Below are 59,553 nucleotides of genomic sequence, written 5' to 3' on the forward strand. Positions count from 1 at the left end.
CTCTCCTGCCTGTCTCGCCTACCACTTGTCTACTTGTGTGTCCGTCCTTCCTGCCTGCAGCGCATGTCTGTCTGACCATATGTCCATTGACTTGTCCATCTATGACTCTCTTAAGTCATCACAAGTGGCCTTGTGTCCCCCAGAGGGAACTGGCCTGTCCCAGGTCTCTGCACAGCATTCTGTCCTCACAATGATGTGCTTTGTTTTCCTGGCTTTCCCTGCAACATGGCTTCTGCTTTCCACCCCCACAGCAAGCTCCCCAAGGGCAGGGATGGTGTCTGATCTATGATTCATCCTCACATCTGATTTGCTCCAGGACATCCCCGGTTGCAGCATGGGATTGAGACACGGAGTCTATTGAGGTTTGCTGACTGAATAAATGGATGCCTCCAGACTGCATGGGCTGAGTCGAAAGGAAACAGGATTTTTCTTGCTCACTCAGAAGAGCAGAAAGCTGGGCCCCAGCTGCCGGGCAGAGACAACAAGTGCTGTCTGTCACCCTAAAAGGGAAGAGAGGTTTCAGCATGGTGCTCCCATGGCAGAGGACACAAGATTTGTGGTCGTACTGGGGAAAAGGTCAGAGCTGGGTCCCCATCTGTGCAGTCAGTCTGGGGTCTCAACAGGGGATGGAACACAGGGTAGGGAAGGCTTCATCTTGCCCCCCTTCTTGGGGACATACTCAGGGCCAGAGTGTGCTCTCCCAGGGAAGATACCCCAGGTCTCACCTCTGGCTGGGGCTGGGGGCTCTGAGTTGTCGCCTTCCTCCCAGCTCCTTCCCCTAAAGCCAACCTTTTGCTTCCCTGCCTGGCAACAGCACATGCTGGAGGCCCCCAGCCTGCTCTGTGCCCTGCCCTTGAGAGGCAGAGGGGAGGGGTCCCAGGTCTGTGTCAGTCATGTGAACAACGCAGAGTAACCTCCCGGAAACATTCATAAGTTTAATCCACGCCAGTAATAAAATCGCATTACATTTCTCATAAAATAAATGTTCCCATTTATATACAGAAGACAGACTGTACAGGCCCGGCCTGGCCCCAGGAGGGGTCACACACAGACGGGCGGTGGTGGAGGAGGAAGGGCCGTTCCTCCCATCGAGGACGGAGAAGTTCTAATGTGGCAGGAGAGCGAGCGGCTGGCCAGCCTGCACTGGTAGAGTGGCTGGCTGGCCGGCCAGGCGGGTGGGCAGGCAGGCAGATGGACAGACGGGCCTGGAGGCCAGGCGCCGGGCGTTACTGAACTTGGGATTCAAAGGTGCCATTGAGCTGCCCCTCCTCATAGTCCATCTGACACAAGATCATGTTGTTCTTCAGGAAGAATTTGTCTCCCACACAAAATCTAGAAAATCCAAGCGAGAGAGAGAAGCCATGGGAAGGTCCCAGTGGGTAAGGGGGGTGCTGCAGACAGAAGCTGGCCTGGCCTAGGAGGTGAGCTATGTGGGAGGTGGTGGGGGGAGTTTGTTCCTTGAACCTTCCAGAGGGAACTGCCAAAAGTCCCCACAGCACACCTGGGCAATTCCTCCAGGCCAGTCCCAACCTTAGCCAGGCCCTGTAGCCTGAGGTGGCAGGACAGACAGACAGTTGGGCCACAGGCTTCCACAGTCAGGTCTCCTGTGGAGGTGAGTGTAGGGTTGGGGGGTGGGTGGAGAGGTGCAGGAACAGCCTACCCCAGTCCCAGAGAGGGAGAAAGGGAAAGGACAAACAGAAAAAGACCAAGGGGGGAGAGAGATGGAGAAAGGCAGAGATGGGGCCAGGTGCGGTGGCTCACGCCTGTAATCCCAACACTTTGGGAGGCTGAGGTGGCTGGATCACGAGGTCAGGAGTTCAAGACCAGCCTGGCCAAGGTGGTGAAACCCCATCTCTACTAAAAATACAAAAAAATTTAGCTGGTCATGGTGGTGGGCATCTGTAATCCCATCTACTCGGGAGGCTGAGGCAGAGAATTGCTTGAACCTGGGAGGCGGAACTTGCAGTGAGCCGAGATCACGCCACTGCACTCCAACCTGGGCGACAGAGTAAGACTCTGTCTCAAAAAAAAAAAAAAAAAAAAAAAAAAAAAGGCAGAGATGGGTAAGGAAGGAGGGATAAAATGGTTGTTTTTTCCATCCCTCTATCCCTCTCCCCAATTTAAGAGGATGGCTCAGTACAGGGCATTCTTCCTCTAAACAAAATCGGTAAGTTACCTAGAGCATCCTTCTAGGAGGTGACCCTGTTCCACTATCTCCTCTCCTACCCAAGGAAGCCCCTTCGTTGGTCTCCTAGTCCTCCCCAAGTAATGGAAGATTCCGGTCCTTTCCCTAAAGATGTCCCCAGGGTGGGTGAAGCCTTTAGTGAGACCCCAAGATCGCTGGCCTAGTTCTAGCAGAGCCCAGTCCAACCACCAGGTGGCGCTGTAAGTTCACTGAGCCCTGCTAGCAGCAGGTCTGGCCAGAGTCCCCAGCCAGACCAGGGTTCCCTGTAGGTCCCTCTGAACCTCACTTCAGGGAGCACTTGTATGCGTTCCTACCTGACCTGGGGGCTCCTGAGAAGAGCGCCTGCCTTCTGGTGCTAGGCCCCAAGCCAGGGCTAAAGGGCTCTGGCTCCTTAGGTCCCCAGGGACTCCCACAGGGCTAGGGCACAGAGTTGGGGCCAAGAGATCAGAAAACAGGCTGGGCTGGAACCAGAATCACAAGGGTTGGGTGAGGAGAGAGTGGCCACTCCCTGAGGGGACTTCGCCCTCCAGATTTGGGAACCCCTTCTCACTGGAACGTACATGTACACACATACACATACTACACACTGGGTACGGGGGTGGGAGGATACGTTATCCCATGCACATGCACATTTCAAACACGTATACAGGCTGGGCGCAGTGGCTCACACCTGTAATCCCAGCAATCTGGGAGGCTGAGGTGGGCAGATAACCTGAGATCAGGAGTTCAAGACCAGCCTAGCCAACATGGTGAAACCCCGTCTCTGCTAAAAATACAAAAATAAAAATAAAAATAAAAATTAGCCGGGCGTGGTGGCACACGCCTGTAGTCCCAGCTACTTGGGAGGTTGAGGCAAGAGAATCACTTGAACCCGGGAGGCAGAGGTTGCCGTGAGCCAAGATTGTGAGATCACACCACTGCACCCCAGCCTGGGCAACAGAGTGAGACTGTATCTCGAAAAATAAAACATGTATACGCACATGCATACTCACCTCATCATGCATGCACATTGCACATACACATACACCCCCAGACATTTAAAAACGCATGTACAAATGCGTATTAATTGCATCATGCACATGTGCCCACTTGTACATTTACAAATACACATGCATGCACATGCACACTCAACTATGCATACACAGTAAACTCATGCACGCCTTCATTATATTCACACAGAAATGTGCCACACAGATGTGCACACCCAATATTAAAGTGCACACGTTTGGCTACCGAGCTTACACACACATAAAACACATAAAGCACATGCACGCTCATAACCTGCATGCACCGCCACATACACACACGCAACCCGCATTTGCTTGCACGCCTCCACCGTGCTCCTGGCCCATCCCAGCAGGCCTCAGGCTGGTGTCTGGGGAGTGTGTTGGGTCGGCCAGTCCAGCACTGACCTCTGGTTGCAGAGCTGGCAGGCGAAGCAGTCGAGGTGATACACGTTGTCCCGGGCCCGCATCACCATCTCAAAGGCTGGGATCAGCTTGCTGCAAGCAGCACAGTTCCCTGTGGTGCCAAAAAGCCTGCCGAGGGAAGGGCGCAGAGGACTCAGCAGCATTCTGGGGGGCTGGGTGGGCAGGGGGAAGGGAGTTGCCTCCATCCAGGGTCCTTCCCATCCTCCAACTTGTGGGCTTAGCAGGTGGGCTCAGGCAATAGGATAAGAGCACTGAGGGCAGCATCTAGATTCCGCCCAGAGATCAGGCTGCCAAGAAATCGGCACATCCCTTCCAGGGAGGGTGTGTAGGGGTTCAGGAGTTGGCTGTCACTGCCCATCCCCAGGCCCCCTCCCAGGCTCCCACAAGCCCTGGAGCCACCAAGGGAATCCTAGGCTGGGCCCTGCGCAAGGGGCTCCAGACCCACACAAGCCCGAATTTCAGGGGCAGACTGAATCTTGGGTTGTGTGCCCTCAGGCAAGTCAGTGAGTCTCTCTGAGCTTCATTTACCTCATCTGTAAAACAAAGCCTGAAACACACCCTTCACGGGGTAGTTGTGAAACCTGTTGCAAATTCTCAGTCACAACTCACTAAGCAACCACCTAGGTAGTGTTCACTATGTGTCAGCCACTAATCTAAGAGCTTTACAAAGATTAACGCTTAATCCTCACAACAAACCTAGGAGGTGGTACTATTATTATTCCCCATTTTAAAGATTTAAAAAATGAGTCACAGAGAAACAACTTGGACAGTCACAGGGCCTTGGTCCAGAAGGCGTGCTCTAAATCACTGCGTGACGTGCTTTTCCCACATTTAACATTACAGTGTTTATTATTTGATTTTTTTAAAATAGAGATGGGGTCTCACTATATTGGCCAGGCTGCTCTCGAACTCCTGGCCTCAAGCGATCCTCCTGCCTTGGCCTCCCAAAGTGCTGGGACTACAGGCTTGAGCCACTGTGCCTTGCCAAAATTAGTGTTTTATTAAATCTTTTTTCCATGACAAACTCACTGTGTCACTTGCCTAAGTCTCTTTTTTTCTTTCTCTGAACCTCAGTTTATCCTTCTGCAAAACAGGGATGGATGATCCTATTCAAAGATGCTGTAAAACAGAACTGATGCCCAAAGGAAGCGCCAAGGACATCTGGCACAAATGCCTCTTTGAGGCAGGCACCCCTCCTCTTAGCTGCTGGCTGTAAAGCTCTAGGGACAGGGAGTTTACTCCCTCCCCATGCAGGCCAGCCCTTGGCTGGATGTCCCAGTGGTCTGAGCCATCCTGGTTCCTCCTTGCTTCTTTCCTGCACACAGACGGAGCAAGCCCCAAGTGAGGCAAGGAGGCTGAGAAGATGGTGGGGGGCCCCTCTAATCCCCGATTTGTCCAGCTCAAGCTCAGGCGCCTGCAGATGAGCTTGGCTCCATTATTCATCAGCTTGAGCTGCCTGGTGGCTCAGATTAAGGCAGACAAAGGCTGGGCCACAGAATCTGCCTGCCAAGAGGGGCTTTTCTTGCCATCAGCCCCGGCATAGTTGCTGCAGAGGGCGTAGGCTCTGGACAGCCATTCTCCAGGCCTGAGCAGCCCAAGGAAGCCACGGTCCCATCCCAGCCCACTGGTCTAGCTGGTCCTACAGTCGTTCCTTGCCTCTGCCAGAGCAAAAAAAAAAAAAAAAAACCTTCCATCCCTAGTAGCTGGCAGGGCCCTGTATGATTGTGGGTGCTTTTTCCTGATAAGCCCATCCTGCACTGTGGGCCTCTCTCTCCAAGTCCTGTGGACCCATCAGATGGTCTGATACGTCATCCTAACCTGGTAGGGTCAGCCCCCAGGTGATGCCCTAAACCTCCAGACAGGGAGGCCCCTTCTAGGTCCTCAAGGGGTGAATCCCCAGGAACATTCTTTTCTTTCGTGAGACAGGGACTTGCTCTGTCACCCAAGCTGGAGTGCAGTGGCACAATCACAGCTCACTGCAACCTCAAACTCCTGGGCTCAAACAATCCTTCCACTTCAGCCTCCTGAGTAGCTGGGACTACAGGCGTGCAGCCACTACACCTGGCTAATTTTTTTTTTTTTTTTTTTTTTGTAGAAACAGGGTTTCACCATGTTGCCTAGGGTTGGTCTCGAACTCCTGAGCTGGAGCGATCTGCCTGCCTCGGCCTCCCAAAGTGCTGGAGTTACAGGCATGAGCCACCGCGCCTAGCCTGAACATTCTTCCTTAACCCCTGCTCCTGGTCTCAGCCTCTCCCCTCCAGCCCTGGCAAGGAGCACTAAGTCACAGATTCTGTTTTACTCCATCACTTTTAAATGCAGGTGTTAAAAGGTGCAGGAAGGTCAGTCAAAGGATCTTTGGGGAAGTGGGGGAGCTTCCACTGATAACCTACCCCTTGCAACATGCCCAGACCTGGGCAGAGGGAGCCGCATGAAGCCCTTGCCCCGACCTGTTAATTAATGCGATGAGCCCTCCTTCCCCACAAGCCCGGCAACCATCCAGCAGCCTGCGACAGAGCCAAATGCAGGTGCTGGTTCTCAGCCAAGGCCCTGCTTTGTGGCCTCCTTCCAGCCTTGCTGATGTCATAAATGGCCTCAGGGAGGGTTAATTGGGGGAGATGGCCCCAGGGAATAGGATCCAAGTTGTAGGCAGGGTGAGTTAGAGCTCAGAGGAATGCAAGGCAGGGAAGCATCATTCTTTCACCCTTCACGGGGAAGTAAACTGAGGCTGGGAGAAGATTGGGAGCCAAAGGCTCACAGCTAGTTCCAACCCAGGTCTTGAAGCTCCAGCATCAGTGGCCCTGCTCCTAGGATATGGCTGCCTGCCAGTTTCCCTGGGCAAATGGACGCCTGCTCCCAAGGACCATCTAGAAAGGAAAGTTGGGCACTGGGAGATGGAAAGAGACTGCATTAGGGAGGAGGGTCCTGGGGAAGTCAAAGCTTCCAGACCTGTTCTCAAAGCCCCTCTGAGGTATCCCCTCCCCGATTCCAGATCAGGTGGTTCAGAAGCACCTGGCCAAGGCAGGGGGGCGGAGCCAGCCTGGGGCCCTCGGAAAGCTTAACTTAGGGGCCCCAGGTTACAAATGCCTGCCCTGGACCTGTGCTGGGCACCGAGTCCAAGGGCGTAACGACCTGGGCCTTCCCTCAGGTGACTTCTCAGGTATCCGGGGCAAGCAGGGCAGGGGCAGGAGAGTCAAGAGTGAGAGGACACACAGGGTACTGGGTCTAGGGCCAGGGGCGCAGTCACGCTGGGGCTGAGGATGGGGAGCTTTCTGAGCAGGACAAGGGCTTGGGAGGCCAGAGGTCGGCAGCCCACCTCAGGTAGTCACGTCGGCACAGGATGAGGTTGGCCTTGGTGTAGAGGGTGGAGCCCACCTCGCCCAGGCGGCAGTCACAGCAGGCACACTTGAGGCAGTCTTCGTGCCAGTACTTGTCCAATGCCTTCAGCAGATAGCGGTCCTTGATCTTGCGGTTACAGCCCGCACAGCCCTTCTGCTTCCCTTTGGGCTGGACGGAGAGCATCGGCACGCCTGCAGATGGACAGACAGACAGGAACGCAGGATGGGCCCCGTAGCTCTGGGCCTCAGGGAATATCCCCCAAGAATGGGGAGCTCACTGCTTGTCTCTGCTGCCCCCTCTAGGTTTGGGGCTCCCAGGAGCCCTCGCTTTCTCCCCAGTAACCTCCTCCCCTGGCTCTGGGTCCTGCCCTTTGGGCTACATGGCACAGCCTGTTTCCCTGGCCCTGTGAAGTTCCCTCCAGAGGCTGCTCTGCTCCAAGGCACACATAGACCCCAGGCCGGGCCTCCCTGAGCTGTTCCTCCCCACCCTGGCCTCTATCCCCTGTGCGGTCTCATCCGGAGTAAGCCTGAAGCTCGCCTTGCGAAGCCACCATCGCACTGGCTCTTTCAGCAATAAGCCTAAGAAATGTAGTCTCCTCAGGCCCATGAGGTCCTCTTGAACCCCCAGATCTTTTTGCCAACTCGTCTTTCTCCAGCTGAAATGGTACAGCCTCTTGGTCTATCCATGTAGAGCTGTGATGGCATCAAGAAGGAAGTGAGACGCCCCTGGGACACTCCCAGGAGGGAGCAGAGGCTCTGGGGCTCCTGGCAGGTAAGAGGAGGCAGCTGGCAGGGCCTGGCTGGGGCTCCCCTTGGGAATGCTTCAGGCGGTGTCACACCTCACCCGCCCTGGCCTGGGGGAGGGCAGGCTCTGAGCCTCTGGATCCTTCCTCATTCTACCAGGATTAGGATCTCTCAGCCATCAGCCCCTCCTAGGGCCCATACCGGCTTCCCAACATACACACAGGCACCAAGTACAAAGCGCCCAACGTGATGTTCACCACAGGGCAGAGCCTCCCGTCGCGGCAAGCGAGCATGTGCACTCACGCACACCCCTCACACACAGGCAAGATGTGCAGGTGTAGGCATGAAGTGACAGAGGCACGGGTTCCTAGTCCCTTCTCCTGGGACCACAGGGACAGTTGAGGAGGAGATGGGGACAGATGTCATCCAGTAGCCTGAACATCCATGTGGACCTGTGAGGCTGGGAGGGAAGTGCAGAGGACCTCAGAAGCCCTGCTCTGTGACTTTACGGGGCGGAAGCCTGTGGGAGTTGCCTGAGAACCCTTGTGAAGACAGGGAGGGTGTGCATGCTCCGTTCCTGACCAAGGTGCAGCTGGATAGGGGCCCATCCCTCCCCACCTCCCCGGCTTTCCAACACTCCCCTGGAGTCTGTCCTTCTGGCCCGTCCTCTCCAAAGGACCCCTGCTCTCTCCAGGGCTCTGGCCTTCCTCCCATCCCCTGGTGTCCCTCCCATTCCCAGCCTTCCTCACTGCCCCCAGCCCAGAGTCTGAACAGTTGGGCTGCTTCCCTTCCTTTTACTTCCCTCCTCCTTGGGTGTTAGGGAAGAACCAGCCACAAGAGGCCTTGGTTTCAGAATCCACAGATGTAAGGTCAGAAGAGCCCTCAGAGTTCTTCCAGTTAAATGCTCTCATTCTACAGATGGGGAAACTGAGGCTTAGACGGTTACAGGGGCTTGAGTCAGCCACCATCAAGCTGGCCCCAGGGCTCCTTCCCCTCTCCTGTGCTCGCTCTCAGCCCACCTGGCTCCTCAGACTTCTCCTGGACAGGTGAGTCTGGGGAGCAGGCACCCACCCACAGGCTACAGTGTGCAGGGCCAGTGGGCTCCCTCCTCCTCCTCCGTCCAGTCCCTGCAGGGCCTGTCTGTTAGCTGGGGAGTTTGCTGCCTAATTTCCTTAATGCAGCTCTAAAGGTTAATTGGTCTGAGAGAGGGATGGGGCACAGGATGACTCTGTCCTCGGGCCTGCCTGTGTCTCTTCTAGCAGGGCCCAGCCTGGCACAGAGCTCTGAAAGAGCTCAAGGAGGGCAGCTGGGGAGCAGATACCCCTGAGTACTGAAGGGGTCTGTGAGGCTCCTTCCAAGTCCTGGCCTACAGGGAGGTGTGGGGAAATGGGAGAGGAGTTAAAATAGCTGGATGGGGGAAATGAGGGGCCTCCCAGGGTAGGACCTGGACCAGGGTAGGGCTCCAAGGGCAGGACCTTGTCCCTAGGCCCTGTGCAGGGAGCATGCAGCCAGCAGACCTACGCATTCAAAAACCAACTGGGAAAATCTTGGGCCAGGCCCCCACTACAGCCCCTGCAAGGTTCACATTCCTCTTGCTCAGCCAGGCTTGCAGCAGGCCTGGCTCTCTTCCCAGTGGTCCTGAGCCCCTCCCAGGGCTCTATATTTGGGTTATTACCAGAACATGGGTGAATGGCTGGAACCTCCGTATTCAGGAGAAACCCTAGCCCACTAAATTACAGCCCAAAATGAAGGGAGACAGTGAGAGACCCCAGCACTGGAAGCAGCTGTCCCACTCTCTCTTCCATCTAACCTGGCTCTTGGACAGGCTGGTCTTCCAAGCTCAGACCCCAGCATGTTTGTCCTGGCTCCTGCAGGGTTGTGAACTCCAGCACTAGTCAACAATCTCTTCACTGGAGGGATCTGGCACCTAGAGGACCCTGTGGAAGCCATGAGGGGTGAAGCTGCCAGCTGCCGCAGGCCCCCCTCCGCACTGCCCGTGCCCAGGCTGACCTCTGCACAGGCAGGTTACCTTAAGACCTGGACACCCCTCTTCTGGGGTGCTGAACTGATTCCTGGCTCTGGAGAACTCTTATAGAAGCCACACAGCTTCTGCCGAAGTGTCCCATGTCCACCAAGACATGGAACACCAGGGTCAGCCTGGCTGAGAAGGCCCCATAGCGTCTAGAGACCCTTGGGTCTAGAGACCTCCCGTGAGAAAGGCTGGCATCCTGGGGGAAGCCTGAGCCGGGGCAGCCCCATGGGATGGGTCTGCAGTCCTGTGGCTATGGGGTCCAGAGCATATCCCCCTGGTCTCTCTGGGCCTAACTTCCTTCATCTGCCCATAAGAAAAATGGAAGCAATCCCTTGCTTCTCACAGGAGAGTGGAAGAGCTCTGGGGGTCAAACAAAACAGTGGAGACAGCCTTCCTTCCTCATAGGGCATCCATGCTGTGTCTGCTCTCACCGGGCTGGTCCAGGAGACTTGAAAACACTCCTGGACAGGTGGAGGGGCTTTCAGGAGGGGCTCTGCAGTCTCCTGCTCCCCAGATGGAGGGAGAAGCTCCCCACAGGGTCCAGGCCCTCCCTCCTGCTCTGCCTCCCCCGTTCCCACCTAGCCCCCCACCCAACTGCCAGCCTGCCCCCTGCAGACACCTCTTCCCTCCCTCCTTCCCCAGCCTGGCTCTGGGACCTGAGCCTCGGGCCATGCACTTTCCATTAAGGAGATAGCATCCCTTTGCTGAAGTCCATTTGGGATCCATTTTAGTGTTATCTAAAAATCAAATCTACATGGTAATCCTTTTAATGTACTCCTGACTTTAGAAAAAAAATGGCTTTGCGCTCCTTCAGGAAAGGTTTTAAAGCATTACCCAGTAATTACAACTCACCCATGAAAACACTGATATTTTACAACAGATGATGTTTGCACCGACACGCACGCCTGGGCACACACTCAGATGCATGCGCAGGGCCCAGCAGAATAAACCAGTCCACTCAACCCAGGGTCACCCCTAAGTCTCAGGATGTGGGGGGAACAACATTGGAGGGGAAACAGGCTGAACTCCAACCCCTACCTCTAGGAGGGGGTGGAGGCAGGGCTGCTGGTGGAAGGAGGCAGCCAGGCTCGGAGAGAAGCCTCCCAGTCTGACTCATCTGGCTGCCAGACACTCACCCTCCGCTCTTTAATCTGGGGGAAAGCCAGACAGTCCAGGTGACGGGGAGGCACTGCCAGAGGTCATCCCGCCCCTCCCACTCTCTCCTTCCAGCCCGGAGGAGAAATGCCCTCATCTTCACATGGACCCCAGAGCAGTCCACTAGGCCAGACCCAAGTCCCCAGCAACTCCTGTCCCAGCCCAGCTGCCCCTCAGCTCCAGCACGTGGCCTTTCCCAAATTGCCAAGCCCACAGGCTCCAGTACTACCGGTGCCTCTGGTTTGGAAGGCAGCCTGGGGGACGTTTACCCCAGTGAGCTCCTCCAAGGCCAGTCTTCCAGCCCAGAACGTCTACCTCACCCAGCTCCAGGTCACTCCAGGCTCTTCCCTGTGGCTCCCCTGCTGGGAGCCACTGTGGCCACCTCCTGGCAACTCCACTGGGCATCTGCAGCCCTCCCACACACCAGTGTGTCCTGCTTGGCACTGCTGGCTCTGCTCCCTGCAGGATCCTGGAACACAGCTCCTCTCCCTCCCGCAAATGGATCTTGTTTGCTTGTGTCCCAGGGCCTTCACTCTGCTACTACTCCAGGAAGAAACACCTTTGTCCTGCCCATCCCCACTCTCCCAAAAAGGTCAGAGTCAAGAGTGGGACTGAGGCTAAGAGTTCAGACCTTGAGATCAGGGAGCCTAGTTTCAAGTCTGGGAACTGCTCCAAGGAGCTGGGGGGGCCTGGATTAAATCCCCCCACCTTTCTGACTGGCATGTGTGTACTGGGGGCCACAATGGTCTCTTTCCGCTCAGAATGTGGTGAGGATAGAATGAGGTTATGCACATGAGGCCATAGCACAGAGTCTGGTGCCCAGGGCACAGTGAACAGGAACTGATAGTATTAACAGTCACCCCAGGATACCATCCCTGCTCGGACACTTGCTTTCTTTTTAACTTTTTGTCTCTTGACATAATTTCAAACTTTCAGAACACTTGCAAGAATAGTAGAAAAAATTCCTGCAAGCCTTCACCCAGATTCCCTACATATAACATTTTACCGCATTTGATTTATCCTCCATCTTTCTACCTACTTCTACCTACTCACCTATAATTTTTTCCCTAAATCATTTGAGAGTTGGTTTCAAACAGGAAGCCTCTATACCCCCTAATACTTTTGGTTTGCAAACACTTTGCTGAAAACAAGGACATTCTCTTACATAACCACAGTACAATAATCGAAATCAGAAAATTATCATTGACATAATATTATTATCAAATCTATAGACCTCATTCAGATTTTACCAATTTCTTCAAAAATATCTTTTATGGGAAAATCCTGGGCCCTGCATCGCATTCAGTTGTCAAGTTTAGTCTACTTACATCTGGAAGAATTCCTAAACCTTTCTTTTGTGTTTCAAGACAATGGCATTTTGAAGAGTACAGGCCAGTCATGTTATGGAATATCTCTCAGTGTGGGTTTGTCTGACACGTTTGACTGTGTGACCTTAATTAACGTTTTCTCAGTTTTCTTTTTTTTGTAATGGGTATGAAAAGAGTACTCATTTCAGAGTCACCATGAGAAAGAACGGAGTAATTTCTGTGATGTGCTAAGGACTAAGGCCACAATAAAACGTTAACTCTGATTAGTGTCACTCTCCTCAACATGAGACAGAATAGGGAGAGACACTTATTCTGAGGAGCAATGAACTGATTTGATTGTTCTACTGTGGTTAAAGTCACCCTGGCACTGGCCATAGTCCAGCTCCACCCAAAGGCCAGTCTAGTGGTCAGTACAAGTATGTGTAGAAGGAAGCCACCCTATCTGTCCAACAGGCTGTTCCAGTGACCAGCCACGTGGGAAGCAGTTGCTGTGGCAACTCAGAGGGTGACAGCTCCAGGACCCTCTGGCTGCTCTGGAAAGAGCCCTGGAGGCAGGTGTAGCCTTGGTTTTTTTTTTTTTAAAGACAGGGTCTTCCTCTGTCTCCCATGCTGGAGTGCAGTGATGTGGTCACAGCTCACTGCAGCCTCAGCCTCCCGGCTTAAGCGTCCTCCTACCTCAGCCTCCTGCATTGGTGGGACCACAGGCACATACCACCAAGCCAGGCTAATTTTTGGGGGGAGGAATTTTTTTTTTTTTTTTTTTTTTTTTTTTTTAGAGACAAGGTCTCAACTATGTTGCCCAGGCTGGTCTCGAACTCCTGGGCTCAAGCAATCCTCCTACCTCAACTTCCCAAAGTGCTGGGGTTACAGGCATGAATCACCATGCATGGCCTTTGGTTATTTCTCATTATCTCTCAACATGCCTCAATACCGATTCCAAACCAGCACCCAGGCATTCTCTGGCCTGGGCTGGGGAGACTGAGCTGCAGGCCCTGCCCAGAGCCCACACAGCACAACACAACTGCTACAGCAGCTTTGGGGCTTCCCTTTCTCACCGTAAGTGCCCAAGCCCTCCTCTGGGGCCAGCAGGGAGCCTGCACTGGGCAACCTGCAGGGAGATGACAGTGACTGAGCACATCCCAGTGCTCTGTACCCACAACCGCTTATGAGGTAGGTACCATTATGATCCCCATTTCACAATGGGAAAACTGGGGCACAAGAAAGCTTGCTAACTGGTCACAGTTAGTAGGAGAAAGAGCTGGCATGTGAACCCTGGCAGTCTATCTCTAGGGCCAAAGTACTTGACTCATGTGCTGTGCTGCAGGGCTGCATGCTGAGTGGGGCTGAGACCCAAGCAGGAGACTTCACAGAGCTTAGAAGACACATGGAGAGCATGCAGATGCTCACCACACAGCTGCAGGACACATGCACAGCAGCACACAAATACTTCCCCATGTCCACATGATCACACACGTACACTGGGTCCATGTGAGGAGGGACTGTGTCTGTTTTATTCTCCCCAGAACAGTTTTATTTCAGTACCGAGCACAGTGCTGGCATACAGTGGGTACTCAGTAAGTTGCATGAAAATACGTACCCATGCATCTAAGCACACACACGCATGTGTGTGTATGAGCATGCGTTTGGGTACGCTTATGTAAATATACACTTATGCACAGATGCACACATATGCACAAGCAGCCGCATGCACGTTTAGTCTCTTAAAAGACTACAGTGTCAAAAAGTGGATCAGAGCTTAGAATCAAGCTCTGATTTCAGCAAAACCCACAAGTAAGAGGCCTGAAGATGGAAGGAACTGGAAGAGCATGAACCCTCTAGTGCTACCCTCATGGACCCATGTGCAACGTCGGACATTACCCAGAAGTTGAGTCCCACAATCCTCATGCCTACTTCAGCTGCTGGAGGTGGGGAGACTCACTCTCTGGGTCCCGGGGGTCTGGGTCCCTGTCACATTGTAAGGTGCTTTGCCCACCTGGGCCCACACCCAGGCCTGGGAACTGCAGAGTAGGATCCCAAACCAAGCCTACCAGCAGCCCCTCCTAGGCATCAATCCTCTTTAATCAGGAAATTTGAAAGTGTAATCTAATTCTGCAGAATCTCTTTAAATCTCGTTTTCTCAGAAGTAACTTCATTTCACACGGACACATCCAGCCTTGTGAGAAGGCCTCCATTTCACACCAGTTTTATCTCCACAATTTCTCGTCTCACTGCACTCCTATTCCAGGGCCTTGCCATGCAGCAGGCAAGGCCTGAACTAATAGCATTTCCTACTCATTTGGAATCAAAAGCCAACGAGAACAACTGTTGAAACGCGTGGCTACAGCCACCCAGAGCATGCTCATTACCGCCCCTCTGCACACCCACTTGCAGGCAGCATGTTCACTGTGAGGATGAGGGAGCGAGGCAGGGGCTCCTGTGGCCTCCAGCTCCCCACGAGGGCAGGGAGAGGAAGGCTGAGAGGCTGGGCTCAGCCCATGGGGTTGGCAGTCAGCTCAGTGGAGGGACCGGCAGCTTTGACTCTGGTGCTGCTCACCCCTCAAGGGAGCTTGTGAGAAGAGGCGGGGTAGTGTAGGCCCTGAGACTGTGGGCCCTGCAGACACACAGCCTAGGCTTGAATTCTGGCTTTGGCTCTTCCCAGCTCTGCCTCAATTTACTCACCTGCTAAATGAGGACAGCCTACTTTAAAGGATTGAGGATTAAATTGGATAATGAACATGAAGTACTTATAACAATGTTTCACATAGTAGCATAAAGCAATTAGCTGAGAAAATTTAGGTGTATCTTATGACCCAACAATTATATTCCCAGGTATATGCCCAACAGAAATGAAAGCTTGTGTCCATCAAAACAGATGCATAAGAAAGTTCATAGACATTTTCTTCTTAATAGCCCCACACTGAAAACAACACAAATGTCCAACAGTAAAACAAAATAAATTATGGTATATTCATACAATGGAATATTATGTAGCAATTAAAAAGAATGAATTACTAATACATACTACCTGGATGAATCACACAATATAATATTGAATGAAAGAAGTTAGACACAAAAAGGTACATACTGTATAATTCCATTTATGTGTAGTTCCCAAATAGGCAAAACTGATCTGATGTCAGAATAATGGTTATTTGGAGGCTGGGCACGGTGGCTCACACCTGTAATCCCAGCACTTTGGGAGGCCAAGGTAGGTGGATCATAAGGTCAAGAGATCGAGTCCATCCTGGCTAACACGGTGAAACCCCGTCTCTACTAAAAATACAAAAAATTAGCCGGGCATGGTGGCTGGCGCCTGTAGTCCCCGCTAACTCGGGAGGCTAAGGCAGGAGAATGGCGTGAACCTGGGAGGCGGAGCTTGCAGTGAGCCGAGATCGCACCACTGCACTCCAACCTGGGCGACAGAGCGAGACTCCACCTCAAAAAAAAAAAAAAAAAAAAAGAATAATGGTTACTTGGGGTGAGGTGGGGGACATATTATCAACTGAGAGGAGGATGAGGAGCCCAACATACTGAAAATGTCCTATGTCTTGATCTGAGTGTTCATATGGGTGCATAAATGTATAAAAATTCACTGAGCTGAACATTTGAGCCTTGCACATTTAATTGCATATATGTGATACCCAATTTAAAAAAGGAGCTGAGATGGAGACGCCCTCATCAGAGCTCTGTATGCCTTTCATAAACCCTACCATTGACTCAGCAGTCACTGTGCCAGGTGCTGGGCTAACCATCTTACAGTGTTAGCTCAATGAATCTTCATATTAACTCTGATGCACTAAATGATTACCCCCATTTCACAGATGAGAAGACAGTGGCCTGGGAAGTTTCAGGTCATGCAAGGTCATGCAGTTAGAAGGCTGCAGGGCAGAGATCGGAATCCTGGCCTGTCAGACTCCAGAGTTCAAGTTCCCATCCAGCACATGCCCAGGGCCTCCCTGCACAGCCTGGATTCTCCGGTGCAGCCTGGATGCCAAATGGTGCTGGGGTGGGGGCTGGAGCCATGCTTAGATCAGGGCCTGGGCTAAAACCAAGAGGAATGACTGTCCATGCAGGGCACTGTCTCTGGGTGGACCACAGGACTTTCCCACTCATCTGTTGGTCCTTCAAATGCTATGACTGCTGTGGGATCTTGAAAGGGCTTCTGGGCAGAGCCAGCAAGGGGACATGGACCAGAAACTAAGTAAAAAGAGGGCACAGGGCTGGGAAGGGAGCAGAGGGCCATGTAGAAGCAGAGCCAAGATGTCTGCATTGCAGCTTTGAGGACAAAGAAGCCTTGAGATGGCTCATGTCCTCAGGAGGAGGCTGGGCTGGGGACTCCAGACCCAGGGCTATAATGATGGCAGGAGCCTCAACCAACAGCCAGGGTCGTGTGTGAACAAGGGGATGGGTAGGGTGGGGAGCAGAGAGGTCCTGGAGACAGGCCCAGCTCAGGGTGAGACATTTGGAGCAGAAGAGGTCCTGGAGAGAGGCCTGGTTCAGGGTGAAGTCCAGCAATGTTTGCCTGCTCTAAGTGCCAAGCTTCTCCTGCACGCTAGAGCCCACCAGAGGAGGGAAGGCCTAAGGGAAGCACTGTCCAGTCTCACCCCCAGCACCTGCAGCCACCGTAGTCATGTTCAACCAGATGACAGTAAACCATGTTACCCCTTACTGAGTGCCTGCTCTGTACCAGGAATATATGCCTGTCATGACCCTGAGTGCAGAGAACTCATCAACTTGCCCAAGGGTAAAGCCACCAGTGGCCAAAGCAAGGCTGCAGATCCAGGCTGCTGGCCAGGAGGCATCCACACCCTGCCTGCCGTGTCCCAGGGCCAGAGGCAGCATCACATCATCTTTTCCCCAAGCAATGGGGAAAGTGAACTTTCACTTGGACCCAGTCTGGACCCTACCAAAAGAAGACGGCTCTGAAACACTCCTTGCAGGAATACAAAAGACCCCTTGTCAGGGAAAGGTTGGGCTGCTGATCCCAGAGCTCCCCAGAGGGGCCATTTCCTGTGCAGGAGTACAAAGTGGGAAGCTTCATATGCTACATTTTTGCAGTGCATTTTGGTGAAGAATAACCTATCTTTAGGAATACTGCATCTAAAACCTGAACTCACCATGATATAAAGGGACTGAGGAGTTTCCACACATCCCCCACAGATCTTCCTTGTTGAGGGAAGCTGAGTCTGGTTTGGGGCAACAGCAACAGCCTAAGGGGACTGTCTTAGTCTGTTCAGGCCGCCATAACAGAGTGCCACAGACTGGGTGGCATATAAACAATTGAAATTTATTTCTCACAGTTCCGGAGGCTGGGAAGTCCGAGAGCAAGGCACCAACAGATTCTGTGTCTGGTGAGAGTTGCTTCTTGGATCATTAGATGGCCATCTTCTTGCTGCATCCTCACATGGAAGAAGGGGCAAGGGAGTTCTCTGTGGTCCCTTTTAAGAAGGCACCAATCCCATTCATGAAGGTTCTGCCCTCGTGATATAATCACCCCCAAAGGCCCCATCTCCTAACACTATCACATTGGGTGTTGGGATTTCAATATAAGCATTTTAGGGAGACACAAATACTCAGATCATAGAGAGCTTGCAGGAAGGCCCGGATGTGATTCTGGAGCATAGTGATTCTGGAGCAGGTGTAGATGCAGTCTGCTCTCACAGCCTCACATGATTTTCTGTGGTTCTTTAGTGGGGGGAATTTAGAAACATCAGAAGCTGCATGTGCTCACTGGAGTTTGTCACTTGGAATGAGGCTTAAGTTAATTGCATAGTTATCTGTAATGTGTTCTCCTTCTCCGGGATGGGTATTGGCATTTTCTTTCCATTCTTTGGTTGTCTCTAGAAAGTCTCAGACATAGCTCAAAAACAACAGGTCCAAAGCAGGATTCCTGATTTCTTCCCCAAACCTGCCCCCTGTACCCTCACCCCAGACTTCCTCCCTCCCACACCATCATCCACCCAGCACTCCAGCCAGAAACTAAGTGTCGCCCTCAGACTTCCATCCTCCTCACCCCTTTCCCTGCCAACTCTTGATCCTCATCCCACCTGCATCTTCCATTTCCACAGCCATCACCGTCTCTCGACACACTATCAGCACAGCATGATGTCTGGTACCCACAGCCCATTCTTCACACAGCAGCTGGAGAGATCTTTCAGATAAACCAGGGCAGGTCACTGCTCAACTTGAAACTCTTCCATAACATCCAATGGCCTGAGAATAACATCCAGACTCTTCATCCAGCCTGTAACATCTTCATGTGGTCTGGTGTCTGCCTTCCCCTCCCACACTGTGCTCCAGCCATACTCCAAACTCCTTCCTGCCTCAGGGCCTTTGCACATGCTATTACCTTCCCAGAACACCCTTCCCTGCCTCTGCTTCTGCATATACTTGGCTCCTTCTCATCTTCAAGCTTCAGCTTAAATGTCATCTCCTCAGAGAAGCCTTTCTTGACCTCCTTATTTCCTTATTTAAATGAGCTCCCCACACTTCAGTAATTTCCTTTGTAATTTGTAAATTGTTCCAAAAAAAAAACAACAAAAAAAAGTCTGATTGATTGGGTACTCTCATAAGAACAAAAGCCCAATGAAGGCTGTTCTTGGGGCCCTACATGTCTTGTCCACTATTGTGTTCCCAGTGTTGAGCCCCACAGCAGTCGTTGTTTAGCCATCAGCTCAATTCATACATGAAGAGACGGAATGGAATCTATCCAGATATTACTGGCAAGAATCTGCTGGCCAGAGTGGGCCAATTCAGATAGGCAGGGCCCCTAGAGTTGGAGCCTTAATCAGGCTTGTTGCTGCCCCTGTGCCACACCCCCTAGGTACCTATAGCTATGTGGCCCTAACAAACAAAGCAGATTCAACCACAGCAGCTCCTGGGTCATGGCTGCCACAATCCAGGCTTTTGAGAAGCCATCCCAGGGCTCCAGCTGAGGAACGACAGCTCTCATGCAAATATAAACCCTTTATCCTTCAGATAAAAGAGCAGCAAAAACGCATCCTCCAGCCCCTGCCTCCACTGCGTGCCTCCCTTTACACATAAATACCCATCTCAGCCCTCAGGGAGTAGCGGGTATCTCTGTAATTCCAGCAGCTCTGGCTGTCACCTCTGGCACAGACCTAGTCTCCCCAACTCCCTACCTGAGGGTCTTTTTGGCTTACAAAAATGACTACTCTTCCCTGTCAGCATAGTCTGAGTCTCTGGGGGCCAGTGGGAGGAAGCGGCCCCTGGAGTTTGCTACAGAAAAGCCCCAGGTCCAAGCCTTTCTCAGTCTGTAGCCTCCACCAACCTCCATCCCATCCTGGGCTGCTGGATCCAGCCCCTAGATTCCTTAACAGGATGCCGCTTGAAGCCGCACAGCTGTGGGGACCGGTACAGAGCATCTGGAAGCTGTATTCCCCTGACAGCAACTCAGCTGCTCCCTGGGCACCCGCAAAGCCCACGGCACCCATCTAATGAAACAGGGCTCCCAAGAGGCCTGCAATCTCCACAGAGGAGGAGGACATGGACTCTCAGACGAGTCTCAATTTCACAGCATCAGGGACATGAGCACCAGCGCGCTGAACCAGAAAACGAGAGTCTGGCAGGAGCTGCAGACACACCATGAGCACCAGGGGATGGGAGATTAGGGCCCTTCAAAATCAATTTTGAATTCAAACTTTTAAATGTGTTCTCCAGGCGCGAAGAGGGGACCCTAGGCAGCTGCCGGGTCCTGCTTCCTTCCTGAAGCCGCCAGAGCCCATCTGCTAGCCACGGGGCTGGGTGAGGGGAGGAAGGGCTGGGGGTTAGGAGGGAGAATCCAGGCCCCACCCCCGGGAGCGGCAGGGATGGAAACCCCTTTGGCTGGGGCTGAGAAAACACTGCCTCCGGGATGCCTGAGGCATTGCCCCGGGGCTTCCTATTGAGGCCCTGGGGGTTGCTTCAGCCCTTCTTTGCAGACCTGGATAAGAGAGAGACGCTGAAAGCAAGGTCCATGTGAGCCAGATTTCCCTTCAGCCCCCGCATGGCTGAGGAGGTTCAGGGAGCATCGGTAGATGAAGCTGTTTAGAATACAAGCTTTGGAATCAGATAGTTTGGGATCTGTATCCTAAACCAGCCATGGGCTCCCAGGCAGAAGATCCTTATTCAGAAATGAATGTCTCTTCTGGAAACCTGGTGGGAGAAAGCCTGCTGTGAGCGTCTTGCAGTGCAGCCGTTGTGAAGTGAGAGTGGTCTGAAGCCCCCAAGTGCAAAGGGAAAGTGTCATCCTGCATGAGAGTCAGCAGGGTGGGCCGGCTGCTGGGCCAGCTGGTGTGGCCGCAGGCTGCATTATCCAGAGCACAGAGTCTGCAGCCAGGGAGCTGACAGCCATGCTGTCTGTCATCTGTCAGATCATGTCTGGAGTACAAGTACCATCTGGGCCCTGCACCCAGGTGAGGTGGACAAGGAGGCACAGGGCAATGGGCCTCATCAAGCCAGAACAGACTGCTCTAGCCAAACCCCGGAGAGGGCCCCAGGCCCGCAGTAGGAAGGCCTTTGGAGGCATGAGCCCACAGAGGATGTTCCTGGCAGCTTCGGCTGCAGCCCGCCACTCCTGCCTGGGTCCCTGTTGAGCCCCATTTGTGCCTCTCAGCCTATCATCAGCTCATAGTGAGTGTGTTCCCCATCTCTGGGTGGGGAAGCTGGCCTATGACAAGATTCTTTGAGATCACTGACTCCCTCAGCCCCAGCCCCGGAGTATTCCAAACCCCTGGCTAGCTCCCAACTTTAAGCCATACTCCTGACACATAAACATGAATGAGTGTGAACCACCCTGTGGGTAAGAGACAACAGAATGCAGCCACTGAGGCCTCGGGCCTGCAGGGGCTTCACAGGGAGCCCTTTCTGGAATAAAGAGCACCGGGAAAGGAGGCTGGGGTCACCAGATCACATATAGGAGAGGAGGCAGGGACTCCCCAGCTCCTCCCAGCCCCCAGCTTGGGAATGGGCTGCTGGCTTTACAAGGAAATTACAACGTGGGCCTGGGTAATGCTCCTCTTAGTTACAGCATAAACTGCGGCAATAAAGCGTACCTGGGGAATGTTTAGAGAAAGCACTAATGATTTCTTCCCTAGTGGTTAATAAATTCACTTCCAGATCAATTTGTTCACGATAGAGCCCTGTGAGCAGAACCCGCATGGCGGGCACAGCTGAGTGTGTCTTTTTCAGTATAAATGATTTATTACGATGATTAGCGGCACATAAACAATTTAAAATACAACGCTAATTAGTTTGGGGAAGAAAGGAGGGGAAAAGCCACCCTGCCTCTTTCCCCATTATGTTCTACTTCCCTAAGTGTGTACTTTTTAATTAAATCCAAATGTCACAATAAATTTAAAGTGTTTTATTACCACTCGGGCTAACTGAGGCAGTCATGTGAGCCCCCCTCTCAGGCATCTGCAGGCTGGCCTGGGGGTAAGGGCTGGGGGCACCAGCAGAGCCTGTCCACAAACTCCCAACATGGGAGATCTCTCGAGAACCCTGGAAACCCCTCGTGGTTTTCAGCAGCACCAGGTCAGAAAACACTGAGCCTTCCCAGGGGACTCTCCACCTTCTGCTCACCTTCCTGGCCAGCCCAAGTAGTGAGGTCTCCTCCTTAAAGCTTGCTCTGACCAGCCCAGAAGCCAGCCACTTCTCCCCGACGGTCCCGCAGTACCCTGCATCCTCCTCACCCTTCCTCGTGTGCCCTATAACCTTCTACTAACTACCTTCTGGGTGCCTGGCATCATGCCTGGCACTTCATTACAGCATCTTCCCAAATCCTTGTTGTGGTGCTATAAGTTGTAATTATTGCTTCCATTCTGTGGATAGGGAAACTGAGGCTCAGAGAGGTGGAACAACTTATCTAAAGTCACACAGCTAAAAATGGACTTTTGTAGCATCCTTTTCCCTCCTACAGCATGCTCCACGTCAGAGCCTACAACTGGCCATGTCTGGGCCCTGCCTTGCTTAGAGACACATCTGAGGCAAGGGTTCAGGCCAGGGACTTGGACTCTGGTGAGTTCAAGTTCAGGCTTTGCCATCCACCCACATTGTGAACTCAGTCAAGTCATTTAGCTTCTCTGAGCTTCAGCTTCCTCATCAGCAAAACTAGAGCAATAACATTCAACTTGCAGGTCTGAAGAATGAAAGTACCTAAAGCAAGCAGAAGTCCTTTGCTATCCTTGATATGCTATGCAAGTAGTAATTATTTACAGAAGCCCTTGAGGTGAACAGCGATCAGTACTAACCCCGCTTCATAGATCAGAAAACTGAAGCCAGCAGGCAAAAGATTTATCCAAAGTGCCAATGAACCCCAGGATCTCATTGGGGAAGTACCAGGCTAAGGGCAGCCTCCCTTCCAGAAGTTCAGACAATCAAGGATGGCTTCTCTCCTAAACACTCATGAACTATTCATTTGAATTTAAAAACAAATATCCCCAAACACAGAGTTTTCATATGACCCAGTGTGTTAGTCTGTTCTTGTGTTGCTATAAAGACATAGCTGAGGCTGGGTAATTTGTAAAGAAAAAAGGTTTAATTGGCTCACAGTTCTGTAGGTTGTACAAGCATTCCAGCATCTGCTCCTGGTGAGGCCTCAGAAAGCTTCCAATCATGACAGAAGAGGAAGGGGAAAAAGCAAGTCACGTGGCGAGACTGGGAGCAAGGGAGACGGGGGAGGTACCACACTCTTTTAAACAACAAGATTTTGAGTGAACTGAGCAAGAACTCACTCATCACCAAGCGGATAGTGCTGAGCCATTCATGAGGGAGCCATCCCCGTGATCCAATCACCTCCCACCAGTCCCCACCTGCAACACTGGGAATCTCATTTCGACATGAGATTTGGAGGGGACAGACATCGAAACGATATCACCCAGCAACTCCCCTCCTAAGTATATCCCCAAGAAAAATGAAAATATAGATCTTAACAAAAACTTGTACATGAACGTTCCTAGCAGCATTACTCACAACAGCCAAAAAACAGAAACAACCCAAATGTCCATCAATTGACAAATGAATAAATAAAACATGGTATATACATACAATGGAATATGATTTGGCCACAGAAAGAAATGAAGTACTGACATAGGCTACATCATGAAGGAACCTTGCAAACATTATGCCAAGAAAGAAGGCAGATACAATAACCAATATTGCATGATTCCATTTATATGAAATGTCCAGAATAGGCAGCAAGTAGTTTAGTGGTTGCCAGGGAGGGAGGAATGGGGAGTGACTGCTAATGGGCTGAAGATTCTTTTTGAGGTGATAAAAATGTTTTTGAATTAGATAATGGTGATGATTGCACAACTCTGTGAATATACCAAAAACCACTAAAGTATATATCTTAAAAAGGTTAATTTTGTGGTACGCAAATGATAAATCAATAAAGCTATAAAACAAAACAAACAAAAACAAAATAAATATTCCTTTGAGAACAGGAGAAACCAGTTCATAAAATATTCAGTCCTGGGGTCAGCATAGGAGGGCAATAACCTGTGGCAGCTAGAAGCTGCCAGGTGGGGGGACCTGGGAGGCCCCATGGCCAGCCTCACAGGGGGCAGGTCCTGGTCACCCCATCCCCCTGCTGAGATGAAAGGGATGAAAGGGCTCCAGAGCACCCCCTTACCTCCTTCCCCAGACCCCCACATCCAGAAATCTGACTCCATCCACATTTCCAGCCCTGCTCCCCAGGACACTCAAACCTTACTGGATCCATCACTCCCCTTGGCCCATCTGCTTCCACAACTGCATTATCGTTTTGTCTTCCCAGGTCTCTCTTTGTTGAAATTTCTGCATCCTTCAAGGACTATGCCCTACCTGCAAACTGAGCACGCCCATGGCAGAGGGGTCCCTCTTTCAGGACCTTGAGCTTGTCCTACCTTGGACACCACGAGTACGTAACAGTATGTGCATAATGGTACATGCATAATGAATAGCATCATAGTGAGGACTCCCCCACGCAGGGTTGGGTAAGGGATGCTGCCCTCTCCCAGGGCCTGTGAGCCCCACCTGGCACGGGGATGTGCCAGCTTAGATCCAGGCCATGAGGCTAGGAAGGAAAGCAACGAGGCTGCCTTTGGAAGGGGAGAGCACCATGCCCAGACTAGGGACAGCACCCTTGGTAGCTAATCTGAGAGGATGACCCAAAAAGATGAAGCATCCCGGCCAGCAGGGGGAGCTGGGGCCGCACTGGGGCAGGGGCATTTGCGGGAATGAGCGGGGATAGACTGAGAGAAGTCACAGCGGCTCAGGCCTCATCTCTGCAGAGGCGACCAGCCTCCAATCCTCCCACAGTGGAGAGAGCCCTATGGAGGGGACAGGACAGCTCTAGTCACTTGAAAGGACTATCCAGGCCTTGAAGCAAGTGGACACATGTCATTTTCTAGTCATTAGGTCAGTTCCCTGAGTCTACATGGATCCAACGTGAAACACTGTCTTGGGAAGCTGCCCCTTAGGGAAACTACCCTTGAACTTCTCTAAATTTCTCTCCCAAAGTTTTATGAGGCCCAGGGCTGAGAAGACCTCTCAAGGTAAGGGGTGGCAGGAGTGCATGTTGCAAGTACCCTTCCCTTTATGCAGCCACTGTGTTCTCACCAACACTTCCTCGGGTGAGCACAGTGCTGCCTGGCTGGCAAAACACATGAAAACATTTTCTCTCATTTGAGTTCTGTGCAGGGGACAGGGAGGATGTTCTGGATCTTAACTTCTGTGACCAGAGCTCAGAAAAGTTAAGTGGTTTGCCCAATAACACACAGCAGTGGGTGGTAGAGCAAGACTTGCCGGAGATTGCACAGTCAGAGGACTACAGAGTAGGACTGAAATCCACAGTCCATGCTTGTTACCTCCCAAGTCAAAAGACAGCTACCCCTGCAGCAAGTGGTCAGGCCTCATGCCGCTGCTGTCAACTTCAAAGAATTCTAAAGATTTCACATCTGCATGTGTCTGAGCTGGTGCTCCTGGGGGTTCTCTCTCCTTGGGAGAGTGAGTCCAAAGCCTTTACCATGGAAGGGAGGGCAGGATTCCTGGTAGTATGGACCACAGAGAGAAGAGTGTGTGCCCTTGAGACAGCATGGAGTGGGCTGGTGGGTCTCCAGGCCCTGGGGCAGCCAGGCAGGAGTGGTGCCCATGCACCACATAGACACCTGAGTCTACAGACAGACCACTATACAGACCTCTCCCCTGAGGGACAGCTCATTGCAGAAGCAAGACCTTAGGCATAGTTCCCAGACCACACGGAGGTGCTCTGCGGCCTCAGACAAGTTCTGCTCTTCTCTGGACTGATCTTAGTTGAATATAATTGGGGGTGGACTGGAGTAGAAACAGGTAAGGGTAGGGAGACCATGAGTCACGCCTCTTTCCCAGAATCAGCAGCTTTCATGAAAGCCAGTCGGGAGAAAGAACATTGGCCCAGAGTGGGAGGGCCAAGAAACACTTCACAGACAGATCATGGGAGGCCAGAGGAGTCAGGGACTGATCCATGGGTGGCTGGGTAGGTCTGGACTTGCTGCCTCCCAGTCCTGGTGTCCTCCTACCTGCCTCAGGCCCATGGTCTTTGGCTCCCTCCCTCAGAGCCTAGAAAGCCAGGATCGGGGTCCAGTCATGACAGCAGCAGAGGGGGAAGTGAAGGTTCAGGGAAGCCTTCAGGCCAAAGCTGGGCTGGGCAAGCAAGGGCCTCAGGGGACAAAGCTGGGCAAGGACAGGCTTGCAGCCAGGGGCTCTGATCTACCTTCCCTGGAGCTCAACTCCAGCTCTGGTCACAAGTTCAAGCCCTGCTATGGGGAGCTGAGCAGCTCCAGCCAGGATCTTGACCACCAGGAGACCTCAGATGAGCTTCCATTCCCAAGGCCACAGCTTCAGCACAGTTTCTCTCCTAGACCTCAACTGCCTCCTCTAACCAACCCAGACCCCCACCTGCCTCATGCTGCACAGACCCAGACTGCAAGCTCCGGAGGAAACCGAAGCGAGGCAGACAGGAGTGTGGGGCTGTCTGAAGCTGGAGGGATGAGGAGAGGTCCGTCTGTAAAGCTGAAAAAGAACCCCTCCCTCCCCATCATGTGCTGCTTTCTCTGCCTCTAGTTTTACCCCCTCCCATTTGCTCTCCACAGAGTAATCCAAATGGTCTTACTGAAATGTAAATTTGAGCATGAGTCTTGCTTCTACCTAAAGCCATTCAAAGGTGTCCTGTTGTACACATGGACATAAAGATGGGAACAACAGACACTGATGGGTGACAGGATCTGGCATACCCTGAACCTTAGCATCATGCAATATTCCCATGTAACATGTAACAAACCTGCACATGTGCCCCAAGGATGTAGAGAAACTGGAACTCCTGCCCACAGCCTGCAAGGCTCTGCACAATGTAGCGCTGCCAACCCTGACCACCCCGCAGCCTCACTGATGATGCCCCAAGCTCCAGTCACAGTGGCCTCTACAGTCTTGAACTTGGGGTTCCTTGTCCTCTCTCTGAGACAAAAGAATCCTTATGATTCTCTCTGATCCTCTCTGGACCTCCTTCACCTGTAAACTCATTCATTCATTATCCGCTCAACAAATATTTACTAAGCATCTACTAGTAGGGGCTAGCCCTTAACATCTACATTTTGATAAAAATTATACCAACATTGAGGATTTTTCATCAAGAAAGTAACTCTTAATGAGCTTCATTAAGTCAATTTAATTCCTTGATCACTTTTCTATTCATTCATGTTAAACCATTTCTTCACCTTTCCCCATTTTTTCTTTTATTTTGTGGAGATTATTTTCATCGGGATCAATTATTTTTAAATTGTTAAAGGTGACTATTGGCTTATGATCAGCTTTTGGCTTACAATAGATCTCACAAATTAGAGTTTTTGCCACTGTTGGGATTTCTTTTCTGGCAATTATTTCTACCAGAAAATGTTTCCTAAGCCAACTTCTGCAGATCTAAATTTTGTCAGGAAGATTTGATTCTTCTGTCAATTTTTAGTCAATAACATACTTTACCAGGTGCAGTCTTAGTTGTTGCCAGTTTTACTTTGTGTTAACTATTTCAACCAATTTTAATTTTTTCCTGGATCTTTTTTTTGAGAATAATATCTCAGTAATACTAATGAGATCTTATGCTCATGTAGAAGGCATATTTTAGCAGTGATCTGATAAGCACTCTGAGGATCAAAGAATAGCATGAAAACATCCTCAGGGCACAAAGGCAGGTCGAAGCATTGAACTCTGCATTTGGGTGGAGTATCAGCTTGGAACCAGGTGCCTGAGGGAGCCCTGCCCACTGCCCACTGCTCCCCGGAGCCCTGGCCCCTGCCAAGAAGATGCCTCACAGATGGGAAACAGCTTCTGGCTCAGGGGAGAGCAGCTGCCTGGAAGAGACAGCCTCTGACTGACAGGCAAAGAGCTGGGGTGCAGCCCGAGGCCCCATGCCAGTCAGATGCAGCCTCTGCTGGGCACAGATATTTCTACTCAGAAAGAATCTCAGAGACACTCAGCTGAGAAAGGAAGCAGACGCTTCTCGGTGCCTTAGTTTCCCCAGCCATAAAAGGATGTAATTGACTAGGGTACTCTCAGCCCAAGGCTATGACTTCCACTCACTGGCCTCCAGGCTTTGAACCTGCTCCAGGGGTCCCCTCTGCCTCCTAATTGAGACTCTACCTGGAAACAGCAGGGGACAGGGCCTTCCACCTGGATTCGAGTGTGACAAGAGCAAGTGTGGAGGGCTAAGGGCTACAGATGCTCTCACCTGGGAAACTGTGTGTCCCAACCCTAGGACACCAATGAAAGAGAAAGAGACCTCACTGGGAGTTCCTTTCTGCTGGCCTGGCCCTGCCACACCCATTCCCCAACAGTCATGTCTCCATATACAGCACCACAAGGTATGAAGCCGGCAGCCACCTTGAGAATGCAAATGGGAAAACCAAGACCTAGAAAGGGGAAGGGACCAGCCCAAGGACACACTGTGAGGTGGTGGCAGAGCTGGGATGTGGATGCAGCAGTTCTGGCTCCCAGCCCCGTGCTCACCAGCCTGCTTACGGGAGTGCTCCAGCCCCCAGGAGAGCCTCTTCCAGCCTGCTCCCACGTGAGGAACTGCCCACACTACCTCTGCTCAGGCTGCCTCAAAAACACTGCCTCCACCGCCCCTGTAACAGCCAGGAAAGAAGTGGGGCCCTCAATCCAACAGCAGAGGGGCGGCTGGCTCAGGAAGGAACCACCCTCACCTCCTCTGCGGGTATCATCCCTGCAGACTGAAAAGGGAGACCCTGGGGTGATAGACCCCACTGGGGCGGCTTTGTAGGGCCCTCCCAGCCTTGGAAAACTGACCATCTGTGAGAACAAAATCCAGCAGCCCCCAGCCCTGGTCCAGGGGTGTGTGTGTGTGTGTGTGTGTGTGTGTGTGAGTGAATGTGTCTGCCTGTGCGGGTGGGTGTGCGTGTGGTGTGTGTGGGGGTAGGGTGTGGTGTGTGTGGTGTATGTGGTGGGTTGTGGGGTGGGTGTGGTGTGGTGTGGGGGGATATAGGGATGTGGTGTGTGTGTGGTGTGTGGGGGCGGTGTAGGGGTGTGGAGTGTGTGTGGTGTATGTGGTGGGGTTGTAGGGGTGGGTGTGCGTGTGGTGTGTGTGGGGGGATATAGGGATGTGGTGTGTGTGTGGTGTGTGGGGGTGGTGTAGGGGTGTGGAGTGTGTGTGAGTGTGAGAGTGCATGTGTCTGCCTGTGTGGGTGGGTGTGTGTGTGTGTGAATGTATGTGAGTGTATGTGTATAGGTGTGTGGTGTGTATGGGGGTGTGTGGTGGGTGTGTAGTGTGTGTGCATGTGGGAGTGCGTGTTTGTATGTGGGGGTGTGCGTGTGTGTGTGTGTGTGAGAGCATGTATGTGTGTCCGCACATATTCAGCACCATCACTCCCGCAGCTAGAGCCAGGGAGGGCCTGTGAGTGTCTTTACCTCCACCTCCCCAGGCTCATGGCAGGCGGGGCCTGGTTCTCGCCTGAACTCTTCCACATGCCAACTTGCTGGGATATTCCAGCCAAGTGTCTTTTCCTCTCTGGACACAACCTAGTCCTCTGCAGAATGGGGCTAGTATTTGTCCTCTTAGCCTCCCAAGGGTGTTGTGAAGTTGAAATGAAAGACTCCAAGACATCTGTGCCCTTCCCTGGCATGAGGTGACCCAGGAGGCCTCCTGGGAATGGAGCTGGTGAGGCAATCTCTCTGGAGGCAGCTGCTATTCCAGAGGTTGGCTTCTCATGGCAGGCCACCTTCTAAGATGGTCCCCAGTGATCCTGCCTCCTGACACTCACACCCTTGTGTCATCTGCCCCACTTCCTTGAGTGTGGGCTGGACCTAGTGGCTTACTCCCAAGGAAGGAAACACAGCAAAGGTGATGGAATGTCACATCTGTGATTGATAGACAGACTTCCTTCTTGTGAGCAGACACTGTCTTTCAATGGCTTTCAGGAAGCAGGCAGCCACGTTGGAGAGGCCCATACGGCACGGCCACCACAGCCAGCAAGGCATGAAGGCCCTCAGTCCAGCAGCCCGTGAGGAACTGCATTCTGCCAGCCACCAAATGACTGAGCTTGAAACAACCCCACATGAATCTTGAGATGAACCCACAGCCCCAGGTGACACCTTGATCACAGTCTGAGAGAAACCCCAGAGAAGAGAACCCAGTAAAGATTCCTGGCCCACAGCAATAAGAGAATAAGTGGGTATTGTTTCTAGCTGCTAATTTTGGAATGTGTGTTGGAATGTGTTATGCAGCTGTAGATAATTAATACACTGCCACACTAGCATATATACTCCATAGAGAAGGGCCCTCTCCTCAGGCCACTGAGAGGGGGCCCTGCAGACAGCTCTCTGCCCAACAACCCGTGTTGTTGTGAACTTCCTCCTAGAGCACAGGACTTGATGTGGAGTGTTTCGAGGAAAGGAGCCCAGAGGACAGAGCCCTGTCTCCAGCTGCCCTACCCAGGGCCCTTGGCCTCAGCTGGGCAGACGAGGAAAGTGGGAGAAGCTGCCTCACGTCCTCAAGGAGCCACAGCCGTGGATCCTTTCCAAAGAGCAATCCTCCCAGGGCTGGGAACTCCAGGCCTGTCTGGAGCAGGGCAAGCTTTCCAAAGCACATCCGCTTCCCCTGTCTCCCCTGCTCTCACCAGTACCCCAGGGAGGACAGGGAAATGGCACCAGTCATCTACAAGACTGTCAGAAGCTTTGCCTGTTCAAGTCTCGACAGACCTAAAAGGTAACCGTGATCATACCCATTTTACTACTTGGAATTATCATTAGAATTTACTCATCAGAATGACTTAGCAGCAGAGGCAGGATTTGAACCCGTGTGACTCAAAGCCTATGCTAATTCTACTTGTTTTACAAATAGGAAAACTGAGAATCAGAGAGTTTGAACATTCTGATGGCACCCACAGGTAGCCCCGGTCCTTCCTGGATACTGTCGTCAGGATTAGGGTTTTTAAAGATCGAGGGGAGAGGACACGCGGGATGGAGCAGGACTGTAGGAGCCTAGGCCAGCGCTGCTCCCGCTTGTCTGGCAAGAGTGGGTCTCCCTCCTGCTCTCTATCAAGTCATCGTGCCAACCAGCAAAGGTGAATTATTAAAACCCCTTTCTGGGATACCCCACGAATTTTTCCCCACCGAGACTAAGAGAAGAGGGGCAGCCACTCCCGCCACACAATATTAAAATGTCAGGAGTTTAAGGCCTGCGTTGGTTGAGTCATAAGTTATCAGCACCCAGTGAGGGCCGACAGAATGCCTCCCTTAAATTATTAAGCAGAAAGCGTCAGACTGTAATATTTTGCTAAACCAAAGTACAGACACAGACAAAGATGTCATTTCAATATTTGAAACCAGCAAGTTTAATTTAAAATAAGAGCAAACCAATAAGCTCAGAACATAGCGGCGTATGAGAGGAAAATTATACTGTGAGAGGAAAAAAAGTGGAAGGACTTAAGAAATTTATAAAAGTAATCTCCAAGTGGAAATTAGAAATCAAGGCCTAGAAACAGAATAACACAAAAGAAATATTACTGTCCACTTTCTAAATCAATATAACACTGCTCCACGCCGGAATTACCATGGTAACTCAAGTAAAAAGAATCAAGCAATTCTTATTATTTCAAAATAAAATCACAGCCTGAAGCCTGGGTTTTATTACAACCACTGATAGATCGCTGGCTTGTATTTATCTGAAATATTGCTCTTCAATCAGCTGGTTTATGAATGTACACAGGCCTCTCACCAGCCCACTTACCACCCCATTTTGAGGCTAGGGGCCAACCAATGAATTGATTCTCACCTGGCTGCATCTGCATATATGCTCAGGTCTAAGTCAGCTCTGGGAACACAGAGCATCACATCCTTTCAAGCTGTCTAGTGGCTTTGCAGGACAGAGAAGAAAACCTGAAAGAGGCAGTGGGGACTGACCTCATTATGGTCCCTCCCCGGCCAGGCTGGCCCTGGGAGGAATGGAGCTGGGATCCCATGGCAGCCCCGCTCAAACTGCCCACAGCAACCTTCCTCCCACCTCAAGTCATTTTCTCACAGGTTCCTCACCCTTCCTTGAACTCTGAGTGTCTTTCTCTCCATCCCCATGTCTGACAGCTGGAAAAGGGAGCAGACAGAGCACAGAGAGTGAGCGCACTGACTGCAGTCAGCCTGCTTGGGTTCACAGCCCAGCTCTGGCACTCTTGAGCTGTAGGAACTGGAACCAATTAATCTCTTTGTACAATAATTTTCTCATCTGTAAAATGAGGGTAATAGTAGCTTCTTCCTAAGGTTCTTATGGGTATTAAATGAGATTATACATGGAAGATGCTTGGTGGACTGATTACAAAAATGGCCCCAATTCTCTACCCTTCCCCATAACCACACCATTTGTTATATGACTTTTCACCTCCTACCTTCAAGAGCAGAATCTGTTTCTCCACCCTTTGAACTTGGGCTGGCCTTGTGATTTATTTTGGCCAGTAGAATGCAGCAGAAGAGACAACATCCCAGGGCCAAACCTTGGCCTCAAGAAGTCTTGTGTAGGCCAGGTGCGGTAGTGCACAGTGGCACATGCTTGTAATCCCAGCACTTTGGGAGGCTGAGGCAGGTGGATCGCTTGATCCCAGGAGTTCAAGACCAGTCTGGGCAACATAGTGAAATCTCGTCTCTACAAAAAATACGAAAATTAGCTAGGCATGGTGATATGGACCTACAGTCTCACCTTGGGAGACTGAAGAGGGAGGATCACTTGAGCCCAAGAGGTCAAGGCTGCAGGAAGCTGTGATTGTGCCACTGCACTCCAGCCTGGGCAACAGAGTGAGACTGTCTCAAAAAAGAGAAGCCTTTCGTACTTCCACACCTTCCGGACCAGTCTCTGCCATAAGAACAAGTCGGACAAGCCTTCTGGCTAATGAGGGCCATGTAGTCTTGTCACGCCCAGCATCCAACTGATAGCCATCCTCCATCCTCCAGGTGTGAGTGAGCCCAGCTGAGACCAGAAAAACTGCTCAGCCAAGCCCTGCTTAAATCACTGACCCACAGATTTTTGAGTTAAATAAATGCTTATTGTGTTAAGGCTCTACATTTTAGGGTAACTGATTACGCAGCAATAACTAATTGATACATATAGATAGCACAATGCCGCACTTTTAAGTAAGGGTTCAGTATAATGATAGCTGTTGTGTTTTATGACTCCTAAAGACTGAGAGGCCAAAGCCAAAAGATGATACTGTAACTGTACAGAGAGCAATGTCAATTCATACAAGCATGAACCTTTCTGGTTTATCAAGTGTGTGCTTGTACATAAAGTGCCAGTTAGGTGTTTCACCCTTTGTAAGGATGAGAAAACTGAGGCCCAGTGCATTGCCTGAAGTCACACAGCAGTCAGCTGGGACAAAACCCAGGTTTTCTGAATCATGCTAGCGGACTACACCTGAAGACAGGAGGCCACTCAAGAAAGCCCAGTTGACCTCCAGGGGAAGGGACAGGGAGGAGGAGCTAGTGACCTGAGCCCATGGGCCTTCACACTGGGTAGCTGCCCCTGCAACCTGGACCAACCTGCTCACTCCTCTCACACCACCTGCTTTTAATTTGCCCCCAGTTGTATCAGCTACTGTGAACTCCTGCCTTAGACAGAACACAAAACGAACACACTCCTACCAGTAGTGAACAAGCTTGTTGCTAGGTTTGGTGGATGTGTCTCTGAGCATGGCCTGGAATGGTCTGGGAGAAGCCTCAGCCAACTAAAGGAGAAAGGGCATGCCAGGCAAGGAGGACATAGGAGCAAGGGAATAGAGGCAAATGCTGAATCTTCATGGAACCCCAAAACAGAGTAGACATACTAAAACTGCATAGTTTAGTGTGATGGTCAAAGCAGCAGTAGGCCTCAGGCAGGATGCCAGGGTAGCAGAGGTTGGGTCAGACTGGTTGTAATGAGCACCAGAAGAAAGGTAGTAGGTGAGATGAGAATGGTGGTAGCAGAGGAGAAAAGGGTGGGTCCAGAGTCCCAGATGAATGCAATCCAGTGGTGTGCTGATGCATGCTTAACGACCAAGTCTTTGGGAAAATGCCCAGATTTGTAGTGTTTGCCAATGTCCGTGGTACAAATACTCCCACTGTGGCTGATTTCTAGCTACCAATGCAGTGTCTCTGAACTCAGAGTTGGGAACAGATGCACAGAATCTCTTGCAAGCCAGGACAAGTTGACTCCACTGCTGTAGTCCAATCCCAAATATGGGCCTGCTGGGAAAACTCACTCTAGCAGCACCACAAAGAGCTAAGCCTGGGAATGGGAGGACATCTTGCATGTTTCAATGTCCTCCAACTGCAGGCAGGACAGGCAAGCAAGATGGGATACATGCCATAGGAACCTCTGGGGCTTCTCCACTTCCAAAGGCCCAGGACAGGTGAGTGTCCCTCAGCACCTTTCACCTTACATCTGAGGGTAGAACTACATCTTCTGGGCTGTCAGTAGGCTGGCAAGGGGCATAACTGGGACACCCAAGCATGTGGTCCGTGGTCCCAGTCCAGCTGATGTTTGCTGTAATCAGAGTTTTCTACCACCCAGCCTCATCACGCCTCGGGGCTAGGGCAGAAGGCACGGCAAAAAGATGCTGATGCTCTAGGCTCCAATTCCCCATGGAACCCTAGGCAGCCATTTTGCCCTGTTTGAACCTCAGCCTTCCCCCTATAAATGGAGGAACTTGCAAAGAGTGGTCTTAGAGACCTCTTCCCAAGGTGCCACCTGCCTTGGTGATCTGGATGTGGGCGAGTAGTGAGGTCAGCCTGCCTCCCAGGCAGCAATGATTAAGGGCCATGATAAATAAACTGGCAGAGTGAGGGTGCAGGCCCAGTGCTTACCAGTGAACAAAGCAGTGGACTGGACACAGAGTTATTTCAGATCATACTGTAACTGAGCATGGAGCAATGTTGCCCCACACAGCCATGAAGCTTTCTGGCTTATCAAATGTGTACATGGACAGTATCTCAATCCTGAGTACAATCCTGCCAATTAGGTATGGCTGTTCTCACTGTAGAGATAAGAAGGTAGAGAGGCAAAGGTTTGGAAGCAAAGCAACCTCTACACTGGGTGGGCATGGAACACAAAATCACAGTGGACACATTGGACCTGCATAGCTTAGTGCAATGATAGAGGTGGCAGCAAGTCAAACAGTACCTGGCACACTGGGACACCCATGTCCTTTCCTCTACCTTCTGCCCTAACATCTTCCAATCTTCTCAATGTCCCTCATCAGGGCTTTCTGGGAGGCCCTCTGGACCCTGGAGATGGATCCAACAACAGCCTTGGCCTCCCTGCTATATGGGGACACAGCTCTGGAGGGAGCTCCTAACTCCCTGGGCCTGCATCTGCTCTAGACCTCTACATGGCTCAAGGCACTCGCCCCCAGCCTTCCCTAGCTGCACCATCACAGCTCTGTCTTCTGCTCAGACAGCCCAGCCCGTCTAGCCATGGCCACTTCCCAACTCTGGCAGCTTCGCCCTGGGCCATGGCCGAACCTCGTGTTTCCTTTGCCCATGACCACAGGGAGTCGACTGCCGGTGCTCACTGGCAATCATCCATCTGTTCCAAGGGTGAGAGACCAAAATAGACCTCTTCTTGGTCCTGCCCATAAATCGGGCCTGCTGTGAAGTTCCTTAAATGGAAGCTCATGGGGCAGCTGCCTGGTTTGACTCTGAGACACAGGATGACACAGGGTGGGGGTAAGGAATCAATTCTCAGGAGGGGATGAGAGGCAGGTCCCAGCTCTAGGAAAACATATATTTTCATGTGCTAAAGGCATCTTTGAGGGGCATATTCAGAAACAGACAGCAAGAGAAAAAGACAGTTCCCACAGCCACAGAGGCCAAGTGAGTGGTCATGCCAGCACTGAGCCCCGGCATCCAAAGGGTGAAGCTTTTAGGCGAGCAGCGGCCAGTGATCTCAGCTTCCCCCAGTCCTAATGCTCCTGAAAGGCTCTCTCCTGCTCCCTGTAATTGGGCATCAGTAGTTAATGCAGTATTGACTGCATTACACGCTCCCGTGCCTCCCCTCGCTAATGCCAATTGCATCACCTTGTACAGTCACCGGCTTGCTTAGCCAATAGCCGTTAAAAGCAATCCAAATCATGAATCATATGGGAAACTTTTAGCAAGACACCGCCATCCAAGGAGACAATTTACAGTTGAGTTAATCTGGGTACATTAGTGAGACATGGATTCTGGACGACAGACCAATTTATGTTGTTTCCCTGTCCCCTCTTAGTGCTTCTCTGTGTGTGCAAATGAATGGAAGAGCAGGGAAGAGACAGAAGCACCTGCTTCTTCACCCAAGGCTCGTGTGTGTGTGTGTGTATGTGTGTGTGTGTGTGTGTGTGTGTGTGAAGGGGTTACCCATCTTTACAGACACTCTGCCTGGCTCGTGTGTGTGTGTGTGTGTGTGTGTGTGAAGGGGCTACCCATCTTTACAGACACTCTGCCTGGCTAAGTTTGGGCAGGAGGGGGAAGCGGCTGTATGTGCAGCTCAGGATGTGATGCCTCATTCCCAGCAGAAAGGAGGGCTGCCGCCGGGGCTGGTTATGGTAGATGCAGATGGTAACCCTCCTGCTCCCCTGCTTCTAGGCACTGGGCAAGTGCACAATTTGGTCCCCACCCTGCCAGACTCACAAGGCCTTTACCAGGCCTCAGCAGGCAGCAGTGTCCACTTGGCTCCGCCTTCCTACTGATGGGCTGGGGTCTCTGGCATGGAACAGCATCAGGGCCTGCCTCCTTCTCCAGGGTTGGGACGGTCGTGAGCACACTCTGCCAGGAGAGGCCCCTGGGACTCTCTGTGGTCTAGAACATAAGGGTCTATCCTAGGAAATCCTACTGGTGGCCCAGCAAGGGCTGGTTCGTACCCAAGCATAGCCATGTGCCGGCTCTGGTGGATTAACTGAGTCAGCTGTGGAGTTTGTGCTCCTAGCAGTTATTAACAATTGAAGACTCCACTGTCTGGTCCTCCTCAGTCCAGCTTCACTCTCTTGGGCATTTTTACTTATTAAAAATGCTCTAGGAATCATGTCTGGTGTTTAGTTCCACAACCCGCCTGCTGCTTCCTGTGGTCATCCCCGCCTTCCTGCTGGGCCTTTGCAAAGGCCGTTTATACCCAGCCCTGCCCTTCTCCTGTGTGCACCTGAGAGCATCCCAGCATCCTCTCCTGCCCAGTCCCCCACAGACCAAAGCTCTCACTGTTCTTGGGCCCTCTCAGACTCTCTGCTGTCTGCTCCTACTCAAAGTTCTCTTCTCGAACAGCCCAGGGGCTCATTTGACTTGGGTAGCGTTCAGAGCTGTAGCTCTCTTTGCTCCCCTGGGACTTTAACCCTCCCAAAAAGCCACTGCCTGGTGCCAGCCCAAGCCGCAGGTGCCAGGGGAAGAAGGGCTGTTTCTCCGGGAAAGTTGGAGCTCAGCTCCCTTTCGCTGACAGGCAGAACCAGCAGCATTTAGAAAGCCCGGACCCTGAGTTCCAGTAAAGTGGAGATGGTTAGGCCAAGAGCAAGCATCCAAATGAAAGCAATTAATCTTAAAACCCGAAGTTTAACCATTTGCAAAACAGATCTTTCCGTGTCTGTGGTGACCCTTCACTGCTCAACCTAATGGATTACTTTATTAATAATGCACTGTGCTTAAAAGCAAAAAAAATTTTTTTTCTGACGATTCAATACTTCAGAAAGTCTCTTAAACCCGTTGCTACGGCAAAACGATTGATATTTTATTATCTTTCAGAAGTGCAACATGAAAGCCCTGCAGCCCAGCCGAGCAGGAGCTTTGGTCCTCGGCAGCTGGCAGACCCGACTTCAACCAGAGGAGCCCCAGCCTCTCCTGACAAGATGCCGTCAGGTGGAGAAAAGGCATTGGGGGTGGTTAATAGCATCCCTGAGTCCCTGCTGCAGCCAGACAAAAGGTGCTGTATGCAGGGAACACACCCTTTGGGGGACCTGGGGGGTGGGGGAATGCTACCACCCAGTTCAGATAGCCACCTGCTGAGAGGGCAGAGGTGTTCAGGAAGAAGTTAGGTGGTTGGTTTGGAGGAGCAGATGAGTGGATCCAGAACCTTTCTCCCTCCCCCAGTTGAAGGTGCCATCTTCAAGGTTTCCTGGAACTAGGGGAGGCCAGACTCCTCTTATTGGGGAGTGGAGTGCAGATGCATGAGCAGAAAGGTTGCTTTTGAAAGACAGCTATAGGCTGGGTAGGACAAGAATAGGTGGCTGCTTAGGACCCCAGTGGCTGTGCTTGTGCTGTAATGGACCCCAGAGCCCAGCAGCTCCATGGTAGTGGGCAACATATTGTTTAGACTGGACAGGCTGGGGATGGAGGGGCATCTGGAGCTCTCTTCCACAGATCTAGCAGAAACCAGAAGAAACATCTGCCCGGGGTGCTTGAGGTACACTGCAATTTGGAGGCAGGGAGCTGGCTAAAATGACCTCCAGAAATCCATTCCCACTCAAGGCTCATCTGAAACCCTTTGTATTATCTCAGAGCCAGAGGCATCATGAGGTGCCTGGGCAGAGCAAGATCCTGGGTGCAGGTAGGGGGTGTCATCTTGTTGGCATGAGACCAATCTCCCTGGCCTGAGGCCTCCCATGTACAGGGCCCGAGTCTTCTGGATTCCTGGCTTGGGCCTGGGGAGCCAAGTATGCCAAATAACCTCTGCTAAAGATGAACCTTGCATGCTCCCCATAGTGACAGTATCTCCAGGTACCAAGGAAATACCTTCTCCCCTGCTTCTCCAACCCCTTCATTTTTACCAAGAGGGAAGGTGAACACGGGGAGTTCGTGATGACAGGCACTAAATCAAGGTCTCCTCCCTCCCTGTCTGGCCTGACCCCAGACCCCTTCTTCTCCTTTTCATTCTATATGAAGTTCTCCAATGGCCTACGTGGGGCTCCAGGGGAGGGGTCCGTGAATAGAGAAGACATACTGAAGATGATGTCCCACCCCAGCTAGCCCAGAAGCACTGAGATTCCCCCCATCCTCTCTCCTCCTACACGCATACTGAGAGCGACAGGGCCTCCTAGATGCCACCCCCAGGCCAGATACTTCAAATTCCCCCTCCCTGCTGGATGTCTCAGAAGGCAGTAGCAGCCTGGGGGCATCGGCACCTGGCAGCAGCAATGCGAACATCCTGTGTGACCCTGAGCAAGTCACTTACCTTTGCATTTTCACCAACTGGCCACATCAATAACAACGCTGCCCCAGGGGCAGAGGGCTCGGGCCCAGCAGAGACTCCTGAGTGGAAGGGCAGAGGATGGCCACTACAATCACTTTAAGAGGATTCCCGCTGACTCAAAGCAAACCTACCCTTTCAGTACCTCACCAATGGCAGAACGGCCGGTGGCAGCGTAGGCACCAACAGTCACATACAAATGCCCCTACAACACCAACACACAGGCCTCACCTACAGGGCAGGAGGTCCTGGGACAGCCAAGGTACTGCTTCTCTCCTGACCCTGGGGACTCATCTTAGGGCACCCACTTGGCTTTCCCCAGAAGGGGGCTGGGATCCCCAGCCTTCTAGGACACTTAACTGAAGGGCACTCCCCGCCAGGAAGGCTTTGGGGTCTATGGGGCCACCTGCTAGTGGCTTCCAGCAGCCATGGGCTCCTCTGTTCCGACCTTTCCCGTGCCCTGCAGTTTTCTAGGACGCACTGAGGCTCGACCACAGAAGGTCCGTGCCACTCTCGCAGGCCGCTCCCGCACGAGTGCTACTGGCCGGCAGCGGGACACTTTCTTCCTCTGGGCCAAACTCCCGCCTCCGCGCTCAGAGAGACAGGGAGTTAGCGGGCCAGCACAAGAGGCGGCTCTCTTTCTCACCGAGTCACGCTCATGGAGATGTCCCCTGGAGGGTCCAACCCGCCTTCCCCTCGCCTGCCGGGCACCCTGGCGCTCGCGCAGTCCTCCCGCGCTCCCGCTTGCCCCGAGCTCTGGAGCCCGATTCTCCCCGAAGCCGCTGATTTGCTCGGCGCTCGGCGCCTCTCGGGTTACGCGGCGGCAGGCGCGAGGGTGATGGCTGCGGTGAGAGCAGCAGCCGCAGAGACGAAATGCTCAAAGCGAACCTCCGCGGCGCCGAGATCGCAGGGGACCGGAGCCTCCGCGCGGCCCCGCGGCGCAGCACACGGCCCGTGCGTAGCTCCTCGGCTCGCGGCCGGGACCCGGGGGGCGTGCGGCCTGGGGCGCGTGCAGCCCGGGGCTCGCCCACCTCCCCCCCCCGCAAGTTCCGTCCGGCTGTTCCCCGGTGCTTCCCCCAGCCCCAGCCCCGGCCCCAAGCTCGCCGTCCGCCCCGTAATCCCCGCACAGCCCAGCAGGTGTGCGCCCGTGTCCCCGCGTGTGTGTGCCTGCGCGCCGCGGCGGGGGTCGAGGGGGTGAGGGGCGTCGAGACCCCGGCCCGCCACCTACCGTCCTCCTTGTCCAGCACCATCATCTCGGGCGCTCCGTGTCCAGCCGCAGCTAGGCTCGGCCGGGAGAAGGGCGCCGACTCGGGGCGCGTTTCGGCGGGGCGGCCGGTCCTCGGGCAGCTAGCGGGCTCTAATTACCCGCTTGTCCGGCTCTTAACCTAGATTGCACTCAGCTAGAATTACATTCAGGAGTGAAGCACTTCGCAGATACAAAAGCAGTCTCACCTACTTTTGTGCCTCAGAATTGCAAGGAACTACGAACTGCAATTTAGAGAGAGAGAGAGGGAGAGGGAGAGAGAAGGGGGGAAAGAGGATCAGAGCCGTTTCTTTGATTCTCACCTTCTAAATGGCACAATTTGCCCAGTATAATCTGTCTTAATGTAATTGCATTTGATAGCTTATAACCCTGTCTCGGCAACGACACAGCTTTCAGCCTCATAAAGTGTTTTCCCCTCGGATTTAATCTGAATCTCAATCTAAAATTATATTCAAAGAGATGGGGGAATCTCGCGGCCGTCTCCCGCTGCCTTTCTCCCTCAATGTATGAGGTTTGCACTCCTGCTACTGAATAAATGCACACATTTCCCGAGGCCCCCTCCCTCCCGGGTTAATGGGGAGTGGAGACGCACGGCTGCCCGGCTCCGCAGCGCCACCTGGAGGCCTCTAGGTCCCAGCTCGGTGAGCGTCTCTGCTCCAATCCCAGGGTCGTGGTCTTCAATGTTTGTCTGGAGGACGCACCCCATCTGTTACTCCCAGGCCCTCAGCCTTGATTTTTGTCTCTTCCTTAGAGCAATATTTCTCTGATCACATCCTTTTCCTTCCTGCCAGCTCTGCCCGGGGTTTCTTGTTGCTTCCCGGATTGTTTGGCAAAGTTAACCCTCTTCAGGGCACAAACGATCCTACCCTGAGTCTTACAGCACTACTCCTGACCCCAGCAGCACCCCCAAAAGCATCCTGACTCCATGGAGTGGGAGAGCTTATCTCAACTTCTCTCGAAGCAAGCCCAGGCATGGCCTTGAAAGCTTTTCTCATTCTACAAATATTTACTGAGCATATATTATGTGCCAAGCACAGTTCTAAGGCACTGGGGATACAGCACTGAACAAAACAAAGATTCCTGCTGCTATTATGGAGTTGACGATTCTTGCTCTGTAACTCATAAGGCAGGAAAACAGACAGTGCCCATCCCTTCTCCTGGACCCTGCTTCTCCCCAGAATCCTGGGGCTGATGTTCTGGCTGCCTACCCTAGGAAGGCCACCTACCCACCTACTTTTTTTCTTTCCTTTCTGTCTTTTTTTTTTTTTTTTAAGATGGAGTCTTGCTCTGTTGCCCAGGCTGGAGTGCAGTGGTGTGATCTCGGCTCACTGCAACCTCCACCTCCCAGGTTCCAGTGATTCTTCTGCCTCAGCCTTCCGAGTAGCTGGGATTACAGGCACACACCACCACGCCCAGCTAATTTTTGTATTTTTTAGTAGGGACGGGGTTTCACCATATTGGCCAGGCTGGTCTCGAACTCCTGACCTCGTGATCCACCCACCTCAGCCTCCCACAGTGCTGGGATTACAGGCATGAGCCTGGCCGGAAGGCCACCTACTTTTAAATCCCAAGTCTTTTTTCTTTGCCTAGACAGTACAGAGTTCTAGGGTGGGATAGAAATAATGATTTTTCTTCAGCCCAAGGAGGGCTCCAGACAGATGTGTTGGAGGCTTGATCCTGGCAATCACTTCTGAGGACTAGACCAGGGAAAGAGAAAGGGGCTGAAGGGCCACCAGTTGGGATTCTATCTCATCTCTGCCAATTACCAACAGTGGACCTTAGCAAGTCTCTTTCTCTATCTGGGCCTCAGTTTCCTTGGTTGTGAAGTGGGAGACCTACTCTTCCTGTATCTATGGTTGCTGTGGGGGTCAGATGAGCGAATGCATGTTAATGTGCTTTTTAAACTGTGGCACTCCAGAAAGTGCAGGGGGATGGGGGGAGATTATCTGGTTTGAAGGAGACCTGGAGGCTAGGTCTTACCCCTTAAACCCTAGGAGGCCCCAATGCTTGACAGGGGTGGGGAGCAGGGGGCTGCAGCCATCTTCCTCTCTGCTAGGCAGGGAAGTCAGGCTTCGAGAAAACAGAAAAGCGCTGCTTCTAATGAGATGCCTCATCTGCAGCTCAGAGGGTTTCACTTTCCCCTTCATCTTGAATACTTAATCCTAATAGTCCTTGAGTATATTTGATGTTAAATATATCATTTTGCCCAGACTCACCATGCCTCAGGACTGTGAGCTTGATCTCTCCCCTGCCACTGCTGCCAGACCCATGCCCTCAGGGTCTGAGGGAGGCTTTGGCACCGCTAACACCGGCATATTTGGTGCCAGCCCCTCACACCCGCCAGAGCTGGGGGCTAGACAGTGTAGCAAGCACAGGGCCTGACAGGCTGGCAAGGGGCAGCTTCTTGCCGTAGAAACCTCTGCTACTGGAGGCACAGTAAGGCTGCATGCAGCCTTACTACTGACCTCCAGGGGCAGCTTCTCCTCACTTTCAGGGGCTGGCCCTGACCCACAAACCAGGACTGGGCTAGCTGTGGCCACTCTTCCACTCTCTTGTCCACGAGTTTGTCTGAATACCAGCTCACCTCAGCCTCCAAGGTACCTAATTGGCAGCCACATGACTGGCATCCCTCTGGGGAGTCAGGGCCCTGTGCCCCAAACCCAGGGACTGGAGCAGGCCTGGGGTGCTGAGCAATAGGCTGCAGAAGCAGGTTGGGCATGCCAGCAGGGGACTGGTGCTGTGTGTGCCCACAGGTGGCTCTTTCTGCACCCCCAGCTGTGAGCATGGTGCTCCCAAACTGATCTGAAGAGGAACCTTCACAGCAAGTCTTGGAGGGTTTGGGTGGCTTGAGCTTCCAGCCAGGAAGGGGCTTGCTGGGTTGACAGAGGCAGATAGGAATATCACTCATCCCATCTGATGGCCTCTCTCCACTCACTGGGCAAGCAAGTAACTCCCACCCCCATACTCGCCCCCCCCTCCCCGCCATGCTCACCCCACCCAAGCTGCTTCTAGGTCGAGGGACACGCCCACAGCACCAGAGTGGAATCCTCAGATCCCCTGGGGCTGGGGGAGGTAGTTTTCACCCAACACATTCCACAGGTGATGAGCATGTACTCTCACTTCGACAAGCCAAGAGTGCTCCAAAATGCCCTTGAAATGCCTCTGGGAATGGCAGGGAGAAGACAGCTATCAATCCCCAAGGTTAGTTTGAGGAGAAAGTGGGTGCTACTGGCTGTCTTACAAATATCTGGGCAGGTCCCAGCAATTTGCCCCTCCACCTGGCAGGAAAGTCCTGAGGAAGAGTTCCTGCATTAGGAGTGGGGGTGGGAGATAGTGGGACCCAGGGCCTGAGGGCCCAGGCAGACTAGATATTCCAGAACTCTTTGGTGGAGACTGTCAGATATGCCTCAGCTAGAGGGCCTGCTCCCAACCCAATGCAGCTGCCTCCAAGATGGAGTTACAAGCTAGCCACACAGGTGATGCTCAGAGAGGTACTGGGGTGATGAGGGCCCCTTCTCTGTGGCCACCACAGTTGACAGGACAGAGTAAACCTACAGATTTCACAGTGCAATCAGGATGCCTGCTGACCACGTTCAGATGCCCTTCCCTTCCCCCTACTTACACAAAAGCAGCCAGTGCACAGGAATTTGCAACCCGCTGGAGTGAAGAAGTGCACAGTCTTTTCCTCTTTTGGTTTCTGGAGAGCCTGGACAGGCTTTCTGGCAAGCTGCAGTTATAGATTGTTAGGCCTTGTGGAGGCCTAAGCCAAATCTATACCATAGCAAAGAAATCTCCCCTACCCCTGCACCACAGCCCTGAGAAGATTGTGGGTGTGCACTGACCAACTGTCCAAGTTTGCCTTGTGACTCAAGGGTTTCCTAGGATGCAGGATGTTCACTACTAAAATTGAGATCGTCCTGAGCAAACAAGGACAGCTGATCACTATAGTGAGTGGTGGTAGGGTGGGTCAAGGGACTAGCCGGGCCAGAGAGGAAGGCCAGGCAGCCAGACCCTTTCCCTGCAGCCCAGAAGTTGCCTCTCAACCCCAAACCTTCCAGCCTCCTGCCCCAGCACTTGATCCTTCAGGCACTAAGGGATTGTCCCAGCCTGGGCGGATGGTCTCTGGGTCAGCCAGAGCTGTGAGTTCTTCCAAGAGACTGGCAGTGGAAAGGGTAGGAGTTGGACCCAGGGATGGATGGAAATTTTGTGAGGTCCAAAGCTTACTGTAGTTTGGGCATGGGGCTCTTTAAGAAAAGGACTGCAAGACTACTAATACCAAATTACCACCAAGGACCTGGCAGCTGAAGGAACCTGAAGGACCCTAAACTTCATTAGCTTCAAGGTAAAACCGCCTCTAGTTGGACCTGATATTGTGGACTAGATGGCCCACCCACCTACCCCAGCCAGCGTGGCGCCTCCCAACATGCCAGGCTGGGTGAACTGATGGCAGCTCCCTCCCCAGCCCCGCCAGGGGCGGGGGCAATGTCACCCATCCCGCAGCTACGGAGTGCCAGACCTCAGAGACAGTGCTGGTTTGATGGCACCCTCAGCCCTGCACCTGCAGGATCTGTGGGCACCCCCACCACCCTGCGGGGATCCGTTCCGCAGTAGGGTGCGGAAGGGGAACGTGCAGACACCCAGAGAGGCTGGGAGACTGGCTGGCAGTGGGCACTGCCGGGAAGCCCGCGGTGCGGGTCGCAGAGGCGCTCCGGATGCCCGCAAGGCGGCAAGAGTCCGTGAGAAAGTTCCCGGCCGGAGCGCGCAGGGCTGGCGGCCTCGTTGGGACCGGGAGACTTCCTAATCCCGCCGCCGAAGCCCGGGCGCTGAGCCTGGCACCGCCGACTCCGGCACCGGCGCACACATCAGCCGCCGCGCTTCCGGGAAGCCACCCATCAGCCGGAGGCGGCCCGCGGGTGCTGAGGGCGCTGCCGCCGCTAGCAGGGTGGACTCCGCAGGGCCAGCGCCGCAGTCTCCGCCCCGCGCCCCGCGTGCCCCCGGGCACCAGCACCGCGCACCGGGCACCTACCGTCCTCCTGGTCCAACACCATGGTCCCGGCGGCTCCAGCCGGACTAGCGCCGAGGATACGGAGGGGCGCGTGGCTCCGACTCCCGCCGCCGGCCGCCTGCGCTGCTCCCGCCGGCCCCGCGCGGGCGCCGAGTCCCGAGAGCCGCGGCCGCCGACGGGGGCAGACGGACCGGAGTCCTGAGCGCAGCCCCGCGGGCAGGGAGCGCAGGAGGAGGGACTGGGGGGCGGGCGCGGGGGCGAGACGGCAAGGCCGGGATCGCGGGAGCCTCGCTAGCAGCAGCTGCCCGGGCCGGGCCGCAGCCGGAGCCTGAGCCGCGCGCGCGTCCTTCCTCCGTGCCGGCCGCGCTCGCCTCAGCAGAGTGAAGGCTGCATTTCCCAGGGCCCCTCAGATTCCCCTGTTAATTAAATCAATTCATTATGCTCAGATCTGATTAGCGGCCCTTCCCCCCCCTTTGAATCAATTATTCAATACACAAACATAATTGCTTGGGCCAGAGGTGCCCGCCATTAGCTTATTTAACTCCAAGGACACTAATTACCCGCAGGGCACGGGAACTTTTCTCATTAATTCTGACAAAACACAAAAGCACAGCCAGAGTGTGTGCCTGTGAGGGGCTGTGTGTGTGTGTGTGTCCGCATGCCAGAGTGAGGGCTGTGTGGGGTGGTGAGCCACTGTGTGAGCTCAAGACAAGGGTGGGGGTGGGACACGTGCGATTGCGGGTGGGTGTGTGCGGGTGGGAGTGTGGGCTCCGTGCCTGTGATTCTGAATGAGTGCTCCAGGCTGGGCGTGACTCGGGGTCTGTGGACTGTGGGACCGGACTGGGACCCGGCACGGGAATGTGTATGAGATCGCGAGAGTGCTTCTGTGTGTGACTTTGTGAATGTGACTCCGTGGCTACCGTGGCAGGCGCCCCATCCCCTTTCTTTTTTCATTATTGCCCACCCATTCCCCGCGGCATTCTCAGCCCCACGGGGGAAAGTGCAGATCACAGAGGAGAAATCCGAGAGGATCAGGAGGCGGTGGTGACTCTGGACCCAGGCTGGGCCACAGTGTTCTCCACCCGGTCACCTGTTCAGGCCTCGACTGGGCTTTGCTCTCCCCCAGTTATAAACCCCAGGTTCCCACCACCACCCACTTTGCCATCTCACTGCCCCTCTCAATACCGCCCCCACTCTCAACTTTTATCCCAGAACCCTCCCCACCCCACCCTTGTGCCCAGGAACCCCCAACTCCACCCACCCTAGACCTAGTTCTTCACCTCCTGTCTCAAGGCTGTACCGAGGGTGTGCCTGTGGTTGATAAACTTCTCCACATTTTACCTCCCAGGAAATCTATTGAGAGAGCCAGTGAGAGAGCCCACAGAGGCAGGACACAGAGGGTAATTGATTCCCCCAAATTAGGTTTCTGCTTTCTAAAGACCGGCATTGTTCCTATTCTCAATGTGCACAGAGGTATTGAAGATTTCCTTTTTGTTTCCTCGGGCAATGAATGAGCTTAATCCATTCGGCTTTATAAATCAGGAAACTAATATTCGCTCCTTCCATAGCAGCTTTTTAAAAAATTTAATTGGTAAGGGAGGTGCAGTTAGTCACCCTTATACTGTCCCCAAGCCCCCACTTACCAAAACACATTCTGATTGTGGGGTAGAGAGAGGGGAGGGAGCTCATCCTGATTCCTCCCACTCTCTTCCATCCTCCCAAACAGACCCACATAGTGTCTGGGAAAGTTTGTGAAATGACTGCATGAATTATATTCAATTTGGTGAAGAAAGGAGGAGTGTGCAGAGAGGTTCTTCAGAATGATCTCCCAAATCAGCTGCTCTCAATTCCCCAGGAGTGACTGCCTAGATGGGTGTTGGCTATTCCATGTACTAAGGCATCTGGTCAAAGAGCAAGTAGGGCCTGAAATTCTGCACCCCTCCACCTTCCAAGCCATGTAGCTGGCACGGACTGCACCCACCCAGAGAGGGCACCTTTTGCTACTTCGCACAAAGGCACCATACAGACTAGCGGGGCCCTGCAATTGGGTATCTCTGCTTGGCCAGAGTTCACACTCAGAGACGCCAGCCTGAGGCGTAAGCACCCAGACTCCCTGTTCCCACCATCACTTGCAGCAAGGGCCTGTATGAGCTCTTAAAAGACCAGCCTCCTAATTTTCATAGAGAGAAAGAGAAAGTTCAGAGAGTGTAAACATCATGGAGTGATCAGGGATAATGAAGCAGATGCCCCGCCCTATCTCTGCATTTATGTGGGGCCCCAACTCCTGGTGAAAGACACTGAACTCAGTCCACAGCTGGGTGAATTTCCCTATCAAAAAACAGATTGTCTGAGTAAGTTAAAAATAAAATACAGCCAAATGCCGTTTACAAGAAATACTCCCAAAACAAGGTGACAAAGAGACTGAAAATAAAGCAATGGGCAATGGGCAAAGATGCAAAGCATCTTGCAAATGGTATACCAAGAAAATGCAAGCAGAGAGGGAGTAGAAACAGCAATACTAATGTCAAATAAAGCCAACTTCAAAGCTAAAGTTGAAGGACAGCTCTATCATGAGGACTGAGATCTTCAACGGGGGCCTGCTGGCAGAGAGACAATGAGGTTCCTGAGAGGAGATCCTCATGGGTGGACTAGGCTGAGAAGCAAGGCCAGGAGTTTAGAGGAACAACAGTTCCAAGTATGGTGCAAGGTGGGGCCTAACTCACCCCTGACCAGCACTCTGAGAAGAAGAGGGCAGTGGTGCAAATGAGAAACTCAGTCACTAGGAGCCCTGCAGCTTGGCTATGGGAGCCCCCTCTGAAACAGCTGGTCATTAGAAGCTGAGGTGTCACCTTGCTGGGCCAAGAGGAAAAGAGCAGCTGGGATCAGCAACTTGGTGGCATTAACAGCAGCTCGGGCAAGATTGCAAGAGCATCAGGCAGCAGCTCTAATTATACAGACGGCGTCTCTTCTCATAATCCATCAACCCCCATCTCCCAACCCTGGGATTGCTAGAGAGAAAATGACTATCCAGAACTCAAAATCTAGTGGTGTCCAGAGGGCACTTGGGTCACATAGGTAAGCATTCCTAGGTCTCACAACTATTTGGAGAGGAAAATCCTGGAGAGGAGAATCGGAACATCAGAATTTGGGGCTAATTATTGTAAAATCGTGGGATCTGGTATTTGGCATTTTTACACCTTTATGTTCCAACCTGTCTTAGCTGCATGACTGGCATGAAGGGAAATGCTGTGTGAGCAAGAATGGACCAGAACAATAATAGGGGAGCTGTCCCTGGTGCAACCGCCAGCTTTTCCCAATGGCAGTGGAGGTCAGTATATCAGTATGTTACACTAAACATGAAGAGAGTGAATTTCCCTATCAAAAAACAGATTGTCTGAGTAAGTTAAAAATAAAATACAGCCAAATGCTGTTTACAAGAAATACTCCCAAAACAAGGTGACAAAGAGACTGAAAATAAAGCAATGGGCAAAGATATACCAAGAAAATGCAAGCAGAGAGGCAGTAGAAACAGCAATATTAATGTCAAACAAAGCCAACTTCAAAGCTAAAAGCATAAACTGCTTGAAAATTAAGAAACGTCCTATTAAATTAGTACTGGATCAAAATAAGATCAAAACAGAAATTACCAATCTAGTAATGAAAATAGAGAACACAGCATATCATACAGAACTTATGGAAGGCGGCTATACTCAGAGGAAGAAATATAGCCTCATATCTTTGAAATATTTTTTAAAAAGACTGGAAGCAAATGAACTAGATACTCAATCTAAGAAATTAGAAAAGAACAAACTGAACCAAAAAAGTAGCAGAAAATTAATGAAGTCAGAAAATAATGAAATAGAAAATAAACAAGTAATAGAAAAGGTAATTAAATGGGAAAATTAGAACCAACACTTGGTTATTTGAAAAGACTAATAAAATGGAAAAATAACTTTCATGAAAACCTAGTTAAGAAAATAAAGCACAAATATATGATATTAGATATAAGACAAGAGATATATCACAGGTACAGAAAAGGTTAAAGAATTATAACAAAAATATGAGTAAGCCTATGAAAATAAATGTGAAAACCTGGAAGAAATGGATGACTTCGAGCAAAGCAGAAAATGATCAAAACTGAGCATAGAAGATGTTGAACTCCCAAATAGGCCAATAAACAGAATACATTTAAAAAGATATTAAAACTATGCCATTAAAATATCACAAGGCACCATATGCTCCAACAATTCTACTTCTGGAAATATACCCAAAAGAATTGAAAGCAGGTTCTCAAAGAGATATTTGTACATCCATGTCCATAGCAGCATTATTCACAATAATCAAAAGGTGGAAGCACCCCAAGTGTTACCCAGTGGGTGAATAGATAAACAAAATGTGATAGATACATACAGAAGAATATTATTCAGCCTTTCAAAGGAAGGAATTTCTGACACATGCTACAACATGGTATAACTTGAGGACGTTATACCAAGTGAAATAAGCCAGTCACAAAAAGACAAATATTGTTTGACTTCGTTTATATGAGGTACCTAGAGCAGTCAAATTCATAGGGACAAAAAGTAGAATGGTGGTTGGCAGGGGTTCAGGGGAGGGGAGAATGGGGAATTTAATGGGTATAACATTTTCAGATTTGCAAGATAAAGAGTTCTGGAGATTGGTTACCCAACAATGTGAATGTGCTTAACACTGCTAAACTGTACACTTAAAAATGGTAAGGATGGTGGATTTTATGTTATGTGTATTTTATCACAATCAAAATAAAACCCCACAAGGCACAGATTACATTAAAATGAGTTTTATATAACCTGAAAAACAGATGATTTTAATGTTATTTAAACTATTCCAGACAAGAGAACAATTTGGACAGCTTCCTAGTTTGTTTTATGAGCCAGCATTTTCTTATTCTCAAACCTTATAAAGATTGAATTTTAAAAGAAAAAAAATTCACAGAACAGCTTGAATAAGAGTGCAAAATCTAAAATAAGATATTAGCTATCTTGACATGAAAAAAAGTATCAAAAGAATAATACACCATGACAAAGGAGGATTTATTTTAACACCACAAACGTGATTCAGCATCAGGAACTCTATCAGTATGAGTCACTACATCAACAAATAAAGGGACAAAATATGATTATAGTAATATATGTCCAAAATCATTTGATAAAATTTAGCATATATTATTAATAAAATATTAAGCAAAATAGAAATAGAAGAAAACTACTTCAACTTGTTAAGACTGTTTACCAAAACCCAAAAGAAAATAAATAAATGTGACATTCTGAAACTATTTCCATAAATTGGAACTAAGACAGAATATCCATTATCATCATTATTATTCAACATTTTTTGAGACTTTAACTCAATAAGACAAGAAAATGAACTGCTCAAAATAAACAGCTGTTTTTGAAAGGACAAAAATATGTTTATTTACAAATTATGCAACTATATAACCAAAAATCCAATAAAATTTAGTTTGAAAGTTACTAGAATTATTAGATAATTGAGAAGGTAGCTAAATACAAGATAGATAGAAAGCTGTAGTTTTTTTCTAAATGCAATGATGTGTTAGACATGGCAATGAAATAGAACATTTGCAATAGTGACAAAGCAAATATTTAGGAATAATTTAAAAACAACAATCATCACAAAGGTAAGGGTCTTCTTTTTTTTTAATTAATTTATTTATTTTAAATTTTTTTTTGCACACAAAGCAATAAACATTTTCTAAAAATACATACAAACAAAAAGATGCATATCAAACATATTAGGAAGGTTGCTCATGGGAAGACGGGGAATAGAAATGGGGGGTGGGAATTAAATAAAATAAATGAGAGAGGGACTTTGTATGGATCAATGATAATAACTCAATCCTCTATTTGACAAAGAAGAAGGAGGAGGAAGAAAAAGAAAGTGGGATAAAGGATCAGAAAGGGAGGAAAATAGAAAAAATTAGAGTACGACTCCAGGGTAGACCTGCTTTGTTGTCGCTTGGTTGGTTGGTTGGTTTGTCAGTTGTATTTTTCATATGTTTCGCCATGTTGGCCAGGCTGGTCTCGAACTCCGAGCCTCAAGTGATCAACCCGCCTCGGCCTCCCAGAGTACCGGGACTACAGGCGTGAGCCACCACGTCCAGCCCCCACATTGCTTCTGGCCTCTGTGGTAGACCTCCCAGATGAGGCGGCCGGGCAGAGGCGCTCCCCACATCCCAGATGGGGCGGCCAGGCAGAGGTGCTCCTCACTTCCCAGACGAGGTGGCCGGACAGAGACGCTCCTCACTTCCTAGACGGGGTGGCGGCCGGGCAGGTAAGGGTCTTCTTTAAAGGAACTCATGAAAGCATATTGAAGGACATATAACAAGATCTGGATATATAGAAAGACAACCATATTTCTAAAAGAGAAGACATTATCATAAAAGCAAATCCTTTCAAAACTAATATATCAATTTAGTGCAATTTCCATTAGAATCCCAAATTAAAAATTTTTAGAACTGAAAAAAATTTAACTTGAAGTGCAATTAAAAAATACATATATGTGGCTGGTTAAGAAAACGTGAAAAGAAAGACTAATTGGAGACAACTTGCATTACTAGATAATAAAGCATACTACAAAACTACCATAATCAAATAGTGTGGTGTAAGTCAGGAAGGGAGAAATAGATCACAGGAACAAAGAGACAATAAACAGTTTCAAGTACAGAAGGGTATTTAATATACGATAAATATTGCATTTTAATTGATCAGAGAAAAAATAATAAGTGGTACTGCCATCTGAATAGACATTTCTCCACAGGAGATATACAAATAAACCAATAGAATCTGAAAAGATGCTCAACATCATTGGCCGTCGGGAAAATGCACATCAAAACCACAGTGAGATACCAATTCACACCCACCAGGAAGCTGGAATTAAAAACTTTAGATAACGAACATTGGCAAGAATGTGAAGAACACTTCATGTTCTTCACACACTGATGGCAGAAAGGTAAAATGGTGCAGCCACTTTGGAAAACAGCCTGGCAGCTCCTCAAAAAGTTAAACACAGAGTCACCTATAACCAGAAATTCCGCTCCTAGGTGTACACCCAAGAGAACTGAAAACATAGGTCCACACAAAAATTTGTATACTGATGTTTATATCAGCATTATTCATCATAGCCAAATGGTGGGAAAAAACCCAAATGTTTATGAACTGACAAATGGATATTATTCAGCCATAAAAAGGAATAAAGTACTGATACAAGCCATAGGATGGATGAACCTTGAAAATATAATGCTAAGTGAAAGAAGCCAGTCACAAAAGACTGTGCATTGTATGATTTCATTTATATTGAATGTCAGAATGGGCAAGTCTGTAGAGACAGAAAGTAGATGAGTTGGTGCTAGGGACTGGGGATAGTAGAGGTATGATAGCTAAGGCATGCAGGGTTTCTTTTTGAGGTTATAAAAATGTTCTGAAATTGTGGAGATTTGCAAATCTGTGAATATATTAAAATGCATTGAATTGTACACTTTAAATGGTGAATTGTATGGTATGTGAATTACATCTCAATAAAGTTGTTTCAATGAACGGTGCTGCCATAACTGGTTATTCATCTGGAAGAAACAAATAGGATCCTTACCTCCCCTAAATATAAAAATTGTGTTCCAAGTGGTTTCATATTTTAAAATAAGAAGAAAACATTGAAAATATTGGAAGATATTTTATTAGAAAAATTTAATAGATTTGGATAATAACATGAATAAATTTGTTGGGGCTAACAAAGGAAAAGATAAATATACCAAATTTGATTTTCAGAACTTCTATGGCAAAAGATAGCATAAACAAAAGAAAAATACAAATGATTTATCAGGAAAATATTTGCAAAATATGCTGTATATATGAAGAATTTCTATAAATTGTAAATAAAAGACAAAAGCCTAAAAGAAAGATGGAAAAGAGAATGAACAGGCCATTCAGAGAGGAAATCTAAATGGTCAATAAAATGATTACCCTCATTATTCATTGGGAAAATGCAAATGAAAGCAAAATAAGTTTTCATTATTTAAATTCATCAGATTGGCAAGCAATGTAAGAAAAGTAAAATGTCCAGGTCTGCTAAAATTTTGAGAAAATGTGTACTCTCCTTTGCTACTGAGCAAGTAATCTGGCACGATCTATTACTTTTGGGGCAGGTAACCTGGCACTATTTATTAAACATGTACATGCCTTTTGACCTATAAATCCTCTTTCTGGCATTCCATCCTATAAGGGGAAATCACCTGTATATAAGGATAATCCTAATTTCAGCATTGTTTGTGGTGGCAGAAAACTGGAAACCATACGAATATCAGTGCCAATCAATGATTGAATTAATTGTCCTACAACTCTGCTGTAAAATATTATGCAACTGTTAAAAATGAGTTAGAGCAACTGACTTGCAAAGGACATCTGTGACGTTCTGTTTAGTGGGAAAAGTAGATTGCAGAGTATCAAGTAATATCCTATTCAAAAGAAAACCTCTTTCTGTTAAGATGCACATGAAGGAAAGATGTGAAAGGCTGCACTTGTTCAGGCTATCAACATTGGTGACCTTAGCGAGTGAGAATGGAAGGTAAGAGTGAAGGAGAAAGTATACACTGAGCCAGGCATGGTGGCTCACACCTGTAATCCTGGTGACTTGAGAGGCTTAGGAAGGAGGATTGCTTAAGCCCAGGAATTAGAGGCTGTAGCAAGCCATGATCCCATGATCATACCACTGCACCACAGCCTGGGCAACAGAGTGAGACCTTGACTCAAAAAAAAAGTATACACTTATCTTTTCATTATTTGTAATGTACAAGTAATTTATAATTTTTTCAATGTAGAAATTAAATGGGAGTTGTTTTTGACACACCATCCAATCAGTCACTGCTATTGCCCTAGTTCAGGTCGCCATGATCTCTTGCATACTGCCGCAAGAGCTCCTTACTGGCCCCCACACAAAGTCCACCGTGAGCCTCAGTGATACAGCCTCTATTACTCCATGTGCAGCCAGGGGATATTTTAAAAATGCAAATCAGATCTTGTCAACCAACCCTCAAAGCTTCCTGTTGCTCTCCACAGCAAGCCCCCGTCCTCTCTCTGCATGTCCACTTGACTCTGTACGAGCAGGCTCTCCTGAAGCATCTCCCATCACTGACACCCACCCTCGCTCCTATGACGCAGCATATTGCCCTTGTCGTTGTCTGAACTGCCACCTGTCTCCAGGCCTGCAGACGCACCATTTTTTTCTGCCTGAAATGTTCTTGCCCCCTTTTATTTGGACCACCTCGTGTTCATCCCTTGGATCCAGGTTTAAATGTCAGGGTGGCCTCTCCCCTCAAGACTAGGTTAGGCCTCCCTGTTATAGTCTGACATGGGGCCCTCTGCACTTTTCCTCCATAGCTCTTATCACAATGATCTAGTTAATTACATAGTTATTTGTATAATTATTTGTGTGACAGCGATAAAAGAAAAACTATTAAGCTATAAGTGTTTGCATCTTCTTCTCCAGTCTCCTACCTTGGGAGAAAAATGGGTCAGAGAAGAAGGTCTCAGGAGTCCAATCCAACTCAGATATTCTGAACTTACTCTTACACTCCATATACCCACCACCCTAGTCCCAGTTGGGAGAATTTGCCTGGCTCAAATATTTCCTTCCATTCTTTCATTTATGTAGCCAACTAGCTTGGTCTGAGACTTGATTATGGCAAAAACCTCTGAGGTGCTGATGAGCTTTCAGGCTTCCCCAGCCAGCTGTTGTAGGGACTCTCCCCACCTCCAAATGGCTGCATTTCTGCACCTCCCACCTTTCGGAGACCCTTACCAAGAGGGCTCCTGGATGCCCACAATCCCCTCTGAGGCTACAAATACCCCAGCAACCAAACCCCACCCAGCTTGACTTGCAATATCAGACTCTCAATCTGAACCCCGATTTTATGTGACTAGGGGTCATCTCCTCCCTCTCCCACCCACCTAATCACCTGTCCACTGATGACTGGAGACCTGGAGTGATCCTGGGCTGGGTCTAAGGGGCCGGCTGTGCCACGTGCTCTGGAGGCTAGTGCTGGTCCATGAGCTTCACGGATGCCAACTGACTGGGCCGTGGGGCTGAGCACTGTGACTCACTCCCAGAGAACAGACTGTTTCCCAACAAGCTCACCAGAGTGAACACACCCACATGCAGGTGGTCCCCTTGGAGCTACAACCGCATGTCCCAACAGCACATGCATCTCAGAAACAGTCCTTCTCCATGCTGCAGGCAGGGGCCCAGGTATGTGGGACTGATGGGAGGGCACTCCTAGTCCCCCTCCTAGTCCCTCTCCCTCAGTCTCTAGTGGGGTCTTCCTACCCCACCCCTGCCCCATGATGGAAGAAGCCACAGGGGTTCCTTCTCGTCCAGCATCCAACCTGGCTGAGAGGCCCTGCCAACTCCCAAATGATACAAGTTTGGAGGAGAAAACAAAAATAAAAACAAAACATAAAACCCTGGAAGCACATATTCCTCCATAGGTGCTGCTACCTAGGACTTGCCTGGGCTTCTCCAAGCCCCTGTGCTCAAACACCCCTTGTGGTGAGTCAGAAATATTTGAGTCCTATCAAGACAGGAGGTCACAGCTACCACCTGGGGCTTGTACTAGATTGAGCCCTCTAAAGCCTGGGGGGACCACACCAGGGGACAGGATGCTAATTCAAACCCTCAGAGCCTGCAGGTAGAAGTGGAGCCGCAGACTTGCTGGTGACACTAAGCCTAGATCGTGATTCTGATTCCACTTCTTGCAGATCTCACGCCATGTAATTTCCCCTTCCTGAGTGTGGCAGACTACTGGTGGCATATCCAACATGTCTTTCCCTTCCTCCTGGGCACATGGCACTGGAGAGTGTACTTCCAGCTTCCATTGCAATGGCTATAGATAAGTTACTAGTTCTCATTTGTAGGCAGAAGAGAGATATAAGCTATTTTCACCTCTTGCTTATAATGGGAGAGACCCAAGTTAGACCAGTGGGTTTCCCCAGTAGGAGTTTTGACATCAGAACCCAAAGAGCCGGGTTGGTTTCTTCTCTTTGGTGGCTGAAGCTATAAGATGTAAAAGTCAAGACTCATATTGTCTGCCACGTAGTTGCTCTGGGGAGAGACAAAGACTATATCAGCATGAAGAAACAAGTTGCTTATCCACAGCTTCCTGTCTTCCCCCTTTCCATAAGATGGAATATAGATATTAGAGCACTCAGATTTGATTAATCAATACCCTAAGGTATGCAGAGAAATAAGATAGAAGGAAGCTGGGTCTCTAAGTGGCCTTGTGGAGTAGCCCTACCAACCTAGACTTTTTATCTCCTGTTATAACAGATAAATGATAAAGTTCCATCTTCTTTAGGCCATTGTAACTTAGGACCTCTTTGTTATAGTAGCTTAGCCCTTTTCCTAATGAATACACGGATCCTCTGATTCCCCAACAATAAATAGTCTGAATGTGTTCTCCAAGTTCCAAGTTTCCAATTCTAGACTCTGCTTTGCCAGGCTCCTTGTTTCCAAAGAGGTTCCCGGGATGGAAACCTGGAGCCAAGGTTGAGCCTTGATGTGCTCCCTGCTTTCTCCTTGTTTCAAGAAGTTCCCTGATGCTCACGAAAGGCCTGATCCTGGGAGAGATGGAAGGGAGGACATGAAGAAGCATCCAAAGTTCTTTCTTTTTGGCTGGACCAGGGAGCTAAGGGCAGGTGGATTAGGATAGGCTACTGCCTATGTCTAAGGCTGCTTCATGTTCAGGGCCTTCAGGTGAGCCCAGATGGGTATTTATCCTGACCCTACATTTCAGCTCAGCTGCCCCAACTGTAGGGAATCTGGCAAGGCTCACCCTTCACTCTCTCTTTCTGCTATCGTAGAACAGACTCTCTGAAATTAAAGATGTGGTCCAGGCCTATGGACACCAAAAAGGTCTGGGGGCTGCTTTTCCCAAGCTCTACCTCACAGGACCACAGATGGGTCCCTGGCTCAACAGGTTAGGACCTCCTACTTTATGCCTTCCTTGCCTGAGGGTCCTAGCAACTTGGCTCTGCAACTCTTAGAATAATGTGATAACATCCAAACCTGTGCCCCAAGGGACGGCCTCCGAGTCCAGTCTAGCCCAGCCTGGCCATAAGCATTTCCCTAGAGGTGATCCTAACAGGAGCTTGGGAGCTGGAAGCTACTAGCCTAGACCCAACTGGTCTAGGATAAGCCTAGACCTGCTAAGGCCAGCAGAACCATCGCAAGGAGTGGAGGTGGGGATGAAACTTCTGCTTGCTAGTCTGGACTGAAAGCCTCCCATTCTCCTTCATGTTCCTCTTGTTAATAACCAACACTGTCTCATGCATCCTAAGGCCAGGTCTCATGCTGGGTGCCAAGGTTCATAGTCACTGTCTTAGTTCATTTTGTGCTGCTATAACAGAATACCTGAACCTGGGTAATTAATAAAGAACAGAAATTTATTTCTTACACTTCTGGGGGCTGGGAAGTCCAAGGTTGAGGGCCTGCATTTGGAGAGGGCCTTTTTGCTATGTCATCCCATGGCAGAAGGTAGAAGGGCAAGAGAACATAGTGAAGGGAGAGAGAAAAAAAAGAGGCTGAACTCATCTTTTATAAGAACACCACTCCCTCCATAACAAACTTACTCCCAAGATAACAGCATTAATCCATTCATAAAGGCAGAGCCCTCGTGACTAATCACCTCTTAAAGGTCTCATCTCTCAGTACGTTTCATTGGGGATTACATTTCTAACACATGAACTTTTGGGGACACATTGAAACCATAGCAGTCACTCTAATAGACAAATATGGAATTGTCTGTTGAGAATCCCTCCTCCCCCACCTTCTAAGTACTTCCCCCTACCTAATTACTCTATTCCGATGTTCCTGTGAAAGATATCCAGCTCTTATACAATCTTACCCCCATGGCCTGTTGGACCCTGAAGTGGGCAACTGATCTAAGTTAGCCCAGTGGGTTTTCCCACTAGGAGTTTTGAACTTGGGACCAAAAGAGTTGGGTTGGTTTCTCTCTGGTGGCTAAAGTTATAAGATGTAAAAGTCAGGCTGGGCACTGTGGCTCACGCCTGTAATCCCAGCACTTTGGGAGGCCAAGGTGGGCGGATCACAAGGTCAGGAGATTGAGACCATCCTGGCTAACACAGTGAAACCCCATCTCTAACAAAAATACAAAAAATTAGCCGGGCGTGGTGGCGGGTGCCTGTAGTCCCAGCTACTTGGGAGACTGAGGCAGGAGAATGGCGTGAACCCGGGAGGCAGAGGTTGCAGTGAGCCGAGATCGCGCCACTGCACTCCAGCCTGGGTGGCAGTGCCAGACTCCATCTCAAAAAAAAAAAAAAAAAAAAAAAAGAGATGTAAAAGTCAAGACTTGAGACTCATATTCTCTGCCATGTAGATAAATTTGTTCTAAGCCGGCATGAAGAGACAAGCAGAGATGGGTGACAGACATAGTCCAACAGTGTTTTGTTGCCTAATTCTATTTTTTTCTGAAGACCAGCTGCTTTCTTGCCCTTCTCTTGGCTCGGATGTTCTGAGTAAGTTGGGTTTCTATCACTTGCAACCAAAAGAAACCCAACTAACATATAATTGATTGTGAAAGGCATAAAGGGCTCCAGCCTTAGGCAGACACATGGGAACTGCAGGCATTCCACCAAGGGACAGCATTTGGCTATGAGGGCCTCCCATAGGAGCGATCACTGGAAGTCCTGGAGACTATGCACCTGGTCCTGCTCAGCATTCTGTATTGTGGTACAGCATGCTAACAAAGCCCAACATTTCAAGGCCTTCCAAACATGGCTCCCTTCCTTTCTCCATATGGCCCCTTCCGAATTGCACAGCTTTAGCCATGTCAATCTCTGATTTCCCCCTGCCATCCTGTCCTCCATGGCTTGGCTTCATCTGTCTTCCTCTAGGTAAACTTCTATAGTGATTCCAGTCCTCAGTGGTCTCCCCCATCTCCACACTTCCTTCCTGGAGGAAGGACCCATTTTAGGATTAATCATAGGAGCCAGCCCTTATGATCTCAGTACTTTTCAAATTAAATATATATATATGTGTATATATACATATACATATACACACACACATACATACATATATATCAAATAAAAAGAGTTTCCCAATGAATAAGTTAACTCAAGTCTGGCACACACAGAGTGTGGGTAAATAGATGGATGAGTGGATGGATGGGCTGAAGGATAGTGGAAAGTTAAACATTTGGGAAATTGATGGGTAGAAGTGGAAATCCACTGGAAAGTGGATTGGTATTAGCAGACACAGATGGGCTATTCAATAGGTAAATATGAAGAATGGATAGGTGGGTGGCTGGATAGATAGACAAATG

At 50.4% G+C, this 59,553-nt stretch overlaps 1 protein-coding gene across 2 annotated transcripts; it reads right to left on the reverse strand.

Moving 5' to 3' along the window:
- Positions 1–910: 910 nt before the first annotated feature.
- On the reverse strand, positions 911–45,243 carry LMO1 (LIM domain only 1). 2 transcript variants are annotated; one of them, XM_030829704.1, is made up of 5 exons: positions 45,189–45,243; positions 40,127–40,386; positions 6,929–7,142; positions 3,598–3,723; positions 911–1,332 (listed from the first exon to the last, which is right to left on the reverse strand). In XM_030829704.1, exons 2-5 carry the CDS (start codon positions 40,149–40,151, stop codon positions 1,227–1,229), a joined length of 471 nt encoding a protein of 156 aa, XP_030685564.1. In that variant the 5' UTR covers positions 40,152–40,386; positions 45,189–45,243; the 3' UTR covers positions 911–1,226. The 2 variants fall into 2 exon arrangements, with proteins under 2 accessions (XP_030685564.1, XP_003254951.1); XM_003254903.2 differs by lacking the exon at positions 45,189–45,243 and having other exon boundaries at positions 40,127–40,670.
- Positions 45,244–59,553: the final 14,310 nt, after the last annotated feature.

The sequence above is a fragment of the Nomascus leucogenys genome, chromosome 15 (assembly GCF_006542625.1).
Source record: "Nomascus leucogenys isolate Asia chromosome 15, Asia_NLE_v1, whole genome shotgun sequence".
NCBI classification, from domain to species: domain Eukaryota; kingdom Metazoa; phylum Chordata; class Mammalia; order Primates; family Hylobatidae; genus Nomascus; species Nomascus leucogenys.

Coding starts and splice junctions, on each gene's coding strand:
- LMO1 (XM_030829704.1), bottom strand. CDS start 40,151: ATGATGGTGCTGGACAAGGAGGACG. Junction 3,724..6,928: donor TGCCGACGTGACTACCTGAG/GTGGGCTGCCGA, acceptor TTCCCTCGGCAG/GCTTTTTGGCACCACAGGGA. Junction 1,333..3,597: donor TGCCAGCTCTGCAACCAGAG/GTCAGTGCTGGA, acceptor TGGATTTTCTAG/ATTTTGTGTGGGAGACAAAT.